Source organism: Filicampus tigris, chromosome 17 (genome assembly GCF_054856515.1).
Source record: "Filicampus tigris isolate MCC_2025a chromosome 17, RoL_Ftig_1.0, whole genome shotgun sequence".
NCBI classification, from domain to species: Eukaryota; Metazoa; Chordata; class Actinopteri; order Syngnathiformes; family Syngnathidae; genus Filicampus; species Filicampus tigris.
In genome coordinates this window covers 9,939,988-9,990,527 of record NC_141233.1, presented here as the reverse complement: position 1 = coordinate 9,990,527, position 50,540 = coordinate 9,939,988, and the positions used below count along the sequence as shown (strand labels likewise).

Genomic DNA, 50,540 nt, shown 5'->3' with positions numbered 1-50,540 from the left:
ACAACACATTATCACACATTATCTGTGGATGTATAAGGTTCCCACATTATATAGCGTTCATCGTTAGAACTTTCGCTATATTGCAGATTTGTGATTGCATTTGTTTTGATACGTGTGCGTGTATGTGTGTATGTCTATGCTTGCGTTGGCCACCAGGGGGCAGTATATTACAGACATGTCAAAAAAGTTAGACAGCAAAGTGACTCAGTAAGATGCTGTAATGTTAGTCACAAAGAGGATAAAGAATATATGCCTGTGAGGTTTTTTTTTTTTTTACTTGTAAGTTTACATATGTTGGTGCACAGTTTGTTTAAATATCCAAAGTTTAAAGCGTTATGAAACCTGTAACATTGATGCAAATTTTATTAGTCCGTCTATGGTCTGTTATGGTCTGAATATTTGTAAGTTTCTTGCTTTGGTTAAATGCATCATGTGTAATTCCCTTTGTCATATGTTTAAATGTCAACTAGGAATGAAAAATGAACAACTTGAAGCAAGTACGCTTGCCTCTTATTTGAACAATTGTGCAAGTGAGAAAGTGAGATCGCATGCAAAAAAAAAAAGGAAAATGTGTTTAAAGCGTGCGGGATAAAAGTATTGGTGTATTGTTTTTGTTTATTTTTTTTATTGCTATTGTGGATAAATCTGTTATGTATCCCCCACAGTTAACGGGGGGGATTCACTTTAGTTAGGTTCAGGTTCAATTCAGGTCCAGGTTTAAACACACGAAACAATGAAAATTGTGTTGACTCAGTATGAAATATCCCTGTTAAAACCAACTCTTCATTGAGATAAACACACATTGAATTGCTTATTCACACAAACATGCAGCACCACTTGAGGGCTAATTACTTTAAATGATGCATAATTAAATTGTGTTTGAGAAGAGCTTCGAGTCTGTTGACTTCCTCTTGGCTTTGTTTTTTTTTGTGTTTTTTTTAAACCTACTGACCTGCCAGCTCGGCTTCCAGTTTGGAGGTATCAGAAATACTACATTGCAATAAATAATAACTGGCACAACACCAATTATTTATGAGTCAAATTTTAGCTAAACCTCCAGGAAGTCATACACTGAGCAACATTTTTGTATTTGGTCGTAGTTGGTCAACAAAAAGAAAAACTCGCAATTTGTTCCGTGCAAATATTGCGCAATGGAACCCCAAAGTGTGACACAATCCATTCGGTGACTTTTACCGTAAACAAACAAAAACATACTGTATGTATATTCCCTTTTGAAGTAAGTGTCTTTCGAATGAATACATTCCACCATCATTGTCGCCATCATAAAAGCTTTCTAAACTGTACAGGCAATATTTTAAGAAACAGTTAAACATTCCCGGCATACATAAATGTTTTACCCTTTCTTGTTATTAGCTCCATTTTTGCGCAACCGCTACTTTTTTTTAAAGCTTCAGTACAACAGCACTTTGTATTTCTTATTAGAATGTTCAGATAAACGTGTAGTACTTTGGCGTCACCTGCTCGGAGCTTTGTGATCACTCTTACTGCATTTTAACAGCAGCAAAAGAAAAGAAATGGTAATGACAAAAAAAAAAAACACCTCGGAGAAGATGGCTATGACAGGCTGTAATTGAGGAGACAGAGTCAATAATGGCATGGAGGCGGCCTCTCCACCTCCTGCAGACACTCTGGTGACACGGGGGAATGTTTCCCTTTAAACAAGGTCAGAGCTAATGCTGCGTAATTGGAAGGGGATGTTCCTCTGGCCTTCAGCTCACTCCGACTCGCCCTCTCATCTTCGCCCGCGCTCGCTTTAACGAGCTCTGACGGAGGAGCTGAAAGACACTCGCCGTCTTGTTTTTGCATGAGATCCAAGAGTGACACTGACCACCTCCCGCCACTGCGGTGTGAATGCTGAGCATGAACGAGAAGAAATGATTCTGACATTTATACTTAAGGTGGTTGGTTTTCTTTTTGCCTATTTTCCACCGGCACTTCACAGGATTCTTGCATGGTGCCCTCCAAAATGTGTACAGTGCAGGCTCTGTGTCCTCCAAAAGTACTACAAATAGTACAGTGGTGCTGTGGAATAAGAGTTCATTTGTTCCTTGACTATGCTCGTGACTTAAAACACTTGTACGCCCAATCGGCTTTCCCCATTGATATGAATGGAAAGGCCATTAATCCGTTCCAGTCCTCCAAAAATTGTTGAACTGTGTATTCGTATTTTTTAAAAAAAATGTTTGTACCTTACATAGAGTCATAACATCATTAACTGGAATTTAAATAATTCATTTAACATTTGAATGGGCATTGTGCTGTTCTTTCCGGTATATGCGCTTTGTGAGTAGCGATGGCATGACGTATAATATAGATGCTTTTGGGGAGCATATGAGAGCTTGTAGATGTTCAGTGAGAATGCAGTGCCATAAAGCAATAGGGATCGTGGGAAATCAACACGTCCTTTTGGTGAGTGGTGTAGTAAATCAGTTGCTCTCATTTCAAAGCAAACACGTTGCTCCTGTTGCTGCTGCTACTACCAATTCATTGAACATCTACTGTTTAAATGTGTTTGAATGGAGAAGGCGGCAGTGTGTAAAAAAAATTAAGATAAAAAATAAACTCAAAAACATGTTTTGTACTCGATAAACTTTTTCTCTCGCAGACATGAAGACAATGGCTTTCACATTTGAAGTCGTGAAAGAGCACAGATGTGCCTTTCAACAGTTCCAGGTTTCCTTTTCCCACGTGTTGTTCAAATAGCCGATGTACACAACAGTTGCGGTAACACACACTTCACCTCATGACTTATCTAGAGTGTCATGTGAGTGTGCACGGAAATAAAATGGCACATTGGGAGTACATTTCTGTCCTTCGTGGTTCAATCTTTGGCAATGTTTTGTTCTTTGATGTTGGTGCGTCGCTGACATCTAAAAGTCAAGTGACGCAGATCGACCGCCAGTTTGTTGGACTTTTTCATAGGGAATAATTGAGAGACACATTGAACGCCCGCGATATCATGCTTCATCTAGAATTGTTTTGTTTGTTTGTTTTTTTTACTGCACAGTGTACAAGCAATTCAGAATTTAGAATTGCACGCCTTCAGTGTAGTACCATGTAGGTTCTGTCAACAGGCCGTGCAACACGGAGAGGCAGAGAAGGTCCCCTACTAAGCTATCGTAATGCAGGAATCTGAAACTTAACTGTGCGCACCATTTTACATTCTTAAGTATCCTGTGAGTATACAAATGTAATTAATCACTCTTTGTATTTAACCGTTAACCAGTTTAACCAGTTTATATTTCAAAGTCAAAACAACAAAAGGTTAAAGCTGCAAGCAGCGATGAAAGGGCCCTCGCACCTCCTTTGTACATGGACATCGGCGGGTCATTTCTTTCAGTAGAAGCTACTGAGTGAATGTAAGAGGGCCCCTAAAATACATGTACATTTTTCCAAGAGAGCACACATTAATTTGCCAAAAATGGTGAATGTTTGTCAGGTCGCTTCTTAATCATTTGTCCAACAAACAGTTTGGCTCGTGCAGCCAAAAATGCTCCTATAAGGCCGGAAATGTTTGATTAGGAAGGCCAACATATTGTGTAAAAGGTAACAAAAAAGCAATGTAGTGTCTTTGGACGAGCATTCACCTCAGGCTATTTCCGTTATGCAAGAAACACAAGCTTGTCCGAAGCTAATTTTTGTGGTGTCACCGTGGCCGGCATGTGAGTCAGTAACAGCCTTATTATCACTGCTGCCTGACATCTGTCCAGGCACACTAAAAGCATATCATTACAGGGCTTTTGACGGCAAACAATGCTCCCAGTCTTAGCCCCAGCTTTTATGCTAGCTTAACCGTTTCGAAAGAGTCCGTTGGGAGACAACGAAGCAACGGCCACTTCACTTCATCAACGTCGAAATCAACGTCGAGGTCTTTTACAGTCGTGGAAGTTCGCATTTTATGTTAGCATTAAGCTAGCAGAATTTCATATGTAAACTGATATGGTTTGGTTGAACATTTTGATGCTTAAAATGTGCAATGTTTAATTCTCCTGTTTTGTGTCAGTTCTACAGTGAAGTTTAACTGCAAGTGACGAACAACTTGTAACAAGCACTCTGTGCTTCTTATTTGGAGAGCTGTGTGAGAACAGGTGCCAAGGAATACTTTAAAATGGTTTAAATTGTGTCATTGTGGTAAAACTTGAAACAAAAAAAAAAGAATTGTTTACTGCTTTGAACAGAAAATAAATTTTCCGTGACAGTAAATTATAGATGACGTTATACAACAAATATGGATGATAACTTACTGGAAGAGCGTAATGAGTAGCTTAAATCTGAAATATTCTTTGTCACTCTGAAATAAGATCCAGCATTATCAATGGGGATTTTTTTTTTTTTTTTTTTTTTTTTTTTTTTTACAGTCAACAGCGCGTTACACAGCAGCAATGAAATCCACACACGTCATGTCATGTTGCTGGGGTAGAACGATGTGAGTGTGCGCGTGGGCGTTGTACGTGTGTGCTTGAGTGGAAGTTTGCACGTTTGCCAAATGTCATGAAAGGTGGCTATCATCATGTGATCTTTTTACTTTTATGCATGGTACTGGTAAAAGATGAGACAAAACCAGATGAACACCGATAGGAAATGTTTTTGATCAATTGTTTTTCCTGTAAAAATCACATTGAACTTAAGAAGGCCAAATAGTGCCAATATGTTATGTGTTCTTCCTTCTGCTCTAAATTTTGAATGTTTAGTCTGTTAGAATCAATTCATATAGTCGATCTGGAAAGTATTCACTGTTTGTTTTTTGTTTTTTTCAAAGCCTAATTCCAAAGTTAAATTTTTTTTTTTTTCAACATTTTACACACAACACGTCATTACTGATACGTACGTTTTTTAAAAAAATCACATTATCATACTGTACTTATCTTGCTGCTATTTGTTAGCCCCACCTATGGAGTTTCCTATCATTTGTTAGCATTAAGATATAAGACGAAATGGCTCGAAAACTCCTTTTTTTCTAAGAATTCTTCACGTTATGTCAAACTGCTGCTTGTTGAGTTGAGTTCACTTCCGAATTTTCCGCAAGTCAAGGAAGAAATCGGCCAAAGGGTGGCTCTTATCTTAAGAAACTCAAAAGTCAGGTCATCAAGTCAACATTTAGCTTACAGAAAAACTCTAAGGAGCATTGCATTTTAATGCCATCCCAGTGCACATATTAGAAAGACAACACTTAACACTCATATCACAAGCGTATAGAAACACAATATCCAAACGGCTGGAAGCAAAGGTAAAACAAGAGACGATTATTTTTCTCCAAAAGACCTCATCTCCAACCATTCTACAGCGTTATTTAGTGTCATGAAGTATTTTTGATGGCGATGACTCCCAGCTCTCCACATGCGCTAATTATCTAAGTTACTGGCACGAAAAGTCGAATTAAGTAGCATAATGAGGTGTTGTCACCAATTAAAATTCCATTTACATCACAGGCTTTTAGAAATGATTTGTGGGTATGAGCACAACAATCGCGGCCACGTGGCTCACTTTACAAATCACTGCACGATACACTTTCACACGCACAAAGCATTATTTCGAGGTGTGATAACTCACCCCTTGATGGCCTTCAACCTCGTGCGTGTCTGTGTGTTTGTGTTGGCTTCAATAAATTAGGAACTTATTAAGCCGATCCCATTTCACGCGGGGAACCTCAGAGGGGAAGCGTGGATTGTGCTTCAAAGCCCGCGGCACGGCTTTCTTCATGTCGCAACACTTCATATTTCACAGCAATTGATGGCCGCAGTTTCAGGGGGGTCATATGTCAAACGCAAGTGTTAACGCCAAAGGCATGGTAGCCAATTACAAGAATATCTGTGTGTTAGAGTGCTGGGAAACTTACAACACACACTGCGGGCAACGGAAATGACAAAAACTGGAAGTTTTCCGGGGGGGGGGGGTGTATTGCCAATGATAAAAAAAAATTTTAAACTACTCTTAGGTACTGGAATGCCACAAAACTCTCCGCCCACACTGAAAAGGGCCCTGGTTATAAAATACCCAAAACGTATATTTTTTTTCTAGGAGCCAATCCTTATTTTTCAAGTTGCTTAAAAAATACATAATCTAAATCAAAAAGGTGGTGCAAAATTTCCGAGATGGCAAAAAATTGGGGTGGTCACGGAAGGAAAAAATATTTAGGATTTACATTTCTGGGAAGCTTTTCACACACACATACATGCTCTCACACAAAAAGCCTTGACCAGCTAAAAAAAAAAAAAAAAAAAATGTGGTTTTTGAAACTCATTCAGGGTAAACATTTGTTTTGAGTACAGTTATGGCTATTCTGTAGATAGGAAAATGTAACGAAACTCATTACGCGTGTGAGTGTATGCAGCATACACTATTGGCGTCTAATACTTTTTGCAGTCAGTCTTAATTTTGCCTTTTTGACAAAAAAAAAGTCTGACGGTAATTCCATCCCACAAATGAGACAAAGGGATGCATGTGTCACATTAAGGGGCCATTGTGAGCCATTTGTGGCGCCTCCAAAAGTCCCCTCATGACTGAGACCGCAGCAATAATAAAAAAGAGTCTTTTGATTTGACACTTGGGTTGTTTGTTGGCTTAATGTAGACTCTGGCTGGCAGAAAAACATTACGATCAGTGAGCATATTGCGGCTAGGCAGTGTCAGCGTGAAAATAATAATTAAGGCATCAGGATACGAAGGATAGTGTGTGAATGACACAGCTGTACTGACAGCAAGAGAGCAAACTGCTCTGAATAGTCGAGGAAGGCCGATCAGATGTCGCTGAAACTGATTGCGTGCAATGTGGAGTGAAAAATAAGTCATTGTGGGGTTTGTCGGCTGTGACAAAACGGCGAAACCTGATCTGTCAACCTTATGACACATTCACTTATGAAAAGATGGCACACTGAGGAACCTGTTTGGTCTCTTTGTCTCTTGAGACTCACTTATCAAAAAGTCCCTGAGTGAAAATAAAAATGTCTTGTGAATTTGACACACCACAGAATAGAGTTGTTCACCATGCCAAATTTGAATGATTAAGAAAAATCATCAAGCCTTTAAAATGAGGCTTCAAATTTGTGGAGAATTAAGCCGTTGTCTCAAATGCCGTGGGCGTGTCTTTGACGGGCAGATGCATTTTTTTGGGAGTGTGGCCATAGCTAACTAGTTGCATGTGGCGATTCAAAGGCTGGTGCGAATCAAGGCACTCAAGATGTTACAAGATTAATAGTAAAATGTAGCTGAATAAATGTTTGAAAACAGTTTTTAAATATTACACGTATTGATTTTAAGTTAAATACAACTGTCCTGTATTTAGGCAGTGGTATTATTCACATACCACTAGAGGGAGCCTATTGGCTGTGGCTGATTTATGGGCCATGCCGCAGCACTCATGAATAGCAAAAAATCTGCAAAATTTCAATAATATTCCATCAGGTTGAAAATTAATGAATGAGTGTGATCAGTAATGCTGACATATTTAGGGAAGCTATGTGGAAATGGCGAGAAAAAATAATGACATTGGCCTACCTATCAATATATCCAGCCATCCAGCCTCACACTTGAATAGTTTTGTGTGGTGTGTATTTTACGCAATGGCGCCCTCTTCTGTCTAACCCAGTCCATCTCAGCCACAACATGAAGTGCACTTGAACAGTAATGCAGCATTTCACAGTCCTTTATTGAGCCAAGGCACGTATAGTATTTCCGGCGGAATTATTTTACAGCACACCGGTTGGGAATCGCTGCTCGAATGGGATGTGATACAAGGGAGCTTCAAGAAGAATAATTCTGCTTTTCCAAAGGAGACAAAGTAGAGTGACAGTGTTAGAATTCATGTTGTCTAGTTGTCGTGCAATTGTTTTTTTCTGCTTCACCTCGCTCTCAAGACTTTATGATAGAGAAATGAAGGAAACAACTATAGAATGACACTCAAATCTTTTTTTTTTTTTTTAATAGGGAAATCTTGTATTTATTCATCTATTGATTGGACAAGTAGTATTTCACTTTTACATTTCAGCCTTTGAATTGTAGGTGTGTGTGTGCATGCGTGCATTTTGCTGATCGCAATTCACCTTTCTCCATTGAAATGAATCCAAACGCCACCAAGCTGTTCCAGTCTCCCTCAAAAACTCTATAATACTTGACTTTACAAAAATAACCATAACACATTTAATTACAACGAATGATGACTTCACTGCGGCTCTTTGTGGTATGCATGACTTGGTCACCAGGAGGGAGTATAATCCAGTCCTACAGATCAATCATTGAAGAACAGTTTCACGTGACTACTTTGTTACGCAGTGATTTGCAGTAATATTAGTTATCGCAGAGAATAGTGTAATCTATGTATTTTGAAGTTGTCTGACTACATGTGTTGTTGCGCCGTTTGTCTTCGACAATTCATTCCTTAAAGCGTTAAACCCCAGCCACGTAGCTCCTGTTTGTTAGATGATTTGGCTACCCCGCTACTTACAGCAAAATTATAACTTAAATGTGTACAGTTCAATACAGTACAACATAATACAGTTGTTGTATTAGACTAAATTGTGTCGGTGCACCAATTGAAGTGGCCAGTGAATTTTATAAAAAGGCTTTTTTTTTTTTTTTTAAATGGCCTCTGGTTTCTTTTGTTTGTGCTTAAAAGAAGTTTGTGTTCATTCATTCCTCAGTTTGATAACATTTTAACATGATACAGTAAGCACTCTATTCAAGTGTCAAAGTGGCCCTGCCTGCAGCAGTCTTATAAGCACCTCAAAAGCGAATGTGATTTATGCTTTACTGTTATGTATCCACAGTTCCTGGAAAAGGTTATGCAATATTACAATTCTGAGGAAATTAAAGCAAGCGCCGGAAAGACAATTTCACTTGTGGAGGCAGACCTGTCAGCAACTGTGCGGATTCATGCTTGTGGCGCATGCAGCAAACATCCATGTGAAGACCATGATCTCATTGATGATTTCTCAACTACAATAATGTTTGTTTTTCTATAAAAGTCTACAAGTGTTTACATTACTTCTACTATACTATACCTAGGAAATCACAATTTTTAATCACTGGTGGGCTGTTTAGAACAGACACCCGACGGCTACCTGCCTGAAGGCGAAATGTTGGTGACCGCCACTTTAGACTTATATCCACCAAAACCCTTTTTGTCCAGCAGATGGTGCTGCAGTTCATCTAAAGTATTAAAAGGGCCATGTTTAAAATGTGCATGCTGTATGTGCATATGTTTATATCTGCATATGTTTATAGATGTGCATATGTCTCTCTCTCTCTCTCTCTCTCTCTCTCTCTCTCTCTCGCTCTCTCTCTCTCTCTCTATATATATATATATATATATATATATATATATATATATATATATATATATATATATATATATATATATATATATATAATGTCCGCTGATAGTGTAGTGGTACACACGCCTGAGTTGTGTGCGGGCAGCGTGGGATCGATTCCCGCTCAGTGACAGTGTCTATGTGTGCCCTGCGACTGGCTGGCGACCAGTTCGGGGTGTAGTCTGCCTTCGCCCATTGACGGCTGGGATAGGCTCCAGCAACTCCCCGCGACCCTATATAGGATAAGCGGTTTGGAAGATGACATGACATATATATATATATATATATATATATATATATATATATATATATATATCGTAGCTGTCATGTGAAAAACCCTTATCTCCATTTTTTTCCATTTACTTATTTTTACATGAAACATGTTTCCGCGTTACAGACATCGCATTAAAGTGAAGATTAAAAAAGTTTCCAAAATTGGAGATACGTTTTTTTCACAAGATAGCGACGATATATACCATATGTATATGTATATACTGTATATGCTTGTAGTTAGCATTCAAACTCTGAATCTAGGCAATATTAAAACATTTTTAGAGGGCCATTACTTTCGAATTGCGATCCTTATAAATTTTCTGGTTGCCTCTGTCCATAATGAAGTGTTGAAGACCGAGTAGAGAGCACTTTGTGAGGCATTCCAGGCCAATCATGATTATGCATTTCAGCCGCGTGTTTTGAATCCCATCTTCATGGTTGCACAAATTGAAGGGAACATACTTAGCATTTTACTGGTGAAACTTGTCTAGTCACGTCACACAGACGCATCGCCTCAGATGGGATGTCCAGTGAATAGAAGAAGTCTACATACCCCAGTTCGAATGCCAGGTTTTTGCGATGTAAAAAAGTGAGACCAAGATACAGTAAATCCTTTCGAAACTCTTTTCCGCCATCTTTTAACTGGTGATGTGGCCGTGTTCAGACAACAATGACATTCTAAATCATGTTAAATTGGAGGCAACACACACCCGGTGCCATTTAGGATCCATTTGAACCAGGGTGTGTAGACCGTTTGTATCTTTTGTGTGTGACTATTTACAACCTTTTTTTGCATCGACAACACACCTGTCACTTGCAGGTCACCCTGGCCTGTTTGTCAGAATCGGTTAATTGAGTGCCACATTTGCATCTGACTGATGCATGTCATGTCACTGCTGTCATAGTGCGCAGTGAATGCCGTGCTTTCAAACAGCTTCCACGCCGCTAATGTGCTCATTTCCGCCTCCCAGGTGCTCAATTTCAGTGGAAAAAACACACAAAATAATTTAATAACCAACCATTTTCTCCAGCACTTGTCCTCATTACGGTTATTGAAGTGCGCATTTCCCTAAGTGTAGCCGCTGTGGCACATAGCATAGGCACCAAAAAAGTCATTTACCAATGCCTCATTTCTTTGATGATCAAGCTTTAATATCCGGAGGCTGTTGTTTGGGACGTTCCTTTTTGCTTTTTAGACTTGTGATAAAATGTATTAAATAGCAACAATATAGTACGTATGTAGAATGTATGGAATTAAACGGTTTGTGTGTCATAAGCAATTCATTGCAGCTCCTTTTAGTGTGGGCAACTTGGCCACCAGGGGGCAGTGTGATATGGTCAGACACAAGCGAAAACAACTAGTTATAAAACAACTTTTATAACTGCTGTATGTGACTCAGTAATCTGCACTAATAGTAGTCTCTTTTTTTAGACAAGATAAAGAATACATACCTTATGAGTACTGTTTAATTGTCATTCTACTTGTGTTGCTGCATCGTTTGTGTCCAAACAGCCGTTGCTCATGTTTAAAAACACCAACGCATAGATCCAGTTTGTTAGCCCGTCTCTAGCGTTTTTCATAGTTAGCATAGAGCTAAGCAGATTTAAGGCAAAGCTATGTGTTAATTTGCTTGTTGCGCTGATAGGAATGATTGATGGTCCTACTTTCTCACCGTGAGCGACGCAGGGTCCATTTGGAACATCCAAATATGCTGCGTTTCCTTTTCAAGGAGGACCTGCCCAACTGGAACGTCCCTGCTTGAGGACACTGTCACATTTGGCTATACTTAAACATAAGCAGTGCTATTCTCCGATTAGACTGAAGTTAATTAAAATAAGGGTAGGTGATATATATAATCGATTGAAATGTTTGCAATGACTCCAGTTTAATGAAACAATGGAGTCGTTTTCCTCAGTCTCCCCCCGGCGCGTTGTCAAGTATTCTCTGATTAGCTCCTCGTCTGCTTCGCGATGAACATTTCTCATCGGGTTGAAAATGACTGCCATTTGCCTCCTTGTTGCCATGGCGATCACAATATGAAACTGCCGCTCAGCATTGAGTTTCGCAGCAATCCCGTTCCGCGGCCTCTTCCTTTCTTTTCGTCTCGCTCTCTTTTTCCTCCTTTGGGTTGCAGACGCAAGCAGTGCAAGGGATTATCCTTCTATTTCTATTAGTCACGCAGGCTCATAAGCCATGTATCACTTGGAAGATTTGTGTCAGCGACTGCATGCGCCGAGTGCACACACTCTACTCATTATGGGAGGATTGAGAGGTTTTAAGGCTGGCGTAAAGTGCAATAATCTCAAAGTTTTGCATGTTGCTGTCAAAGCGTTTGGATGCCAGGACTCTTTAATTGGCACTGTTGAATATCGGTCGATAGATTGGTTGTTTTTGCAATGCTGTCATTCGTCCAGCCGATCATTCACTTTCTATAGCGTCCTTTATTAGGTTCACGGCTGATCTCACACAAATAGAGCAACAGTACGCGTAGACGGACAAACTAACAGTACTTATTTATATATTCTTTGTCCTCTGCGAAGAACGACTAACATTAGCGCCGCACTGATGAGCTGAGAGTAGTTCAGGCGTAATACACATAACAATTTTTGTTGTTTTTTTTGGTTGGAAGGCTAGAATGAATGAATTAATAGCCTTTCTATTCACTTCATGGCGAAAAGATGATTTGCAACGTAAATGTTTGGAGTTAGAAGCGTGGTCATGGAACAAAATAAACTCATGTCCCAAGGCACCATTTTACAGTGGCCATCCTAATGCACGTCACGAGTCAATAAGTCATCCAGTTTGACTTTTATTTATTTATTTATTTTACAATTTTAGTTCCCAGGTGTCCTACTAACATGTCTCTAACATGCTTTCGAACCTGAGACTTCTCAACTGTGGTACACAAATATTAACCACTCCCACCGTGCTGCCCATAATAACCAACCATTTCATTCATCTTCAGCTAATCGGAAATAGTTGATGTGCGAATCAGCCAAATGTGAAAGCAGCCAGCTTCAAAAGGCTGATGCGGGTTTGTTGCTGTGATGTCTTCTCCACACTTCCACCGGGCCGTGAAATCCAATAAAATCCTCTGGACAAGGCTTACTGAGGGGTGGAATAAACATTTTATGGATCCATCCTCACTTTGGACCTCCAAACCGTAGCTTTAATAATCTGTAAACAGCTTTTTTTTCTCACTGTAATAACCACAACATTCAACCTTTACCTCAGTGCGGCTCAAATTGTTTGTCTGTCTTCGACTATATTTTGCATTCCTCATTTAGTACGAGAACCCGGAAAAGCAATTTCACATCCATTAGTTATTAGTCACACCGCTCGCTTCCGAACATTCACTGCTGTTTTATCAATTTTACAGAGCAAAATAATGAACATGAACATCGAGTTAAAACGCAAGACATTGAAAAGACAAATAATCCAAAACTGATGCAACCAAGAGACATTGATATCTCCCATCCTCCTCTATGCATACATAATGAAGCTCATATGACTTTTAAGGGAAGTCAACCCAAGCATATTTTTTTTCAACAATGTTCTATGTAAGCTCACTGGTTAAAACTAAAAGTTAGTTAAAGTCATTCTGATAAATATTGCGTTAGTTAATCCACCTCTCTGTGGGTGGCCATTTTGTCACTTCTGTCGACTGAAATTGACATCACAACTGCTCAGGTAATGACCAAATCACAGTTTACCTGTTTTCTGAAGCAGAGTCGTGATTGGTCATTATCTGAGCCCTGAGCAACTGTGATGTCTTTTTCAGTGGACAGAAGTGACAAAATGGCCACCCCCTCAGATGCGCTTTCAAGGTTTTGTTACTTACTATAGAATATAACACGGCTGAGTACCTTCCTAGCCCGTTGATTTTGTGGTATCATATGTTCCGTCCCGAAATCTTTGTTCACACCTCACATAGTTTGTCATTGAATGTCCCTCAGAAAAGGCAGAATAGACCTCAAAATGACCACTTCAAACCAAAATGGGGAGTATCCTGTTCCAAGTGAGGTTTCGTGTGTATTATTATTGAGCCAAAAACCAATGTCTATAATACATAATTAAAAACAAAAATGCTTTTTAGTTTTTGCAACAGATTTTTTCATCAAAATAGTTTGGGCAAAAAGGAAGAAGCAGCTGAGATTTAGAGCATCAGAGGCAGGGGCGGAGCTATGGGTGGGCCTGGGTGTGCCCAGGCCAGACTGCCCACCCAGTTAGATTCATGAAAAAATATATACTTTAAAATTTTTAGTAAATTATTATTAAATTTGTGTTTCGTTGTATTTTTTTTTTTATTGTTTGATTGAATTTTAAGAATGGCATAATTGTGGTTGTCTAAAGATCAGAACTTCATATTATTCAGTTTGTCATTTTATTTGAGTATGTGACGTGTTGGGACAGTAGGATTGTGCTCAGTGAGAGAAATATTCAGGCCCACCCTGATTTTTCCAAGCCCACCCATTAGCTACGCTCTGGCTCCGCCCCTGGTCAGAGGACTCGCAATGACTTTGCGCTGCGGGGCGTATCGAACACAGGCGTCATGCGGCGACAGCAAAAGTGGACCATGCATGTGTGCACTTGAGCACGTCATCTTCAGCAGGGGGATTACAGTGTACAATAGAGGTCACTTCAATTAACGCACCAAAACAAAGTACAGTAATCATCTCTCTGACTTGCACAGGAATATAATATAAAACGCGACGTGCATACAGATGCATGTGTGTGTGTGTGTGTGACTACAAATCAACACCTACAAATTGACAGATAATGCAGACACTCAATTTGACAGGTGCTGTAATTATGACTGGACCGCTGTGTTAGCGTAGGTTAGCGATCATAGACTAAAGCACGCTTATTTAAAGTGTTGCTAATTAACCCCAAATAAAGTGCAGCTGTTCCACATGAACTCCAACTATGGAAATTATGCTCAGTTACCAGCATAATTACTGTATTCCATTGGGTTGTTTTATATTTATGGCCTGAATGTATTTTTCATACAAATATTTGCGGTGATTGACTTTACTACAGCGTTAGCATGGATCACAAACTGTGCGCTCACTTAATAATGTGCCCCTAATTAACCTGAAAATAAAGTTCAGCTGTTCCACATTAACTCTGTCTATGAAAATTATACACAGTTACCAGCTTTTATTGGACTGTATATGGCGTTTAAGTATTTTTCAAACAAATATTTACTGTATCATGACTACGACTAAGTCACAAGTAATAAAGTTCAGATGTTCCACTTTAACTCCAACCACATTATCTCATTTGGGTATTTTTAGACCCTGTCCCTAAAATTTGGCACTTTTTTTTCCAACTGTGTTGTGCAGGTTATAGTCCAATTAATGTGAATATTGTTTGGAAGTTATTTTTTCTTGGTTTATAATTTTTTTTTATATTACAAATGCCTGACGTATTTAAAAACGGTCTTGTCGATATTTTCCTGCACATCCGCGATATTTTATTTTATACATGATTTGGATTTGTAAGTCTTTCAGTTTACTGCCAGCAGTTTGTACTTTTGAGTTTTTGTAGACTGAAAAGTTTGAATGTCCTCCTCCCATCACAGGACACTTCATTAGGTACACTTGCAACAAAAGCGCTCAATCAGATATTGCGCCTTTCCAGAGATAATAGCGCTCACTTTTTGACTGACACTGTGAGACAGTTATCCGGTTATTATCGGGTGAGAGCTGAGAGGGTTCCTGTTAACTGCTTGAGAGTGACGCTTGTAAAAGCCTGCAGCTCTTAATCGCATCAGCCTAATTGTAGCGAGCATTCCCGTAATTGCGTGCATTTCTTCCGTACAATGACTGCAACTGCTGATTTCCATCATTAATCACCTTGGATGCGGTGTGTCAAGTGTGCCGATTGGCCCAAGGTCAAATGCTCCCATACACGCTACTAATTAATGCTCTCACACTTACAAAATTATTTTTTGCATTTGTTTTTTGATGTAAACTAATAAAACACTCTCTTGATTGACCTGATTACTGTAATGCACTTAACACATGCAGCCAGTCCTCCGTCAAGTATTTCCAGTTGGCTCAGATTTGAATTTGGCAAATGAAGAAAAACAATTTATGTAAAAACTAAGTTGAGACAAAAAGTCGTTATTTCCATATCAATCAAAAAAAGCTACTGTGGAAATCCTCTCCGATTTGAAGGCAGCCATAAAACTTGAAATCAGTCTCCTGCAAAATGACAAAACTTGAGTCAGCCCACCCTAGTTCACGCACTGTACATTTTACGTCAGCAAAGTCAATTGAATGCAGTTCGGCCTCCAAAGCAATTCTTCTTCTGTTCCTCTCACTGGTTCATGTGGCTGTTGAAGGCAGATAAGTATTTTCTTATCAGCAGAGCAATTACATTTTCCCAAAAAGCTCTTGGTCCTCTTTAAACACGACGAGCACGTGGGGGACAAGTTCACTGATAACGCATCGGGAATGCTGCGGCGAAACACACGCCCACACGTGGAAGGAATTTGAAAAAGCTTCAATTTGAACAAGGCACTGAACGAGAAGAAGTGATCATGTTTGCACATTTGTCCGATCTACTATCATGGTTTCATTCTTTTAAAAGTATTAGTTGATTCTTGTAAACTTGAAAACTTTATATTCAGGAAAGCGTTATTTTTTTCCACATCATTTTCCCTTTATTTTCATAATATTCAAGACTTTTTATTGTCGTCCAATATCGGGCAGTAATGGACCAGCCTGGACACCGCAATAGTGATTTATGTCATTTCTTTTTATTTTCATGTTCTTATTTGTTTGAAATCGACCTTCGCTGGCAGCTTTTTCCGCTAATCTTGCACGCATACGTGATCTTTCTTGGCATCCTTTCCTTAAAATATGACCCACATCTGACCATGCCGGGATTATCCTCATGGCCCACTTTCTCTGGCCAACACTCAATCCAAACTAAAACAAAATCTTGTGTGCATGCGTGTGTGTTTGCCAGCGCTAATGACCAAAAGAAAAACATATGTTGTCACGTAAAAATTACTTTAATATCCTCACCATTGATTCATATTCACTGCAGAAGATTACGTGACTGGTGTGAGCAGACTCCGCAACCCTTAACCCAGACAGCTTGTCTTAAATAATTGAATAATATTTAGAATTTTAGATGAGCAAAACTGGCTCAGTGCTCACTCTTAAACGGCGCGGAGAAAGTAGGCCAAACGCACTGCAGTGAAGCAAGCAGGTAATCCTACTAACATGGTTATTATAGTTCATGAAAACGAACAAAATAACTAAAATAAATATTGAAAAAAACATTTTTGTTAATGAAATAAAATTTTTAAAAATGTGTTTTAAAACAACAAACAACAAAACTAACTGAAGCTAAGTGTTATGTTATGTTATATATATAAAAGTAACTAATCATAGTGAAGATGTCCTTTTTTTTCATCAATTAATCTCATACATGATCTTTCGGGGTTTATTTTAAATGTAGCTATTCATTTCAGTGTCACTGTTCGGCCACACAGAAGAAGGTAGGACGAACAGTCGTTTGCCAGTTGCAGTTGTCTGTAAAATAAAATAAAAATAAATAAATACATGAAAAAATAATAGTAAAACTCAACCAAATCAAAGTATTTCCGAAAGAAGGAAAAACTAGTACAAACTAACAAATCCGCTCTTAAAAACTAATTGAAAGAAAAAAAACAAAGGTCAAAATGAAATAAAAACTAACTATAATGGAAAAATCCCAAACTATTATAACCCTGCGGGACACCACCAAAAGCAAACACTGAAATAATGATCTCACTTTAGTTATAAATGTACGAAAAATCTAGGCCTATTGTCTAAAACACATTGATTATGTTACTTGAGTGGCACCAGGTGGATGCAGGTTAATTGCACCTTCTGCTATCTACCGGAAGAACATTTAGTTCTTGTCACGATACCTCGCTGGCATAAATAGATGGGCAAAGATGCATTGCTTGTAGTAAATCAATCATTTTCAGACCAATTATTCTCATGGGACAGTTGTTGGGAATCACATACTTCTCAGTAAGTTGCATTCTAAAGTATTGGGACACCAGGTCGACACATTCTCGCTTTTGATGCGACAGATAAATGACACAGGGGCGTTTGACACGGGTCAGTCACTGCATCGTTTTATTGGGATCGTTTTGAACCGAGGGAGGAGGAGGAGGGCTGGGATGCACGCGGGTTCATTACAGGTATGGCTACAGTACGCTACCGACTAACAACATCACAACAGCTCATAGAAAGCACTCCACTAGAGAGCAGATGCTGCAAAATGAAAAGCTACAGTCATAGTAAATCTGAAAATAAACACCCGGCGAAAGAACATCTTTTGGCAATAAACACTGCCTGTATTTTTATTTTCCTTTTTTTTTTTTTTTTTCTCGCCCGTCCCCGATTAGTTTCTGGTATCGTCGTCGAATTGAGACAAATAGACACCTCCCTTTCCCTGTCCAGTAAAAGTAACACACGCAACCCAAAAGCGCAGCACGTAAACAGTCTCTCAAATTAAAGCGTGGAGTTGTAACGCATTGTATATAATGCCTCCCTCAAATAAACACCTCTGTTTTCCGACCTGCAAATGGCCTTTGACTGACAGCTACTGCAATATGTAAAATAAGAATATTAATACGACAAAGCTACTACAAATATTGGCAATGATTGTAATACAAAAAACAAACACATTTCTATGTACACTTCAGGGCCCATAAAGCGGCCGTTTGAGTTTAGGGGATGTTTAGATGCACACATGAATGACGTTGAGAAGGTTAAAAACTCCTCAATGGTGTTTTTAGATTTAATAGTAAGTCAAACAACAACATCAGAGAGCAGACTTTTTGTGTGTGTGGGAGGGTGGGGGCGGGGTCATGCCTGAGGTCGCACAGCAGAGGCAGTCGAGGACATGGCTCATCAATGTATATACACGAGGGCGGAAAGTGGCTAGACCCTTTTAAATTAACTTCTTTTTTTTTTTTTTAATAACTGGTCCTGGCAAATCTCACTGAAGTACAAAGAAAGTGGATTTAAAAGCAATGTTGGACGGCTGTGAGAGGGGGAATAAGATTCAAGCAACAGAAGGACGGATGCAAAATATAAGGGGTCTGAGGAATTAGGTAATGGAGGAAGGCTGGTTTTGGTCAAGGAAATAAGCAATGATGCATGAAGGAAGGAGGGAATGAATTAAAGGTTGTAAGAGTACATGAATAAAAAGCTTGTCGGGAAGGAAGGCAGGACGATTGGTAGGATGAACAGAAGGAAGGAAGGAAAAAAGCAGGTTTGGGGTGCAAAGAAGAATGTAATGAAAGAAGGCAGAAAAGCAGGCTGCAGAAATGAAAAGGAAGGTTTCATGATTAAAATGTGGGGTCTAAGAGGAAGGAAGGCAGAAAAGGAAGGAAGTAAGATGGAACAATAAAAGCAACTTGGAAGGAAGGAAGGGGGTCATGTAGTGTAATAAATGAGAAAATTGAAGAAAAAAAGGGGTACACAATGGTGCCTTGAGATGTCAGTTAGGTCCTTCCGGTGTGTCCGCCACGGCCACCGGGAGGCATTAGAATACTGCACAGTCTTGCAGACATGAACGAAAAAGAATAGACTTCTTCTACTACTGCTCTAAGTGACTCAGTAAGATGCTGTAATATTAGTCATTTTTTTGTAGCGGATAAAGAATATATGTCTGTCAGTATTCTTATGTTATCTGTCTAAAAGTGCTGCTCTGTTTATTTGTATGCGCTGCTTCTGAAACCATGACTCTTAATGCTACCCGCTAGCTTGTCAATAGAATTTAGCATTAAGCATTAAGCATTAAGCATTAAGCTAACATACACACGTGGACTTGTTTGTGTCACCTGTTTAGTGTGACGGTAAACCCCAACTGGAAGTGGCATAAAACAGCTCGAAGCCTCTCTTTTAAAAGAATTGCTCACTATTTGCCAAACGGTTATTGTAAAGTGAGTTCACTGCCACAATAAATTTAGCAGTCATATCTGGGAAAAAAAAGTCAGGTCATTGGTATCTCAAGGCACCACTATGCCTACTTTTGGCCCTTCCATTACTGTGTGTGAATATATATATTATGCTGTACAAATAGTATTCAGTGCAAGAGGAGATAGTGAACTCTGTGGCTTGGATGACTAAACCACAAACTATCCACACGGTACTGTAAAAAAAATAAATAGAATGACTGTCAATAAATAAAAAATTAGCAGGATGGCGTGTGCGTGTTACAACACAACAATGAGAAAAATGCCCCTCAGTAAGAGTGAACGGACAAATCCAAATGTGACTTGTAACCGTGAGGTCTGCATGCACTCTAAAGGCCCTACTGGCGCTTAATACACTCGGATGGAGACATGGCGTGTTTGTGCCTCTCGGCGCTCGGCCGGCTCAGTGGGCATCGCCGCCGGCGTGCGGGGGCTTGGCGTCGTGCGGCTGCCCCGCGGCCCCGCCAGGCAGCCAGGGGGAGACGGAGTGCGAGGTGGTCTGCTTGGCCATGCTGTAGTGGCTGATCACCGTGTAGAAGCGCCCCCTGGAGTTGGCGTCCTGCGCGGCGTAGTAGGCCTCCAGCGAGGCCGGGATACAGCGCTTGTGCTGAGAGCAAAACAAAATGGCCGCTTGGGTTCCAAACACGTCATGTTTGGTTTACAATACAGTGTAAATGCTAGTCGAGCAAATCAGTCACGACAGGGAACAGCTTTCTGCATGCCGTTTTCTTCAAATAGGCCCTCATATGGATTTTTCTTTTAAGGCTGACGCCAATTCCGATGAAAATTTCGAGAACAGTTTCATCGGATTATTACAATAGAAATGAATTACAGGCAGAATGTTTGACTGTTTTATAATGCGTTGACCTTCGCTATCAAACTAAATTTATTTTGAAAAATGTTAAGTGTTTAAATGCCATTATCTTTATCTTTGGTTTGATGTGCTAAGGTGATGGAATGATTTACGCGTGCGGAAGAAAAATGTGTTCAATCTTCCACTGTAGTGACTGATGCGAAACTTTGACATCAAGGCTCGTGTATATAGAAGAATACAATTTGATTGGCTCGCCACTATTATGCACTACTACGCACAATGTTGAACTGAAAACCACATTGTGTTCAATTGTGACATAGTCATGAAACCTGCATTTTTGACTACGTAATTAAGGTGATCATGTATTTTACATCATTTCCATTTTGCAGTATAATGTGCTGATTATGCAAAGCCACACTTGAGCGTTGTGTGTCTCTTGAGTGGGTGCGCACTTCTTTTGTTCAGATAATGATAGCAGAGCAATGTGCACTCAGAGTCCCCGCAGAGGCTCCGAAATAGATTTTAGATTGCACCTTTCCGAGGCTTCGACGGTCAAGGTGACACAAAGACTGTGCAAAACACAACTCGGGGAACAACAAGTGAGGAGCAGAGGAGAATGCTAATGCTCAGCAATTTTCTTTAGGAGCTTAATCTATAACTTCTATCTACAAAGTATTTAAGGGAAGCTCGGGACCATGAACACCATGATGAATCATGTTTTGGAGCAAGAAAATGGAGTGCCTGCAAACAACAGGGGTCACGTTGGAAAACAGAACCGCAACAAGGACGTTTGTCCAAGTGGTGTTGCCGTACACATCCCGCATGCAGATTTAGGATTGCACCAGAGTAGCATAGAAACAGGAGCTCAGAACAGAATTGTAAGTTTACCCGAGTGATCCAAATTAGCATGAGTTAACCCATGCTATATGAGTTTACACTAGTTTGTTACCAAGACAACACGAGTTTCATGACTTTACTCACGCTAGTTGACTTTACATGAATTTACCCAAGATGGACAAGTTACAGGTAGCACAAGCTCATTTAAGGTAGTCAGCCCGAGTTTAATCATGACTGCAAAGCTAGCGCATGAGTTTACCCGAGATAGCTGGGATTACCAAAGCTAGCCAAGTTAGCACAAGAGGGGCCCCAGGACACTTAAAAATTTGAATGCACGTCAGTCGATATTACCTACATTACTATTTTAAGCGTCCTTGGATCCCTTGAAAGGCCATATGAATCCAAACGATTATCGATATTGGTATGCTTATTTCGTTGTACCTTGTATAGGAATCCATCCGGGCAGGCGTGGTCATAGGTGAAGGCTTTGTAAACCACCAAGAAGACGATGCAGGCCAGGAAGGCCAAGGCCAGGATGATCAAGATGGTGACCTGCAAGGGGACACAAACACCGCTCATTCAAACTGGTATTTCATTTTGTTTTTGTTACATTTCAACCCGAAAAATGTGAGGACAAATTGTGTGTAGGTGTCTGGCTGTTTTGTTAGATGTTAAGAGCTACATTTGTGTACTCATGTTTCCACGGATTAGCAGCCGGTGCTTGTACGTGGTCTCTAGCAAGGCGACGCGCGTGCAATGGCTCGTATGCTCATTAACATGCAAATAGAAAGTATTGCAGGAACAAAAGCCGATCTGAAGCTGACTGACTTGGAAAAAAAAAACATTGCTTAATCCAATTAATTGGGGTCTCCTGTGACCAAGGTGGATTTCAAGTCAATGCAGATGACATGATGTGAAATGTTATTAATGAGTTTGAATATTGTGCACGCCGAAAAAAAATGTTTAATTGCAATTACCACACTGAGAACAGTGACTTCAATATTGATTACTCTTCTGAAAGCAACATCGCTTTACCATGTTGAATGAATGGCTCAAAATGTTCATACGATATTATTTTTAAATATATTTTACTCGATACATGTCATATCGTTTTAAATACTGATACAATTACTTCTCCTCTTTAAACTGATGACAACACATTAAGTGTGTATTTTCAGTAAATATAACTAAAATGTTACTTTAATTGCATTGTTATATATTGAATACATTCACGCTTTCAAAAATACTTTATTAGATGATTCATCTAGCATTTTCTGGCTAATATTAAAGTAAATATTGATTATTATATTTTTTTCTTAAACGCCCATCCCCTCACCATTTCACTGAAAAATATAAGCGTATTATATTAATTTTAGAAAATACATTGATATTGTATTATATACTATTTATCTACCAGTATTATATAATGTGCATTTATAAATATTAACCGGTTAATGATATAACAGCAAAATACCACAAATGTGCATTACATATGTATAACATTCCTAGTGCATGACAGTCCCTTTTGAAGTTTTATAATACCGTATACACAAAAGTGTAAGTGGGCATATTAATGCAAATAAATGCATCTGTGTGCATTATTATGATTAGTATTATTGTGCATTTATTTATTTTTTTACATCATACATTATTCATTTGTCTGGCAGGCTGGACATGCTGTTGTAGAGAAGATTAACATAAAAAAGGATTTGCTTTCAACTTGACACTTTGATTGGCCGCCTGTGAAATAGCATTTAATTTGAATTATGCAAATGAGGCGTGGAATGATATCTGTGTTTTCAAAAACCATCGTGTCTTCCAACTTCTGACAGCCGTGTGTGCGTTCTGCGCAGGTGTCGTTACACTCGTGTGCGCACATCTGTCTCGGAAATAAATAAACAACAATTGCCCTTCCATTGAATTGTAATTTCCTGCCTCCCACGCTCCCGTTTTTGGACGTTCCGATTGGCCGCTCCGCTCCATCGGCTCCCGCAAACATGTCATAACAATTAGGCACGCCAGCAATGCTCGGAGTCCATCAGCGTTATTCCGCCTGACGCGCGCACGCCATCCGAGCTGCAGTTTGACTGCAGCATTTATTCGTGGAACTTCCAAAGCGTCTGCAAATTTTGGGAGACTTTAGCTCAGTCCGCTAGCTCAAGGCTATTTCTAACACACAGTGGGAAACGCCATAGGCGCGGGCTACCCACTAGCATCCTTTATGTACCGTGGTGGTGTTACAACCCATTTGAACACAATTTGAACAGTACTTCATTAAATAGTCTAATTGTACCGAATGGCGGCGCGGTGGATGAATAGTGAGGTCTCACAGTGCAGAGGTTGTGGGTTTGAAAATCTAGTTTACCTTTATTTGACCTGTCTTTAAAGCGGAAGTCAACCCAAACATATTTTTTTTCAAGAGTATGTTCCTAGCAGGCCCACTAGTTGAAACACGTCATTCTGATTAATTTTGCGTTTGTGGAATATAAATTAAGCAGCAAAATGCACTCGAGTTTTTAGCCATCTCTGGGGGCGGCCATTTTGTCTCCCGTCGACTGAAAATGACATCACAACTGCTCACAACGACCAATCACGGCTCAGATTCAGAGAACAGATCAGCCGTGATTGGTCGTTGTGAGCAGTTGTGATGTCATTTTCAGTCGACAGAAGACAAAATGGCCGACCCCTGAGATAGCTAAAAACGAGTGGGTTAACACTTATTCCACAAATGCAATATTTATCAGAATGCCCTGTTTCAACTAGTGGGCCTGCTGGGAACATATTCTTGAAAAAAAATGTTTGGGTTGACTTCCGCTTTAAAGAAAAAGATGTATTAACTTTAATCATACACTGGTGAACTTACCTTCACACTTGTTTGCCATGTTAATTGTATTAAAATGCTATTTAAAACTGTATCCGTGCAGTTAATAAAGGCTGGTGACATTTTGCGCATGGTACAAAACAAATTAAACGATTTCCTATGGGGAAACGTGCGTTTGTAATCACTATTATGGGTCGTTATCCCCTTTCCCGGGACCTCCCGCCGCCATCGTCTTCATGAGTTTCTTTGCTTTGGTGTCATTAGCGCTTCTCAACGTGCCACCGTGCTGCACTATCGCTCCCAAGGCGGCCATCTTCATGTCGCTCCTGATAACTGACAAGCAGGAAGAGGTTTGGGAGCGGGAACCCTAACGAGAGTCGACAGCGGCAATAAGGAGCGCCGGGTGCGTGACACTTGATGTGCCTGCCGGGTGGGTGGCGACGGGAAGAAATGTGCTGCTTTGAAAAAGGATGTTGGGGGACATTGTGAAGGGAGATCATTCTTCACTCTTATTACTTACTTATGAGATGGAGAGGAGCAAATCAAAACACAAGTTCTGTCAGCAAATACGCCAACAAGGACAAATATGTATACAAATGTATCACAAGAGTGTAGTTTTGGTACAGTAGATCCTCAAATGTCACACTTTTTAAAACCTAGTCATATCAGTCAAAATGGAACATTCACTTTGGATCGGCTTCCGTTGAATTTTTCCTTTCCCTCCCCAAAGTGCTTTCCATCTCTCTGTGCCCAGCTGTCAGCTGAAAACCAACCACCCACACTCTTTCTACTGGGAACTGACAGGCCACGTACGGGGGGGATAACACCACACACACCCACACGCACACACACAAAGCATATGTTGAATACTAATGCACTCTCTCTACCAACCAGTGGCGGGAAGTAAGAAAGCACAAATACTTTGTTACTGTGCTTGAGTAGATTTTTCAGGCTTTTGTGCTTTACTTGAGTAATATTTTTTTCCTTTTTAATTGTGTTCCCTACATTTGAAAACAGCTCTCTCTATGTTCTGTGCTCAAGTACTGTGCTTTTTTTTTTTTTTTTTTTTTATCTTTACTTGAGTAAAGGAGTGGTAATCTCGGTTGTTTTCGTATTGGTTGTTCTACTGTTACCCAAGGGCGGCAATTCTTGGAGACCTGAGTTTTCCCGCGGACCCAAAGGTGTCATAAGAACTGATTAACCAGGTTTTCTTTCTAATTTGTCAAAATGTACATGCCTAAAAACATCAGAATACTTCTTGTGAGGTCAACGTCAATGCGAGCTAACTGCCGTTCCTCCGAACAACAAAGATCGGGTGGGGGGATGCAACATCACCAGAAATGCTGCCTTGTGGGCCCGCACATATCGCACACACCAGAAAAAAACACTGATGATAAATATTAATATTCAAAATCTTTGCAGGTTTTGACTAAATTTGCTCCTGCTTTTACCAGCCTTAGTTCTACTTTAGAGCAATTTGTGACTCCAGTATTTTTTGGACTATAAGTCGCTCCTGAGCATAAGTCGCAACAGTCAAAAAAATGAATCATGAAGGGAAAAAAACATTTAAATCCCTCTGGAGTTGAAGTCGCATTTTTCAAAAACCGAGACCTAGAAAAGTAGAACTTTGACTCGCCCCCAAAATCCCTGTTCCATAATCGTCTAATTTTAACATTTACACTTCACACCTGAGTACAAGTCGCAGGACCAGCCAAACTATGAAAAAAGTGCAACTTATATTCCGAAAAATATGATACTTTTGCCACTTCTGTTCATAACAGCAGCCTGGTGCATCTGCTATTGAAAATACTTGACTCAGGTGCACTTTGAGCGACCTTTCCGCGTAATGATGGCGTCTGCGGTGAAATCACATCACACAGACACACACACATTGTGTGCAAAAAGGTCACCCAACAACACTTCCCGTAAAGCCCCGAAGCAGCTTGGTTGAAATGCGCACACCTTAGCTGACTCGAGATGAGACCACGAGTCACTTCTTGGCTCGCGCTGTCACCCTATCAGATTGCATTGTTTAGTTGCCGCATTACTGTGGCCAGGTCAACCGCATAACCCGTCCTCGGGAGACCTTATACATGCGCTCATCTCATTGTCCAGTTCCAAGAGCAAAGCTACAGTAAATTGCTTTTGGGAGAATAAAACAACAACACTTGTGATGAGTCCGAATAAAATCCTGGAAGGAAATCAATAAATAAAAAAAATAAATTAAAAAAAACGTTTACAATACAACAATAACCTGCATTTTTGCTGCTTTTTTTTGGGGGGGGGGGGGTATTCTCTCAGGCTGCAGCTTAAATGTCAACATGCACTTTCTGGCCACTTCATTAGGTACATCAATACAGGAGCTATAACCTAAAAAAGTTTGCTTTTACAAAAATAAAAATGTGCAGCGTAGTTTAACAATGTGTGTGTTCCTGTGGTTGTCGTTTGCAGTGGAGAGCTGAGCTGCGTCATTCCAAGAGGTGTTCCTTTCGAATATTTTGGTTGCATGTAGGGGGCTTTGACAACAATGTCTTGATTGTTGTCAATAATCCTACATTTTGTCACAACGTTATGAGTTGATTCCCCAAAAGTGTAATTTTTCTTATAACTTGACAGTATTCAGGCAAATGTATTACAAATGTAGTCTTAATAAATATATAAACTCTGAATAATACAGATAAACATAAAATATCTGACTTAACATGTAAAATTGACTAACATCATTTGCAATATTTTCTGATATAACTGTATTTTCACATTACAACTTTATTCCCCGTTATTAAGGTGGACTTTAGAGTTGCAACTTGTCCGCGCTCTTTTTTTTATCGTCATTTCTCACCCTTATTTTTTCCCTCCCACTAATCATATACGGAAGTTAAGGTGTGTGTGTGTGTGTGTGTGTGTGTGCTTAGAGGTTGTCCCGCCTGTTTGGAGTCATTAAAGATGCAATGTGACGTTAAAGGCTGAAAAGTGGCCCCTTGAGTGGATTTATAATCCAGCTGCTTGGCAGCGACCGGCACAGGCTGTTGCTTACTTTTAACGCCAGACAGATGCTAATCGTGCTAATGTATCCCAATTACATTTTACTGCATTAGCTCCATGCAGACCAAGCCGAGACTCAAATCGCATGGAAGGTGGGCATCAGTGGCACGCCACATAGAATTTATTTTAAAGGAATGATGATGAAGGGGGAAATCTGGAAATAAGCGCAATGAATAAACATTACGTGTGATGTAATGGGATGATATAATAGTTTTATATTTGGCAATAAAAAAGGTTACATTAAAAGCAAACGGTGCAGGAAAATGTCTTTTGTTTTTAATCAAATTGGTGATGGTAACCAAAATATAGTTGCTATTTTTTACAAGAATAAAATACAATACAATATTGTGACTTTGTAAGGAAAAGTTTTTTTTTTTTTTTTATGGAATTAAGTTACAATATTGAAAGATGAAAAAAAATTTTTTATGAAAAATTGTTGTACACCTTCGGGAATAAAATTATAATTTTATGATAAAGCCACACTACTGGAAATTGTGCTAGTTTTAGAAGAATAAAAATTGCAACCAAAACAAACGATGGGGGATGAGAATATGGTCCACGGACATATTCAAGTCACCACAAGTCACCCGTCACGCATGGATGGCTTTGGTTGGCGACGAACGAGCTCGGCTGTGTTCACGCCCACAGCACAACGGCCCCGTTGTAAATCTGGTGGGTTGCGTGTCTGCTTTACGCTGGCGTCACGCCGGATTTGTGTCGATTACGAAAATAGAGCGCAAAATCTGATGAGGAGAAATAAGTCATATTATAAGAATAGTCATAAGTTTTAGAGTTTTGGAAGGCCGATTGGGAAAAGTTGCAATTTTAGTCATACTTTTAATACTTTCGTACTCTTACTTGAGTACGACTTTTCACTACTCGACCGACCTCTGGCATGTGCCAATGTCTTCAAGGCTGCGTGGAGATAATGATGCTTCCTGGCTATAGATGAAACTCTTTGTTTTTGGCAAGTGAGCCAGGCTTTTTATGTTGTTGTACAAAGGAAGGTCAGTGTCGAATGGAGGACTTCTTCCACCTTGATTTATTTTTTCATCTTAAGCGCATGGAACGGGAACGGCGTTTGAGCTCCTACGCCGCGATGTGGCGATGTTGAACGTCAGCCGGCGCCTCCTTTGAGGTTGCGGCTTGATGCAGATGACGCGGCGCGCAACAGAAGCCATCTGGGCCTATTAATCATCTCGCATTTCGCGCAGCACACAGCCTCAGGCCCCTCTTATTTATCTGTCTGGCCGACCCAGAGGAGCTGCCCGTCCGTCTCGTCCTACTGGCAGCTGACACTCGGGATGTCTTGGCCGTGACAAATGGCGTCGGCCCGTTACGAAGGCCTTTGGGGAATTGGCTTGACCCCAACCCGCAGAACAACACGCTAATATCCTCTTCTCCCGCTTCCTCACACATTCCCAAATGATGAATGTAAGATTCCTTGATAGGAATGGGTGTCGAAAACCGTTTCTTTTTAAAAATCGATCGCAAGTCATTTGATTCTTATATTTGCTTGCCTGACGATTCCACTTATTGATGCCTCTTGAATCGCAAATGAATGGTCAATTCCTTCTTCAATAAATCTCACAACAGAGATACTGCTGCTGCCTTCCAGACGACACGTCTCGTCCGTTACTGACAAAGCACTGCAAAGAGACCATCTCCAATATGCGTTTAAGCGCGTTGCCTCAATGAGCTGGCTGCAACACTTTCAAAATGTGTGCTGATCAGTTTGTTATCCTATGTTACTTTAGGAAGTACTCACCACGATCTGCATCACTTTCCATGGCCTTTCCTAAAGGAAAGTGTCCTTGATGTTATGATACCAAACAACTCAAATCATACGTTTTTACGTAAAGCCATTGAGAACATTTTGGGACTTCCACCAAACAAGTGAAAGTCATTTGTCCAATTGTTGTATTCTGTGTAGGGAAGCATTCATTGTCTATTAGGGTTTGAAAGGCAAAAGATTTTGTGTAGTCGGCGATAAGAGGATGAAAGTCAAGTCAAAGTCGATTAATCGATGGAGTCTATGATTGTCCCGACCTTTTTGGTGCCACGGACAGATATGAATCTTTTAAGATGGGCATTGAGCGGAATACCCAAAGCTAGCAAGGCTATTCTCATCCACAACTAGCTTATTTCCATCCTGTCAAATCTGCGCAGATGCATGATGAGACTGTCGCTTTGACGGCCAGACATTTCGCCGCTCCACAGTGTCGAGAATGAGATGCCAAAAAGACGTGAATAGGCATTAGTCAACTTCAAGCGTTAATCAATGTGAAGTAGTCAACTAATCAGTTCAACATCATAGACTCTACACCTGTGAAAATGCCAAGTGCCACGGGAAAAAAAAAAAAAAAGATCCAATCATTGTCAAAAATATCTTATTGTGAAAACAAAATCAGGTTTCTATATCAAAAGCTGGAAATTGCGCACCCAATTTGCGTTTGTGAGTGTTGTGCCAAGCCTCCGGTGTCTTGCCATCACATCTGGCTGCTTCACTTTATCAGCAGCCAGTTTTTCAACAATATGACGCACGTGTGTGATTATGTGCCAGTAGGAGCTGGCTACCGTATGCTGGCTTGGCATAACACCGCAGAGAGGACAAGAAAGGACGAAAAGAAACGGGGGATGAGGGTAAAAATGGTGAAGGGAAAGTGTGCGCTGCTGAGACGCATCCGGCTAGACTTGAATGCCGTGTGTGTTGCGCTGCTAATTCAAGTCAAGTCAGGTCTCGTTAAAATGACTCCCACTGAACTTTAAAATATGAACATGTAGCCCCAAAGGTGTCAAGTCCACTTCTCGTGTCGTGTTAGCTTCTTTTGCATGGATTTGAATGAAGAAGCCGGGTAAGACGTGCCACTTCTTTGCACGGACTAGTCTCGAGTTCAGCCTTGACTTCTTGTTTTAACACCTTTTTACTGGTCAACTAAGATGACTCTGTATTCCGTTGGGCACAATCGAAAGCGATTCAATATAAGGTCCTTTTCGGAGATTAAACACACTTCAACATGACTTTCATGCTTATGATCTTCAGCAAACTGCTTTGAGCCGCCGTGTTCTCATTTGAAATTGTAGGAATTTGTACAAAAATGAACACATTTCTTAGAAAAATTGAAACGTTTTTATAATTTTTCCTCTTTTTTTATTTTTTATTTTTAAGGCTTCGACCCCAAAAACATTTGCATTAGTTTGTTTCTTTTACAATTGTCCAGTTTGAAAAGAATAACTCACTACCTGCCAAACTGCAGCTTGTTGTAATAAATCTTATCTCTACCCTTAACATTTTCAGACCCTCTTTTACTCTACCATTTGAAAAAATTTGGAAAGTTCCTGCAATTGAATGGCTGGACTGTGAAAAGACAAGTAAATACGTCAATGGCAGTGAATGAGTTAAGTGAAAATCATCCCGGTTTCAACACATTGCTTATCTTTTTGTATAATTTCCAACAATTTCGTGAGGGAAATGGAAAGAATAGATATTGTACATAAATACTATAGCAAATACTATAGGCCTTTGCATAATAGACATCATAAAAATGGAGCAGTCCATCTGAATGAGACTCCTCTGAATTTAGTTGATTTTTTATTTATTTTTTCCGAACGAACACGGAAGACAAAGTCGTACTGAAACACCATGTTGCTAATCTTGTCTAGTGGGGCTAATCGGAAAGACACGGAAGGGTCGGGGGTGAGTTAAAAGCAGGCGACGGAATGGCGTTGAGGGACTTGAGAGGTAATGACACTTGAACCCTGCTGGCTCGTTTCCTCTGAGGCCACAGTACAAAAGTATTTCCCGTTCGTGAACGCGTTTCTCTGATAATGACGCATCGCAGGAATAGCCGCTCTAAGATTCCCCCGATTGGTCTTATACGGGACGGCGTCACGGCTGCGTGGGTTGCGGCACTCCGGCAGTGCGCGGCGGCACGTTGAAATCATGAGTGAGGAAGGAGACAAACGGAGGCGAGAAAAGAAAAGAGGAGCGGGAAAAAAGGACGGAAGGTGGGAAGAAGCGGGAGACGGGCGAGCGAGGGCGGATTAGAGAGCTGTGAGCCTCTCCATCCATCAACACAAACTGCAAAGCTTTGAGGAGAGAAGAGATGTGTAAGCATCCCGCCTGTGCACCAAAATCAGCTCGTCAGTGTAAGCCAAGCCGGCGGTTCGCTTGAGCCCCCCAAAAAGCAAGCGACATCACACAGAATCAGAGCGACCGAGTTGCATTTGTGCCTAACAAAAGATGAAGGCAGCGCGCGCCCTCGTAAGCCGACTGCAACGTTTCTGGAAAAGTCTGATAACCACTGCCGGCTATGATTAAACACGGATGGCGGTTTTCCAACATTGTTCCCATTAACACATACGTGGCAATCTCCAGTGAGGTCACGTGAGGGGTAAACAATAACCTTGACATAAGACAAAGGGAATTTTCCAATGTTCTTCCCCTCTTTTGGGCTACACTGCTTCCGGGATGTGTATGAGGACATTAGACTTTTTGATCCAATCACATTTAAGCCTGTATGTGTTGCTATGTCAAGCTAATCCGCCCAGGTCCTTCACAACCAAGGTTATTAAAAAGTTGACGAAAGCGAAAAATTTTACATCATACAGAAAAAAAAACATTTTTGTTAAAGCAGCACTGGGCAAGAAATCGACCTTAATAAAAAAAATTCACAACTCTTTTGATGAAATATTGACATATACAGTTGTTGAATGGGACTTCATGCCCTGGAGGGGGGGGGGGTCTGTATCGTTTTTACTGGCACAAAGCAACTTTGAGGAGGGTGGCATCAACCCTGGCACACAAAAAAATACAAATGTCCTGAATTGTTTTATGGCATACTCACTAACTCCTTTCACTATAAGGACGACTCAGGATTTCACCATTTTACACGCTGGCACGCATGGGAAATGTGGTTGATTTTTGTCAAAACACTACCGCTTTTGTCCACATGGCGCCGCCATAATCAACAAAAACTGACATATGACACAGTGTTGCTTTAACGGAATGAAATGTATCAAAACTGAACAAAGTAGGGTTTCAAACTGGGATTAGGGTTTCAAAGTAAGGTTTCAAACCAGGGTTAAGTTTTCAAAGTACAGTAAGTACTTTAAGTAGTACAGTAAGTAGTACAGTAAGTAACCACTAGTAAAGCAAGTCTCAAACTCAAATGAGGGTGTTTAGGAGGGATAAAACTAGGTTTAAAAAATATTTTTGCTGCTTTTCACGTACCCTATTTGTCATCTGTGATAAACCGTGTTTCACTGTAGAACATGAAATGTAATTTCCTCGGTCGTTAAAGTGGGAAATCTGAGCCCAATGTTCCAGCATGGTCCGTATCTCCATATATGGATCACATTTTAGATTTATTGCCACCGTATCGTTCAACTTATGAATGAAATAAATGAAAGTACAGTAAATTGAATTGAGGAAACTACCCCCAACACCCCCCCGAGTTTCATATCCAATCCCTAGGCTGCTATGTACACACCTCGAATCGCCTCCTCCCCCGGCTCTCATGACGGGTTGCCATGGAGACAGCTTTTCTTTGCTGCCCTGACAACGCGACTTCTATTTGGTCTCCCCTAACGACGACGCAAGAGAATAGAGCAGACTGCCGGGCGGGTCGCGCGCTCGCTTTGAGGAGCTTCATTGTGTGATTGGCACCCTCTGCGGCACTCATCTTCGCTCGCCAAGATGCGGGCGAGCGTGTGATGATGCGTTTGTGTTCTCACATCTCCATTAGATGGTCAACATCGTTTCTTGGGCAGCGTATTCCTGACGCGTGTGTTTTTTGTCTCTAATGAGGCAGATCAATCCTTGTAATTAGAGAAATGTCATCATCATCATTAGGATGATTAATAATTCCACGCTCCTCTTACCTTGAGTCTCTCAGACACGCCGTCTGTGAAGCTGATGGTGAACTCCTCCACTTTGGGAACCTTCAGCCGTTTTTTCTCTGTCTGGTACTCGGTGCGAGTTTTCACCACAACCTGCGGCAAAAGTCACACTTTTTATTTATAACTGGAAGTGAGGAATGTGTGTGATAGGCAAGTGGGAAAAATGGGGATAGGGAAAAGGCCAAGAAACACAAGCGTGCACAACTAAGACTGAACAAAAGAGAGTCTGTGCTAGGATTTTTAGATAATTGGATTTGAAGGTTGGGGATTAGGTTTGGGCTGCGGTTTAATTATTGGGTTGGTTTTAGGGTTGGGTTGCAGTTTATGCTTATCTAGGTTAGGGGAGTAGGGTTATGGATTTTGGTAGCATTGCGGGTTACAGATTTAAAATTTGGTTCATTATTGGTTAGTAGTGTGGGTTACATTGGTCAGTCTTTTTTCTCTTTAGCGGAAAGTATTGCGCTTGTTGTTCGTCTTCACCAGCAGCCTTTTTACAACAGCGCTGTTATTATCTCCCATATTTTACACCTTCCACACTTGCACAACGCTGGTTTGCACTATTGCAATTTTTGACATGGAGAGTGCTAAAATGATGTAAAGTGAAGTGAGAGAAAGGACTAAATTGGACAGGAGAGTTGAACCGTTCCTTCTTTTTACGTGTTACTCGGCAACGGATGAACTGTCGGCTGTAATCGAACTGCAGTTTGTTTACATTCAAACTAGTGATATTATGCACACTGTAATTTAGGTCCCCCACTAATGATTTTTTTTTTTTTAATTAATCTGTTGATAATTTTGTTGATTAATCGACGGATCAGATTGGGGCGGGGGAAAGTTTTCATTTCCATTCTTATATTTAAAAAAAAGGACATTATTTCAAATACTGCAGAAAAAGCACAAACTGATTGTGATTCTGTTCCTGGTTTTGTCCATTAAATCAGCAAAATTGTTGATCAGTGTTTTCCAAAGTAAAATCATATGTTTGCAAATGTTTCATTTGTATTCAACACAACTATGCGTCTGCTTTCATGGTGGGCGACAGATATCTGAGAATATTTACTGTTGAGAGGCTGAAATTCAAATGATTTGGACAGGCTCTATATTGCTATTTCTGTCATGCTTGTTGCCTATTCATTCAATTCATGGTCTAATTCAATTTCCCTACCGGGGATCCATTCTGTTATGGTCTTTAAAACTTGCAATGCATAGACTAGAAACACATTAGCGTTAGCTCATGCAAATCGTGCGTGGCATGTTCAAGTGAGGTGTGTAACTCATCGAATTTTGATGCTCAGCTCAAACAGGTGATGCTGCGCCTCATTGGAGCACAAGATCCGGAATGACTCTCATCAGGAGCTCAAGGACAAATTCACAGAGATGGCGCTCGCACACACACACACACACTAAAGTCATTTTGAAAATGGAAAGTGTGGAGAGATGAAAAATGTGTGTATGGAGAAGAGAAGGGGAAAGGGGTGAAATGGAGGTCATTGGAACATACTGAATCTGAACCCTGGCATCAAACATCAAGAGCAGGAGGCAATATTCTACTTACGGAAGTGTGGAAAATGTCATTTCAATACTGAGGTTTTGTCTTTAAGGGATAAGATGCTGTTTTCGACATTGAAACTCAAACCAAATCTTTGTTTTGCACCAAAATGGCCGACTTCCAATTGAATTTTGGGCATGGGGCCTGTCATGACAACCCAATTTCATGTCATTCATGCAACATGTTGGGGGGCTTTTTTATTTTTTAAACTCTCCCAGAATCCTCAAAATGAGCATCAAAAATTGACATCATGCTGCACCCGCATTAGATGGCGTTGGCAAAAATGCTAGTCATCACCCATACTGTAAAAAACACAGCTTGCATTTTTGGGGTGCTAAAAGTAATTGAAGTTGGAACAACTTTAAAATATACATTTTTGACATTTATTGCAACAATGGTATTTCGTACAACAAAGCAAGCAAGTTTGCTCAAAAAACGATTTGCAATTAACTTTTATAAGTTTGGGGACAATAGTCCAATTAGTTCCTTGTAACAATTAACTCTTTGTTGTGAAATGCGGGAAAGCCGATATTCACAGCAGCAAAATTAGAATTATTTGAATTGCCCAACTTAAAATTTTATTGAAGTTTGTTGCCTTAAAATTTTGTTCACTCTTTCTTTTGATTATTATTATTATTTATTTACTTATTTTAATTTTTTTTTAACAGTGCCTGCTTCCAGCTGGGTCATTTCCCGTATCAAAGTACAAGTCCTTGAATTTGCGCAAAATGGCTGCTTCAAACCAAAATGTCCAACATCCTATCCGTTTCGGGCATGGTTCCTTGAGACGCTAGAGTCCGTTACATATGATCGACATGTCCACCAAAGTTTGCGTGGAATGGTCAAACTGGGATCTGAGGATAATTTTTCAAACTTTCCTGGGTCAGTCTTAGAGTTTCTGAACATGATCACCAACACGCTTCAATTATTTACCAGGATACACGCGCTTGCCAAAATTGATGGCTTTTGGGGCATTTTGACGCTTGTCAATAAAAAGCGATCTCGAGAGTGCCTTTGCACGCATTCTGTGCTTGTCTCTCAGTATTCCCACAAGTAGGAATCATCCTAGAGGAGCGCAGTTACTCACCACTGCAGGCTAATAAGGTCATGTGGCCGGAATTCAAGACCGCTGACCCAAGAGGAAAGCACAGTGTTCTATTCTGGCGGCTCAGTGAAGGAGTGTGGGAGGGAAAAAAAGGCAGCACCAATGGAAAAATAAAATGTTAAAACAGGAAATGGGAGGGAAAGCGTAATTTAGTGATGTGGACGATAATGGAGCTGTGAGGCGGGGAAGTGGATAGCTGCTCTTCCTCCCCCCCCCCCCCCCCCCCACCCGATTTGAAAGGTATTGCACTGCTTTTCTTGCTACTGTTCTCTGACATTGATTGGCTTCCAAGAGCACGGCAGTCACAACCAAAACACTCACGTAGCTTTTTGTCAATATTACACGGAAAACGACAATTCATTGTCTCAATTCAAGCCCAATCTTGTTATTCAATTAATGTGACCATTATCAATGAAAGCCTGTATCGACTTTTGTCAAGATTCTAGAAGAATGAGTCAGAATCCACATTTGTGCTGCTAGCAGCTACATGCTAACAGCTATACACGCCAGAGGCTAATTCGATCGGTGAAAATTGACTAGCAATAATAAATATTTTCATTTCAAAAGTGACATCATCTTATCAAATTAGCAGCTATGTTAGGTCTTAGGTCACTTCCTCCTTGAGCACTTCCTTCTCTTTCTTCCCTTCACTGTGGCTTTTGATTCTTGCACCTTACTTTTGTCTTTACTTTGTTGAAACCAGCTCTTTTGCCTTCTTTCCTTTCTGACCTCTTTCCTTCCTTCCTTCACCTCTGACCTACTTTTTTCCTGCCATGTTTTAATTCTATTCTGCTATTCTTCCTTTCTTCTCTTGCTTTCTGCCTTCCTTCCTCACTTCAGACCCACTTTTGCATTCTGCCTCCCTATGTTTCTGCATTTTCTTTTCCTATCTTCTATCCTATCATCTTGTTCCTATATTCCTTCTGTTCCTCATTCCTTCCTGACTTTCTTTCTACCTTTCTACTTTCCTTCCCATTCCATGCATCCTTATGTCCTTTCTGCCTTCACTTAAACCCGCTTTTCAGCTTTCCCCCTTTCCTTCCTTTCTTCCTTCCTTTCACTTCAGTTCTACTTTTTTCATTTTTGCGTTACTGACCTCCTTTCTTGATAGTTCCTTGCCCCAGAACCTTTGTTTTGCATTCTTCCATCTTTTGCTTAAAAATACTTTTGTTTTGCATTCTTCCTGTGGCACCAGGCCAACATATTTATTCATAATCTACTTTCTTTCTTCTTGACCAAAATTGAAGTAAATTTAAAAGAAGTGTACTGTATACCTGTTTTGGCAGAATCTGCATTCAGCTAACTTACTTAGGGAAACTTAGGTTCTTGCAACCTTAACTTAAAACCCACATGTTAGCATAGGTTAGCATTTTAGCAGAAGCAAGGCATTATTACATAACAAGTTGCCTAGTTGATTCCAGATTCAAGGTATTTTAGGTCGTAAAACAAAATAAACACTACAATCATGAAATCCATATGTATTTAAGTGGACGAGCATATGAAATATACTTGGAAAGATGAGTTTTACAAAACCCTCTGGCGATTATAAATTGTAGCATTTGAGATTTTCACTTTATTATATACACTGTCACGACTCACTAGAAACCTGCACTGAAAAATGAAGTACTCTTGTGGAACACTAAGCAATTTGTATTCCCCTCTATTATAAAAGTGTCGTTCCTATGATTGTTCCTTCACGTCAGGCTCCAGTTTTGGAGCCGGTGTGCACTTTGTTCTCCGAGAGCAGGCTGCTGGCTAAAGGCGCAGCAGCATTGATTAATGAGCACTTCATTAAAGGGGATGGAGGTGGAAAAGGTGGTAGAATAATGAGGCAACAAAAAGTGTCGCAAACCTTTAGGCCCCTGAGCAAGCGGTGGGAAATGAGAGCACCAAAGCAAAAATGGTGACATTATTTAAGGTTGAGACGAGCGTCACGCTTCGACGGGGGGGCCTCGGAGGCCCAATCAGATGCGTTGTATACAAAAGAGCTTACTGGAAACAGATATTAATGTCATTTTTCAGAGTCCATTTTGCGGAAAGTCCCAAAGGAAGAGTGTAATTGGTCAAGATGGAAAAATTGTTTTGCCTTGTTATGCCATATTGAACTGCAGGGACCAGCATGAGAGTGTGAAAGTGATAACCACATTTAACACACTTGCTCCCCATTCATGCCAGAGACCTTTTAACACTAATGGGTAACATGACACCGGGATGTTAAATGACTTTTGAGGCCCAATTTGGACATTTTCACTTAGGGCTGTACTCACTGGTGTGGACAGATACTGTACATATTAGTGCCCACCTCTCTTTAAGTTATAGAATGTAGCTTGGATGTTAGGATGTAGCTTCTAAGTTGCTAACTGGGCTTTCATCAAATGAAAGTTTTTAACTCAAGGGTTTAAGAACACAAACCTTTCAAATCAAAACACAATTGATTTTGTCTGTTAAATTAGTTATGTTGTAGTGTAACTCTAGCGTATAGCTGTTAGCGTGTAGCTGCTAGATTACGTTGAGGTTTTCAGAAAACAAATGCTTAGAATTAAAGGTTTATCATCTTGTCAATTGCGCTAAGTTATGACACGTAGCGTAGATGTTAGCTCTTTTCAGAAAAACACAGAGAATAAATTTATCCATTTTAACGGTGGAATTAGTATTAGAATGTAGTGTAGCTTTTAGCACGTAGCTGCTAGCATCACAAAGGGGGACTGTGACCTTTCCAGGAGTCATTAAGTGCTTCCACATCAGCGGGGAAGGGTTTTCATAGAGAAGCTCTGAAGAGTGTGCTGCAAGAATCTATACAGCCAGAAAGCCAATTAGTGGCTTACATACAGTATGACAGCAACATGTTGACATTTCACATAGCTGTAACTGACACCGCTTGCTTTTAGACGGAATCATTTGATTTATGTGGAATGATCCTTTTAAGAACACAGTACACTATAAAAGCATGCGCTTCACAAAAGATGGTTATAACCCTCCTTTTTCTCTCCAGCTCCAATATCAGTATTCGAGATGTGATATTCCCTGTGGAAATGCTGTCAGAAGTTTTTTTTCTTTTTTTTTTTTTCTTTTTCCTCCTCGCTAGAGATAGTTTCATGTTCTTCCCTCAAAGAGCGGTGATGATGGGGAAAGCCTCAAAGTATGAAAGGTAGCTTGCATCTGTTTTTCTATTGTTAAAAAAAACAAAGATTCCAAGTGTTGTCAGATGTTTTGCTGCAACATTGGATGAAACAGAGAAATAATCAAAGGTGTGTCAATGTTTACCAGAACACAACGCTGAACATAATCTCTGAAACAAGCCCTTGAAACAAACACACCTTAACCCATTATAACCGGAGCACATAACCGCGTTTCTACCACTAGAGCCGGGAGCGCTGTTGCGTCTTTCTATCTTTCAAATCGTGAGAGCGGATACGTCACTGTCCTTTGTTAATCCAATTCTCCGTCTCTTAACCAACTTAATGCATCAGAATACACACGTGACGGTGTCGCGAGACCGCGGAGGATGTCGTGGAATTTTTTCGAGCCGTAGGTAGGCTAATGGCGGACACCGTCAATCGCCGGGACCTCTGATTAAAGTAAGTAACGGCAGTGCTATATAGATGACGTGCACGACCAGTGGAACTGGTCGAACGTGATATGATATGGTTTGAAGACAATTATGATATTGACGTCTTTGTAACAGAATAGAGGATGGTAATTACCACTCGATTTTTTTTAATTAAAATAGTTCTTCTCTTGCACTTACACATTATTTTTACATCTTCGATTGAAACAGTAAATAATAAAATCTGCCTGTGTGAAAACCACAAGCTCTTTCATTCTTTTGGAATTATATTTCTGTCTGCTACAGGGGCTGAGATATTAATCGTTTTGTCAGTGTTGAATTTCTGGGAGAACTTCAGGTTTCCATGGGTAATTCCAAAGGCGACCTTAGGTTTTGGGGAGCTGTTGAGAGAGGCGCTTTAGGCCTTAATGGGTTAACTGAACCTCAACTGTTTTAACGTTGCTGACGTTTTCAGTGCACCAGCAATTTATTTAGTTGCTGCATGCGTTGAAAGATTTAGCTGAAAACAGCGGATATGACTGCTGGGGAAATAACGTGTTGTCACGAGGTCCAGAATCAAACAATAAGCGGAAAGATGGCAAAAAGTTGAGTAGATCTGTGCGAGCATAGCAACTTTAGAATGGAATCACATTGCGTTTTGAGACCGCTGTCTCTTGGGTGGTGTGGTCAGGTCACTTAAGTCAAAGCAGTTATTTCAATTCAACAGACGTCGGCGGTGTAAACCCATTTTTACACATGTGGAATGTAAAACAGCCTGAGCTTGGAAATTGAAGGAACCTGCAGATAGTATAGGCTTGAAGGATTTTGCAGAATCTAATTGTGATTTTTCTTTTTTTTTTTCCTTCAATTGCGATTACGATTTAATATGTGATTATTTTGTCAAGGTCCTTTTTGGATGTATTCTTTAAGAAACCTAGAAATAGATTAATCTATTATAATAATAAACAATATTAAATTCAATAATAAATCTTATAGGTCAGGCTTGCTAAAATAAAGGCAAATGAACTCAATTATCAATTAGTATAAAAGAAAGTTTATCTACTTAAATAAACTTTCCAACACTTTGACTTGCGTCTTTTAAGCGTTGCCTACCAAAACTTCACAAAATCTTACCAAACAAGGGTGGCGTGAATATACAAACATTGCGCTGCTCTTTCTAATGTGCCCGGTTTGGCCACCTGGGGGCAGTGTCTGTCAGACAGACAGACAAATATACTGTTCATCAGGACATCCCCACTGTTCTCAGCTCATCAGTGCAACACTTAGTCATCCTTCATAGAGGATAAAGAATATATGACTTTGAGTACAATTATATTGTCTGTCTAGATGTGTTGCTGCTCTGTCTGTTTTCAATTCATTTCTTTAAGGGTTAGTCAGCACCCTTGTTTTAACAGACCACGTTGCTCTGGCTTTCAAATTGCAAATGACCAAAACTTAGTTTATCCCGCCCCTGATTAAATTTACACCGCAATCTTGCACCTGACATGCACTGGGCACAAAAATACAGCCCATAAAGTAATAGATTTATTATTTTCTACGATTAAATATGTCCAACGCTACTAAACCCTTTGTGAGATCCGATATTGAAGATCTTTCATAAGTGTCTGAAGCAGTATTTTTGTTGTCAAATAAATAACTCGTGCAGGAATCTGCTTGCTCTCTCCAGCCGCCTTCTCCTCCTCATCCTACTTGTTTTTATAAACGGAACTGCCGCTTCAGTCCCGATTCCAGCATCCCTGCTTGGACTGAATCCAATCTAATACTCGTCTGCCCCAGCTCATGTAAGCCAAAGCCATATTACACAAATGTGTGTGGGGGTGCGTGTGTGTGTGTGCGTGTGTGTGTGCGTGCAAAACCCCGCAGTTGAATGTGGTCACAGAGTCACCAATCGGGATGGAAAGAGCTTTTCACTAGTCTACTGCAGATGTAGGCTACTGGTCATCTCACATGACCCACTAAAGCTGCCATTAGCTTGAAAGGCACACACACAAACTGGTCCCAGATCAGATCAAAGCACTGCAGTAAATAAGCTGTATGTACAAGAGACACTTCCACTACGTTACAACAATGTTTGAGTGGCACAAATAAACTCTGCTCGACCTCAAATAGTGGACTTTACTCTAATAGACGCCTCAATTAAATGCCACTCTTCAATTAAACGCCTCTTAGTTCACCTTAGCAAAAACAACTTCAAAGAATTACTTGGCAAGAAATAAACAATGTCTTTAAATAGTGGCCTCTGCCCTAATAGATGCCAAAATAGAATCCCTCGCCTTAATTAAACTCATTCTTTAGTTACCCTCTGGAAACACAATGTCATTCTGATTCTGAGTCAAAGTGGTACTTGGCAAGAAATCAACTGTAAGCCTTCAAATACTGGCCTGCGCTCTTATATATGACTGAATTATTTGCCTCGTATCAATTAAACACTTCCTTTTGCACTCCAATCTTTGAGTCAAAAGTTGCAAAACATAATCTCTATAAATTCTGTTGAGGCCACTGTTTTAGGAAATACCTAATGGAAGTGGCTCACCTCAATTAAACACCTCCTCCCAACAGCCTCTTATAAGCACCATGTCCTCACTGAGTCAAAGTGGCACTTGGCAAGACAAAACATTGCATGTCTATGGAGTAAGATCGCTGTCAAAAAGGCATATGCGTGATTAACGATTCGTATCCGTAACAGTAATAATTTGTGAGTACAAATTAAAGTTGTGAGGGTTTGACTTCTTTTCTTGAAGAAAACAAAGATGGCGAACGCGAGCGGAGCGGACGGCGCTACCAGCGGCTCAGGAGTCGCATCTTCACAGCAGGTAAAGTCAGCAACGTGTACATCCAATTTATTAAAATGTATTCCATAAAGTCGCTCTGTCTCAAATAGTAGCTTTGGACTCAGGCTTACGGCGATAGATTGCAATCTAATGATGCGTTTCACTGTTAGCATTAGTACTTGGCTAATGTAGCTCTGTTTTCAACGTATCTACGTACCCACATTTTAGCACGTCGACAAAAATGTATTGTTATTGGATACTGTTAATAGCTCTTGCTAAATTGGTCACTCCGTTTTTATTGATTGATTAAAGTATTCTCACAGAACTAAAAAAAAATTAGTGTGTACTGCAAAAGAAAAAATGTTGCGCATGATTTCTTGTATAGTGAAGACATATCACAGAGGGCTATTTTGCTATACTGTGAACTAGTTTACACTGAAATGTGGTGATTATGATTCCGCCGAATGGAGCAAACTTGTGATTGTGTATTCCTAGAAAAATATATGAAATGTCACTGTGTGTTTTATAGGCATCAAATTATAGTTTGTCAGTACACTGAAAAAAAACAAAACGTTGAATTTACTCAATTTTATTTTGACAAGTGGTTGCATGATATAAAACCATCTGAATCCTATTAACAATGATCTCTTTTTCTTTTGTAGTTTCTTCATTCTGAGCAAATCAGCCCAGCTGCAGCATTTTGTAAACCACCCCATTTTGTAAGTCCACTGCAGTATCATCAGCATACCTACCTGTTCAGCATACCCCATTACGTTTTCTCCGGATATTATTTTTATAGGGCCACTGTAAATGTTATGGATGTTACTATTTCCTTCAGCCCAGATTCAAGTGTCAAATAGGGCTGTCACAAACGATTATTTTGCTAGTCGACTATTCACCAACAGGGGTTGCGATTAGTTGACTAATCGGATCATATGTAAATTGCGGCATAATCGCACCAGCAAGCTGCTGCTCTTATATGACTATCAGTAGCTTACAGCTAGAACTCTTTAAGGTATTGTACAAAAGAATAAAGACAAGATGATACATTGAACTTGTACTAAACTGTGCAGGTTGTACCAGCATTCCTGACTTGTTTTTAGTGGAGTACCAGTAATTGAAATTAATTTGTGCCCGTCAATATTTTATTGCTGAATGTTTAGTGCATTTTAGAATGGAACCAAAAAACAATACACTATGCCGAGTTGCACTAATACTATGAAACTACCTATAAATACTAAAGAAAATACCGGATTTGTAAACATATTTCACCCTTCTTTGGCACCAATCATTTTTTCTCCAGCGGGAGATGAGGCATTTTTGAGAGAAAAATGCGCGCCAAATAATTTGAGAGCGGCTATTGTTAACATGGTTTTGCGAATCAATTCTAATTTCTTTTATTATTTTTTTACATGGATACATATTTTATGCAGTTTAAATTGCTTTTGGATGAATCGTTACATCCCTAGAAAATGTATCACAATGTGTAAATTCTTCATGTGTGGTGTCAGAAATCAGATTTCAACTGATTGAAACTGATGTACATAAATACAATTTCACACACAAAAAGTATTGCCTGTTCACAGCGTCCAATGATATTGAATAATAAATGTTATGCCTACAAATAATATACTCGGTGAGATAATTGATGTCTATTATACCAGAGTATAATGTGTTGTGTATTTATGCAATTTAGTACTCATGATTTTGTCAAGTATTTTAATTTCTATGTTGTCATTTTCTCATGGCTCTGTTTCAATCCCCACGTCGTCATTGACATCGCCCCCCAAGTCAGGCGGTCCATCTGAGGGCGTGTGTTCATCGTCGATCTAGATCGTCATCAGGGTTTGCCTCCGTCTCCGAATCTGCTGTTCTTTCAGCCCATTCAGTCTGGATCTCAGCCGTCACCAGTGACTTGCAGTCACACTTCAAGTCAGCATGCGGGGTCCGAGTTGCGACCGTCACCAAAGAGATCATCCTGGACATGACCGTCTCCATTTCTGAAAATATAATTTCATAAAAATATTTATCAGGCAAAAGTATACTGTTTGAGATGATGGTAACTTTGATAATATGTAATCAAAATGAATTATTCAACTAAATGTTAACGTCGATAAATGTGGCTCTGAATTAAAAATGTTAGCTGCATATCGTCACTCTCATGTGAAAAACACTTACCTCCATTTTTATCGATTTTCTTATTTTTACGTGAATAGTGTTTCCGCTTTACAGACATCGCATTAACATGAAAATTAAAAACTTTTCAAAAATTGGACATAAGTGTTTTTCACAGGACAGAGACGATATGCTGTATGTTGAAAAGAAAATGAATTAGCGTTACCCTCGCCTTTTTGATCGAATCAATACTGTGACGGTTCTTCAGGCATGACATGAGCCATCTTGTTGCTACTACTATAAAAGAAAAAAAAAAGTGACATTGAAACTAATATTTTCAATTCAAACGTGCACAACTTTGTTGGCTTGTGCATGAAACCTTTAAAATAGATATCCTGACAGTCAGTAATATTTTAGCAGTACAGCATTGTAAACTGGGATTTTTGGGTCGTGTAGCTCAAAATCCATTAAATACTTGGTTAATGTGTACTGATATATAATAATTTGCTCTTCTTGTTCATATACAACCAACAAATATATATATAAGTACCCCCACCTACAGGTTTGTACCACAAAAACATCAATGACAATCAATAATTTGTTAGAATATACAATACAATACAATTTTATAAAATCTCACGGCCCTTTCGTGTCACTACATTTCTGACTAAACTACAGTATGGTGACAGATACGTTGAAAACAGAGCTACATTAGCCAAGTACTAATGCTAATAGTGAAACGCATCATTAGATTGCAATCTATCGCCTTAAGCCTGAGTCCAAAGCTATTATTCGAGAGAGAACGACTTTATGAAATACATATTAATAAATTGGATATACACGTTGCTGACTTTACCTGCTGTGAAGATGCGTCTCCTGAGCCGCCGGAAGCGCCGTCCGCTCCGCTCGCGTTCGCCATCTTTGTTTTCTTATCCACGCATGCGCGGGGAGAGGAATCGCGAATCGATTAGCCCCCCTTGGGACCTGCCTGTGTCCTGCGTGACGTCATCCTAACTTGCATTTTGTGCAGATTCGTCCTCTCACAAAGTGATTGGTATCCTCGGCTGGCAATTCGTGCGTAGCGAAGATTCGTAGTCGTAGAAGAGAGAGTTGTATTCACAAAACAATGGCTCTCACAATTTTGATTCGTACTCACAAATTATTACTATTACGGATACGAATCGTTAATCACGCGTATGCCTTTTTGACAGCGATCTTACTCCATACATGTCTACTATAGTGGCCACTGCTCAAACAGATGCCAAAATGAATTGCCTGACTTTGAAAAACTCCACCCCATGGGAATACAATGTTACGCTGATTTGACTCATCGTTGTAGGTCTTCAACTGGGGCCTTTGAGCTAATATATGCCTAACTTGAAATGCCTCATCTCAATTAGCCACCTCATTTCCTCCTTCTCTGGAAAAACAATGTTCTTCTGATCGGCCTCACTGAGTCAAACCTGACAACACAAAATACTCTCTCCTCAATTAACGAGCTCTGCTCCAATAGATGCCTAAATTAAATACCTCGCTTCAATTAAAGGCCTCCTCTTTCCCCCATGGGAAATTGCATTATGATTAGCCCCGTTGATTTGTCAAGACAAAAACATTGCACATCCCCAAGTAGTGACCTCGGATACTGTGCCTCACCTCAATTAAACACCTCCTTTTTCCGGAAAAAACTATGTTCAGACTGGCATTGTTGTGCCAAAGTGGAACTTTGGCGAGACATGGAGGTCCTCAAATCGTGGCCTCAACTATAAAAGATACTTCAATCAAACACCTCCTTTTTTTGGTACAAATAAAGGGATCCACTCAAATAAATGCCTTTTTACAGGGACATTATCAATAAGAACAAAGATGCGCAGTAGACAGTTCTGCGCGTGATTAGTGACACTGCTTCGTACAGGCCATTTTAAGCAGCTTACGCAGGCCCAACAAAAACAATGTTTTCAGTCGGGGGGTGACAGATGAAAAAATCTGCAGTGGCTGACAGCCATCAGAGACGCGGAAGAAAGTCGCTTCTCTTATCTCTCAAGTCCTTCTTCAAACAGGACCAACAATAATTCAATGGTACATCCCTGGGGTTCAGCCTGGCAATGATATACACAAATAGATAGTGTGTGTGTGTGCGCATGCGTGTGTATGTGTGTGTGCAATGCAGCAGGTCCGGTGCGAGCTTGTCGGTGCATAGTGACTGACAGATCTTTAAATGTCATGTCACATAGTACAATCTGGTGGCTGCTGACAGATATTGCTTGTCAGACACACACACACACACACATAAACACACGGACACACTCAGAGTGAGATTTCAAAGCACTGTCCTTAAGGAGTAGAAAACATCTCTGCAGTTGTCTAATACACTACTAGCACCAGTATTTTAGTCACCATCCATTTAAGATGAATAAAATGCCTTCCTGGAATAAATGCCTTCATTTTTAGGACAGACTAATAGTGAGAGATTCCACTCACTGTCCTTTCGGGGGGAAAATAACAAAGAGTGGTCAAATACACGACTATCGCTATTATTTTAATCAGAGATTAGTCCATTAGTTGATTATTGCACCAAATAAACACCTCAAGTAAATGCCTTCAGTATCCTATTAGGAACATCCAAAGACAACACAGAGTGGGTTTATTTTTTGTGAAAACATCTCTGCAGTGGTCATCATTTTAATAAAAAAAAATATTAGTCACCAGGTCCACCAAATAAATAAAAAATAAATGCCTCCCCCAAATAAATTCATTCAGTATCCTATCAGGAACATACGTACAAAGATAGGAATTCAAACCACTGTTTTTTAGGAGGAGAAAACATCTCTGCAGTGGTCTAACAGTCCACCAGCATTATTTTAATAGAAAAAAAATGACACCTTAAGAAAAATAAAGGCCTCCTTTAAAGAAATGCATTCATTTTCCGTCATGAACACATACACACACAAGTGAGGGATTCAAACCACTGTCCTTTAAAAGGAGAAACGTCTCTACAGTTATCACCCCCATTATTTAATAAAAAATTAGCCAGTTAGTTGCTGGGTGCACCAAATAAGCACCGCGGATGCGCGGTCGCTCCACAGTGTGAACGGGCAGTGGGAATCATCACCATGGTAACGGGATTAACAAGCAGCGGGGTGTGGACTACTGTGGGATGCGGAGATGACAAATGACCTCATCTGCCTCCTAATGATAGATGGGACAATAAATGAAACACAAAGGAGGGATGGACATTCTGCCGGGATAAAGTGAAAACCACGGTGGGGGTCGGGGGCGGACACTCACCTTGTCAGGGGCTTGGCTCTGCAGGCTGCCCACGTCCAGAGGAGTGATGAGGGGCACGTTTTGGAAGCCGTCCTCCACGCTCGCCGCTTTGGCCCCTTTGTCTTGAAGATGACTCCCTAGTTTCACCATCTTGCAGATCGTCTTACTCCCCTAGACATACAAGAAAAGCATACATTTTGAAAGTAATTAAAAATGTATAAATTATTTACATATTTCATTTTTTAAATTGAGGCACACTAACATGGTTATTGTTGTTGATAAGACTTGTGATACAATGACTTGTGAGATTTAATCAAACAAAAAACAGACAAGATGCAATCGCGATCTTTAGGCAATGATAACAGTGCTAAAATTGAGCAAAACAAGTGCTCAATTTAATGACGCATTGAAAAGATATGGTTATATAAAACTGGGGAATATGCCTCAGTTTATTTTTAATATTTAACTGTTAAATATATATTTTGAAAACATATGAATCCAAATTAATCAAATGGCCAGCAAATTTGATATCTAAATATTTTATTAAATTTTGATCAAACATTGAATTTTATATATATATATATATATATATATATAGAGAGAGAGAGAGAGAGAGAGAGAGAGCGAGGGATACAGTATAAGTATATATAGATTTAGTTTTATAAATGTCACAGTGTATATAATGAATTAAATGTGTATGTATATATGAGTATATATATATATATATATATATATGTGTGTATATTTATATATATGTATATATATATATATATATGTGTATGTATATGTGTATATGTGTATGTATATATGTATATGTGTATGTGTATATATGTGTATATAAATGTATATATATATATCTGTGTGTATGTATATATAATACATATATATATATATATATATATATATATATATATAGTTACATATATATAGGGCCGTTACCAGAGGGGGCGCAGACACTCTGCCCACCCAAAGAAAACTGGATGTAGTTCTGATGAATAGGAAATAGAAAATCAAAATCAAATTAACTTTTATTTGTTTAGCCCAAATCACAACAACAGTTATCCCAATAAAGGAGAAAACAAAACACGGCCTACTTGAGCATAGTAGCACTTTTTTGCCGCCCCCCCCCCTCCCCCGTAAGACTAATGCCCACCCTCACCTGGTAACACCACTGATATATATATATATATATATATATATATATATATATATATATATATATATATATATATATATATATATATATATATATATATATATATATATATATATATATATATATATATATATATGTAACCTTATTAAGACAAAGATGTAGACACTACTTTACTTTTATTTTTTTACTCGAGCAAACATTTGTAAGCTTTCTAAACGTGGCCAAAACATATTTCATGTCTGTCAGAAGGGCAAATGGGAGGCAAACCTGCAGACGAGATATCAACATTGATGCAGATGGGGGTACTTACAGCGTGCTGCGGCGTACGATGAGGATGAGGAGGAAGTGATGCTGTTGCTGTTGCTGTTGCTGTTGCTGCTGCTGATGCTTCTGCTGCTGCTGCTGCTGCTGCTGCGGGAGAGATGCGACGCTGCTGCACCGCCACGCACCAACTAGATGTCTGGAGGCGCGCTTTTTCCAACCAGTAGACGGCCCAACCCCCTAATCCCGAATCCTCATCTGCTCTGCTGTGGAGCAACACTCAGACGGTGATTCCTTTTTTTTTTTTTTTTTGGACACCCCTTTGGGAGCTGAATTAATGATGCATTCAGGTCTTCCAGTAGATTCCAACTTCAGGGGGACTCTGGTAGTGGTTTAAAAAAAAAAAAAGTTAGCATAGTTTTGAAGACACTGCAAGCACAGTGCAAAAAAAAACTTTAGCTCCAGCTAAACTCATCCAGAATTTTATTTATTATCCTAAATTATATTTATAAATTATTTTCTCAGCCCTTCCATATATCGGTCAAGCGCCTCGTTATCCCCGGAGGAGAAAAAAATTCTAGAGCCGTCCCTGATAATCATAATAAGTGAAGATACATTCCAACTTTCCAGGAGTGTCTGAAACTGGCACACGCATACTGATTTTCTCAGTATGTGGTACAAACGGTCGATATATATGAAAGCATATTATCTATACTGTATATGAAATGGAAAGTATCTAAAAAAACAAACATTAACAGTTCCCCAGTATAGCGCATAAAAACATGCATGTCAACATTAACATCCATTTCGCCAACAGTTTAGCCATACTTTAAAACTGTATGAATGTTTTATTAAAAAAAATTCTGTGTCCGGGACGATTTTACAGCAGTTTGGACAGCTCAAAAATATCTCCAGAGTGCTACCTGAAGGCAACACAAGCCTCTTTGGCATCTTTGGTTCTCTTTTGCCACCTCGTGTTAAAATTGTTCCAATACAACCTCGACACACTGTCGTCATGCAAATAGTTTCTAAAACAGAATGTCATGGTTTAAAATTGTATTATCGGTCAATTATAACTTCTAAAAATAATAAACAATCACAAAACAAAAATCTCGTTATGAGACAATAAGGGTCCGTGTCTTTTGGTCATTAGATGTTACGTTTGAAACAAGATATTAACAATTGAAAAACGACTCGTTATTTGATTTTCGTTTTAATATCAAAATATCAAATTTTAAATACAGCTTGTATTTTCTAGTTCTGGTATCTTAGAAAATGTCTAAAAACAGTTTAATGTTCACTTTTTAATTCTAAAACGAAAATAGAATATATCACGACACACAACTCAAAATACGGCTCATAGTTTAGATTCCCGGAAGTTGTCACCGAAAGCATTTCTCCTCGTGACCAGGTGATAGCGACAGCCTAGCGCCTGAAGACGATATCGTGAACTGTATTGTAAACTGGAGAAAATTGTTGGTATCCTCTGTTGAAAAATAAATAAATAAAAATAAATGATTAGTAATAATAATAATAATAGTAATAATAATAATAAAACTCTAATGAAAACCAACTAATGAAAATCAGAAATACCTTTTCAATTATGGACAGCTTTGTTTTTAAAATGATAATCATAAACGCCAGACAAAAATGGTGGTACTTTGCAAAAATGAGCCAAATTATGATGGCTACCCACCGTTGAGCAGCCGACTTGTTTCTGTGTGCAGGTGACATCTTATT

At 39.7% G+C, this 50,540-nt stretch overlaps 1 protein-coding gene across 2 annotated transcripts; it reads right to left on the bottom strand.

Annotated features, from left to right (window-relative positions):
- Positions 1-17,729: 17,729 nt before the first annotated feature.
- nsg2 (neuronal vesicle trafficking associated 2) lies at positions 17,730-49,093 on the bottom strand. 2 transcript variants are annotated; one of them, XM_086012695.1, is made up of 6 exons: positions 48,850-49,093; positions 48,323-48,371; positions 47,405-47,554; positions 32,994-33,104; positions 21,689-21,799; positions 17,730-20,203 (listed from the first exon to the last, which is right to left on the bottom strand). In XM_086012695.1, the coding sequence occupies exons 3-6, from the start codon at positions 47,531-47,533 to the stop codon at positions 20,000-20,002; spliced, it is 555 nt and encodes a 184-aa protein (XP_085868821.1). In that variant the 5' UTR covers positions 47,534-47,554; positions 48,323-48,371; positions 48,850-49,093; the 3' UTR covers positions 17,730-19,999. The 2 variants fall into 2 exon arrangements, with proteins under 2 accessions (XP_085868821.1, XP_085868820.1); XM_086012694.1 differs by lacking the exon at positions 48,323-48,371 and having other exon boundaries at positions 48,850-49,092.
- Positions 49,094-50,540: the final 1,447 nt, after the last annotated feature.

Bases quoted from the DNA above. Each gene is read 5' to 3' on its own strand.
- nsg2 (XM_086012695.1), bottom strand. From the start codon at position 47,533: ATGGTGAAACTAGGGAGTCATCTTCAAGACAAAGGGGCCAAAGCGGCG. The intron at 21,800-32,993 runs GTAAGAGGAGCG...GTCCCCTTGCAG, and splicing joins GCGTGTCTGAGAGACTCAAG to GTCACCATCTTGATCATCCT. The intron at 20,204-21,688 runs GTACAACGAAAT...TTTTGCTCTCAG, and splicing joins CGGATGGATTCCTATACAAG to CACAAGCGCTGTATCCCGGC.